This window comes from Molothrus ater, chromosome 1 (genome assembly GCF_012460135.2).
Source record: "Molothrus ater isolate BHLD 08-10-18 breed brown headed cowbird chromosome 1, BPBGC_Mater_1.1, whole genome shotgun sequence".
NCBI classification, from domain to species: domain Eukaryota; kingdom Metazoa; phylum Chordata; class Aves; order Passeriformes; family Icteridae; genus Molothrus; species Molothrus ater.
Window position 1 is genome coordinate 126,257,521 of NC_050478.2, and position 60,948 is coordinate 126,318,468.

The 60,948-nt window shown below is 37.9% G+C and overlaps 1 protein-coding gene across 1 annotated transcript; it reads right to left on the reverse strand.

Moving 5' to 3' along the window:
• Positions 1–2,637: 2,637 nt before the first annotated feature.
• Positions 2,638–38,413, reverse strand: EMC2 (ER membrane protein complex subunit 2). Its single transcript, XM_036405404.2, has 11 exons — positions 38,326–38,413; positions 32,207–32,320; positions 31,498–31,562; positions 27,244–27,329; positions 24,419–24,476; positions 13,755–13,840; positions 13,524–13,583; positions 10,981–11,062; positions 9,742–9,852; positions 8,759–8,863; positions 2,638–3,045 (listed from the first exon to the last, which is right to left on the reverse strand). The coding sequence occupies exons 1-11, from the start codon at positions 38,411–38,413 to the stop codon at positions 2,959–2,961; spliced, it is 942 nt and encodes a 313-aa protein (XP_036261297.1). The 3' UTR covers positions 2,638–2,958.
• Positions 38,414–60,948: the final 22,535 nt, after the last annotated feature.

Below are 60,948 nucleotides of genomic sequence, written 5' to 3' on the forward strand. Positions count from 1 at the left end.
AGAGGAAGTGCTCCGTTGACTAATAACAGTTTCCAATAGCAACTGCAAGACATTCTGGGCACTGAACTGAAGAGATTTAGGGATATATTCTAGACAAGATGTGCTTTTTGCAACTACATAATATGAATTGTATAACATTTGGACAAAAGGTTTTGAAGACGTTATCAGTAACTTGTTATCACAAAGGCAGAACTGGAGGTTTTGGTGGCTCTTCAATGACTTTTACCTCATCAGGTAACACTGAGCTCTCCCTCTGAAGCCTTTTACCAAAGTATGGTTGAGAAAATAAAGACACAGCCATTGTTACTCAGCCTGGCATTGCAAAGGTCCCAAGCTTTTGCTGTCAACTGAAACAATATGAAAACATGGCCTTTTATTTTGGAAAGAGGCTGAATGCTTGATAATATTTTTGTGTAGCATTTGTCACTGTCAGAGCACAATACAGAACTTAATGAAGTTCATTTGTTAATTAAGTAACCATTCTCTGAAAACCTATTCTTTAATGCAACACAGCATCCGCAACATTACAAAATCATTTACTAGAACTGGAAAATTACTTTTTCAAAGATCATATTATATGACAGCTTCTCCTCTCAGCAAGCCCTTTCTTGCTGAGAGTGCAGGGCATTTCAAGCAGTTACTTCCCCTGCAGAGGATTTTTAAACTTTATTTTTAAATTTCAATATGAAAAATACTCTCAATTTCCATTGCTGCAATTCAGTAGTTTTGTCGGAGACTGCCCATGCATGTTCATTGGAGTCATTTATTTAACCTTTGAAGTAAACACAAATTTGCCTGAAATATTTACAAGGTTGACTTGTAAGCTCTACTATGTGGAAATCTTGCCAAAATACAAGCACAAATCAGAGTGCTAAATAGTTATTTCAAAGAGATGCTAAACAGTAATGAAAATGAGAAGGTGCTAAGCAGCCAAATGACATGAAAATTGTCATCAAATAACTGAAAACAAGAAACAGAACGAATTTCCTTACAGAGAAACTGATATACTAAATACCCAAGTCTGACATTGCTATATTAAAAGCTGCCTCTGAACAAAGCTTTCTATATAGCATATTTCAGCAGGAGGTGCCTGCTGCACAAAAAACTGCACTGCTGGTTTTTAATAGCTTGGAGGTAAAATGTTACACACTGAGTAATTTTTAATCTTCAGTACAACTTCCCACCATTTTAAATTTTAAAATGCAACCAAGTTACACAAGGTGTAGGCACAACAGAAAAAAATATTAATGAGGGCTTAAAACTCTAGATGGCACACTCATACAACCAAAGACTACAACAGAAATACACAGGACCAAGTATGATATGTTTTCACTATGATGTTTTCCACCCGAAGCATATATAATCTAGCCACATATACTGTTCCAAGGCCAGTTTGTGAATTATCATTATAAAAGGATGTGCACTATTTCCCCAAGTTGGAATTGGATGATTTAATATAACACTATGTAGTATCTGCAGTTTTGTATTTCAACAGCAGTGAATTAAGCTATTTTATGATTCCACATACAATTAATTCTCAAGGCATGGCATCCATTCTGTCACACTCCAACCTACTTAATGGATAAGAGTCAGATCCTACATGCTTCTTGAAGTCTCATGCAAAAAACATCTCAGTTATACACATTTACAAGCTTTGAAGGAATTTTTTGTTGCTGGTTTGTTTTTAAGAAGGAACTCAGCTGTGTTTTATTACATCAAGCCCAGGATCACAGGGTTTAATACACAGACTTTAACTTATCCATCTATATAGATTAGGCAGTATAAAATCTGAAAGTCTAATCATCTCGGATGGTTGTAGCAGCCATGAAAACAACATTGCAACACTGGTACTAGAATTTGCCAAGGGTATGCTGATGCTGTTATGCAAACCTACTGAAGCTGCAGTAAATGAAATGATGGCTGTGCAACTGAATTGCCACAGTGCACATGTGAAAAACATCCAGAACGATCAGAGGTGCAAAATGCTTGAATGAGGGTGTTTGACTCATTGTCTGAGTAAATAAAGAAGTGCCTGAAGACAAACAGAAGAGAGTTTTACAGTGTGCTAGATGCTTCATGCTGATGGTGTAACAAACACTATCTCTCAGTAAGTGCAAGGCAGCTGAACAAGCTCTCATGTCACCCCTTCAGCACAGTACCCCCTGCTCCATGTGGAAAAGCCACAGCAGGGGTGCCCATACCAGGGACACAGAACATAGAGACCAGCACAGAGCCCCACATGAAATTCACCATGTGGAACACATGTACAAGAAAGGACACAGAGAAGGAAGAAAAAAAAAAGGGAATATGCATACACCAATCAGAGAATTACGTGGACATGGAAGCATTTGCCCAAAAAGGCACAGAGAAGAATGTCTTTGCCCTTAAGCCAGTACAACAGCACTTCTGAAGCAAAGTCCACGAGTAAGTTTTTTCCATTTCTACAGTACTAGATATGAACTCATTAAGAAAACTCTTAACAAACTTTCTTCTCTAATAATGTGTACTCATAATCACTCCTTGATGTATTTTTTCAGAAAGTGTACCCTGGTAGCATGTTTTTACTCTTAAATGTGCAAATAAGAAAAATATTTAGCATATGTTATTAATCTACATATATAAATTTAAGTCACTGTATTTTCTTAATCATTTAACAATTTATTTCTACAAATTATGGCTTAGAAGCAGGTACTGTACATACAAAAATCTGAGGATACTGATGTGCAGCACGTCATTTCTTCGTGTTGTTTATGTGGATAAGTTATTCATTTCAGTGGGTATTCATCACATTTCTTATAGCAGCAATAAATAGGCATTTTACTTTTCATAAAATGTTATTTTATATAGCACGTAATCAATACAAAATTAACTTTTAACAGCACTAGAGTAACATAACCCACAGGTCATTACAGGTTGAGTGTGGTATTGGAAAATTTCATATTAGATCTCTGTGCCAAGCTAAGACTGAGTGATTTGCAGGGTCTCCAACATATCTTCCACTGCCTTCAAAGAGTATTTAGTTTCCTTCTTACTGCGACCTGCAAACTAAACAGAAAAGAAAGGATTGTTATTTGTCATATATCTGAAATTCTATGTCTAAATCCTGTGAAAATAACAGCTCTCCACACCAAATACCAATAATTAACTCTATTTACTAAAAACTTAAAAGCACAAAACTAAACCTCAGAATTTTTACCAGAATACAAGCTATATTACCTTCTTCCATGAAGTAAAGAAAAAATACTTTCTGTTAAAGTAAGACAGAAAAAAATCTACTTATCAAAATTTACTATAAAATAATCCAGACAACATATAATTATATTTTATGGTTCAGAGTAATCATGCTGGATGACATTGTACTTGACTGTAGCCTACAATCAAAACACCAATTTCAGAGAACATTTGAAATTAAGTCTGTCTTGATAAGGAAGAAAGACACAGCTTAACAAATACTACTACTGGCTTTAAGAAGGAAAGGGTAGAAGGACAGGGAATGCTGACCACCCCATGTTGAATTCAAAAGGGTTTTTTTAATGATACTGACAATTGCCATCACTCATTAGCCATATCTGACAAAGGAGATTCACTGACCAGGTTGGTCATTAGTCAAATGAAACTCCTAACCATTTTTAATACACCTGCACTAAAAAGTTTTGCATTTCAGGTTGGGAGGGGTAGTAAAGAAATTACAGAAACAGTAACTAAAACTTGCTTTTAGTAAAACAACCAATCCTCTACTTAAATGTTAACATCTAAACACTCAATAAATTTTCAATTTGAAGTTTTTTATTTCAAATACCACTGGTGTCTTGCATAGCTAGTCCTTGATTTATAATGTGTCCCTTCTCTCTTATAATTAACTTAATTTAGCAAACTCTTCATGACCTGTTAAGAAAGATTAAGTCATCAAACTCAGGTAATATCACACCAGTAACAAGCTGCAGGACCTGTTAACCTGCTTTTGACCCCTAGGCTACAATCTAGCATTGCAATTCCCAATCAGCATTGAGTTTTTTTAAAAAACAGTTTTGGCACAGTAAATAATAAGCTATCTCAAATGAAAGTTAGGGGAAATTTTGTTAATGTAACAACACTTTCCAGCTTAGAGATGTACTGAAAACACTGCATTTTCATGGTTTATATTTCCAGGCCATTAACTGGTGTACCAGGTTTTGATTCTAGTAGTATACACAAACCCATTCTTCAGGGTGGGCAGTTTCCAAAGTGACATGCAATAGTCAACTTCAGAGGAAAATCCAAGATTTCTTAAGATACTCCAAGGTGAAAGCAGCGACTTATGCTTTTATCTGATTGAATAAAATATCCTCTCTTTGTCCACATTAAACAGACACTTGGAAATTCCAAATCCTTTCACAACAATAAGTAAGTTTAAAAAAAAAGTCAAAAGTTTAAAGTGAAAAATTGTTTCAAACTCAAAGCATTCAGAAATTTCAATAAAAAGCACAGAAGCCTAAATATACTAGGGCCAAAAAGCACTTGGCAAGACATGCAGAAAGCATGCAGAGAAAAGCTTCAAAATAAAGAAATATTTTACTTATTCTTGACATGGACACTGGAAGCAAAATTGACATATGACATTGGTTTAAAAAAATGCTACTTGGTAATTTCAAGAGCAGTTGCCTTCATGATACTGACATGTAGTTTAAACTGAACAAATAAAACCAAACTCTATGGCATAACAACCAGAAGCACACTTGGAAATGTAATCACTTCGAATTTGCCCTGACGAACAATTATTTTGTCTATTCAGCCATTACACAGCAATTTGACTGATTGAGCTGGAATCCATTTCTTAAATCATGACTTAATTTTCTGTTTCCCAAATGGTTAGTAACAAAATCACCTCTCTCCAGCCATAAATAACATGTACATTGCTAACACAGAAAAGTTTAGCAATGTACCCAAGAAGCATGTATCTGGAAAATTACTGTGAGTAGGATCACATTAAAGATTTTTGTGAGCATTAATCAAACTTGCCTGCCTCTGCTGAAATGCTTCTACCAGAGGACATGCTAAACCAATTACCTAATTGAAGAGCACCAGGTAGCCTTATTTTGTTTTGGTGTTAAAGTAACTGTGACTCATGTCCTCAGTTAGAACAGACAGAAGTTCTTCTCAGGGTCTGCACATATGGAATGACCCTGTTTCCCAGTTGTAAGGCAAAAGTAAGCTTATAATAATAATAATAAACTTAAAACAAATTCTTTGAATAAGGAGTAGTTCACTAGCTTAATAGAAATAAAAGATTAAAATTAAATTTTATTTGGGTCTTTTTTCCACCCAAGTCAATTAAATTTAAGAAGCCTGGAGCATAATGACTTTTTTTTTTTCAGAGGATGTGTTAGCAGCCAGGAATTCCAACTCCATACAGCAGCCCTAGGTACAAAACCTTTCTGTCTTCCTGAAGAAGTTTACATTTCTCCTAGATTAGACACAGATGAGAAGTACTAATCAGCATGGATGGTTACATATTTAACATCAAATTAAGTATATTAACTAGCTGGAGTGTCAAGTATCTGTGCATTTCAGACAATTTTTTAACTATTCTTTATCGCTGTGTTTTCCTGTAAAGACAGTGCTGCACAGTCTAACCAACATTGGGGAAGTAAGTTTTTCTTTCTATACTCAAACACTGCTTTCTTTAAATGGCAACAAACTAAGAGGTTCCTCTGATTTCCTAGAGGAATGCACAGGAAAAGCAAAAATCAAGTCCTAAAGCATACTGCTTGAATGACAGAATAAATTGAAAGAAGGGGACTAGTAAAAATATTTCAAGTAAATTGCATACAAAATAAATTTTTAAATAATTAAATAATTAAAAAGCAACTATAGCCAGTCATTTGAAAAAAATAAAGGCAGTTCTCCAAAATTACTGAGCAAACTTCTGGTAACTCAAGTTCAAATCCAAACTGGAAAGGGGGAAAGATCTCATTGCAAGACAGTTGCTCAAAACTAACTTTTTGCATTAATAATTGGAATTTAAAGTCACAAATTCAAATAATTTGTATACATATCCAAATCATGGTTCTAAATTCATCCTGCTCTCTAGAACATGGCCACCAGAAAAATGTCATTTAGCAGTATGAGAATGTCCCACCAATAAAACAAGTCAATGTTAAGGCTTTTACTGCACTTCACAGGTGGATAATGCATGGAAAGTGGGGGGATTTATAGAGATCATATAAATATCCAGCTTAAAACCTGTCTAAGGCAGGAACACAGTAAGAGTTTCCCTTGGCACTAAGTGACCAAGGTTTCATCCTCAGGTCCAAATGGTGACAATTTCCAACTGCTCAGCTCACCAAGGGAGCAACAAATCAGCACTGACTCATAGGGTGACTGCCGCCTACTGCATCACCTAACACCGCTGGCTGTAGCTGCTCGATGCTCTGAGTCTCTGGCACAGAGACTGGAGCATCCAAAGGCTTCTGCAGCACTGTAACAACCCAGGGGGGTTGGCCTGGAATGTCCTGCCCAGCTGTGCTCACTGGAGCTTCTTGTGGTGCTTCTGGGAAGGCGAATGGGGCTATTCACCCCATTTATTTGCCAAATCCTGGCTTGAGCTTCAGCATTTTCATTTTCTCGAGAGCTGAATTTCCCCTAAGATTCTCATCACACACAGTGTTCTTCACCTTATATCTCAAACAGCTAACAAGAGCAGAAAAGGAGGCATATATAGTCCTAAACCCCCTGCACTTAAACATGCCCCCAGCACCACACCTCTCCCAAAAAATTCGTGTTTTATTAGAGACACTATGATGTTAACAGAAAGCCATGAGGACAGAAAAGAAGGAAAAAAAACCCAAAAACCAAACAGGTGTGTTTATCTAGATGGGAATCAGTTAACTAGAAACTGTCACAATTCAACATCCATTATATTTAGAACCAGGAGATGCCTATTTCCAGGTCTTCTAGGCCATTCCATGGCCCTCACTAGTTTCAAATTTCCACCCTGATGCACCCTGAAAGGGACTGTTTCCCAGAAGTGCTAACAAGTCTCTACCAGTACTTTGAACTCCAGTCACAATATTTACTTAAAACATATGCAAACCCACTCTAATCTAAGCAGTTGATTTCACTAAGATGTAAAACATGGAATACTGCTTTTCACTAAAAATTCACACAACTTTTAAAACCTGTTTTGTTCTGTCAATTATGAATCCATGGTGTATTCCATTCTTGAACGGTTTTTTCTAAGTGGTTGGTTGTTTTGGTTGATTTGTGTTAGGGTTTGGTGAGTTTTTTTGTTTCTTTGGATTGCTTTGTTGTTGTTGTTTTTGTGGGGTATTTTGTTGTTGTTTTTTGGGGGTTTTGGGGTTTTTTTTGGTTTTAGTCCTGCAATACTTGAATTTTCCATCTGCACTGTGCTTACAGGAATGTCAGGCATACCTCAAGTCAAAAGAAGACTTGGTTATTTATGAAACATCAGACAAGGTAGTTAATTCATACACACCTTACCATCATGAGCAGGTAAATGGTTTATTACTGAAAAGCAGAGCGATTTAAAGAGCAGAAGAGAAATAAACTTTAGGCACATATTAAAACATGCTTCTCTATGTCCCCAGGGATACAATGCTCTTCACTGTGCAGTCAGAAGCTACAGGGCCAAGTAGGAGAAATGGAAAATATCTCTAACTTGGAATATATCAAAATCAGCCACAAGAAGCTGCACGCTTGGCAAGGAACTGAAATACAGTTAAATATTAAGAAAACTGCACTGTCTGTAAAAGGAAAATCTAATTTAATTCCCTAATAGGTGCTGCTTTTAAAAAGGCCATTTGGTCGTATTAACTGTGAAACAGTAGCAAGAAGAAAAAAATTAAATATTGTGTTCCAATACCGAAATATTGCAGGGATTAAGACGAGCTACTACATGTATACAGTCTTTGCATTTAATATCAATACATTTGCTCAACAAAAAAGTTCTGGGAAGAATTGGACTGTATGATGTTGATGTCCAGGATTACTTATATATAAACTTTGATTGGCAGATCGTTAAGAATAGCTGTAAGGGAGTCAAAAACACATAATATATCTGGGATACACAGCAGAGTCTATGAGCTAAAACATGCTTTCACTCACGGTTATAGAAAGAAATAGAGGCTTATAATACAACAGGAAATATAAAAATTTACACATACAACTTTTTGAAAAGTTGGAAAGACTCCCAATGACTTCAGCAAGCTTTGATTATGGCCTACAAAAATCTACGTTTTCACAACTCAATGAGCACTTCTCTACAAAACTACACAAAACCAACTTCAGTCACAAATATTAAGGCAATTAAATATGATTTTGAAAGGTTAGAGTAAACTCAAGGAAAACAAAAATCCTAGAATTTTCATTTGTTTTCTAGTAAAGCAGAAGTAGATAACAAAGTCACTCTAACAATTAAGACATACCAAGTTTTACCAAAATAGCTGTAGAACCAAGTCTTGAAGGTCAATATTACAGTAATGTACATTCAGTTAATGCTAGTAGGAAATATATGTTTAAAGTTATCAAGTAAATGATAGCAATTAGTAACTGTAAAATTATTAATTAAGGTTTCCGGGAAAACTTAACCTTTTATTAATTAAGGTTTCCAGAAAATCAAACAGAAGTAGAATGTAAAAAAAATCCAAGCAGATTATGCTGATTTACATGCCATATTTAACCTCTTGAAAAGCAGCTGATAAAAGTGCAGAAAAGAACTATAGAGCAAGTTAAGAGTATCATAAAGCAATGAAGTACTAACCTGGTATGCTCTGTTTATTTGGTTTGCTGCCCAGCTGGCATATTTCATATTATCTTTTTTCATTTTTGCACTTGCTTTTGGATTGGAAGCAATATGACTGGCAGACTAGGAATACAACAAAATAAAAGCAAAACCCAGTGTAATTATAAAATTTATGTGCATGAAATAAGCTGAGAACACTGAGCATCCTTACAGTCCAAGCCCCATGCACAGTGATAATGGAAAAAGACAAAAAAATATTTAAAAGTTACCAGCAAGCAGCATCCAGATAGGAATTTGCTAGACTTTTTAAACTATTGTTTGCTCTATTTAAAGCTACATTAGACTTCAGTTCAGTTCTGTACTGAGTTAAGAACCAAACCTGGACATGATCAGCTAATCCAATTTGCTTCTCCTAAAGTGAAAGTTATGAATTAGTTTTCCACATCCAATTTTTTACCAGAGACAATATAAAATACATTACTTGTATGTCCAAGCTGCCATTAAAAACATGACATTTTCCCTGTAGCATCAGAAAACACATTTGAAAAGCAGATAGGACTCTAGATAAAATATGCTCACCCTCACCTGAAAGAATAAAAAGTATTACTTAGGAACCAAACAAAGTTTTTTACTTATATAAATAAATCCACTGTGCAAGGAATCACTGCTACTGTGCTGGTGTTTTTCAGCAATTCATCATCTTCTAGAGAGGATGTACAACTTTAAATCCTTTTTCAAGTTACCTTCCCATGCCAGTAACAATAATTCTTTTGAAAATACAGGCAAGACTTAAAGGTGAAGAGCACTTCAGTAAGGAGTAATTACTAGCACAATATTATCCATCCTCTAATGGTATGAAAAATACCCCATATTTTAAAACAGTGCTAATAATCTGAGCTATTAAGTTAAAAATCAGGGGGAAAACAGTAAATGGCAAAGGATAATATGCATGCATAAACATATTCAGAATGATAACATGGAAAATACATAATTATGCTTACCATGTAAAGTCCAAATAGAGCTCTCATATTTCTGTTGTTAAGCTTCAGTGCTTGTGCAAAATACTTTCTTGACAGCTCAAGGTTTTCAAGCCCCCCCTGAGTGTATTTAACCTGTAAAAATGGTAAATGCCTGAAACTTGCATGCCATTCATACCTCAGGCAATCACTTTGGAGCAATGGTATTACAAAAATTCACTCCAGGTTTGTTTCACATGACATTTCAAATCAGGTGAGTCCTATCAAAGGCAAAATACTGGCCTGGGAAAAATCCAAGCTCTTCACAATGTATACAGTTAAAAATATTTAACTATATGAGAAAAAAACGCAGCATTAATTTCATTAATGCATTGCTACAAGATTTTTCACCTATAAATACCTGAAAGCTTGGGACTGTCTCTTATGAAAAGTAGCACAAACTTTAAATCCTAATTCTGACTACTAGAAATCCATACTGACACTATTCTCCCACAGCATGCATGGAAACAGTTCACAAAACAACACAATGCCTTTCATTATGTATTCAAAATAGCACACAAAGTTTAGAGGATTACTCCATTGTTTTTCTATTCATTTTTTCCAGATATTAGATCAACAAAAAGAGGGATAAATACTAGAAGATATGCTTCGAAGTCTTTCTATGAGAAAGCAACTTAGGCTTTCAAGTTTTAATGTCAATCGAATTTTACTCATGTTAACTAAACAAATTAAACCTATTCTAAGCAGTTAACAGTATAGTTTAGGGGAAAAAATAATCTGGAAAGAAAAGGCAAATTCAAATGGTTAAAACCTTGAGCTAAAACTTCTAACTTTACCTCTAGCTTTTACCTCTCTTCCACTAGAGCTCCTTCAGGCAGAATTTAGTATGTGGATTCCAAGATCTGAGTCCACAGCAACAGGCAATGTATCATAACCTCCTAGGCAGCATTGTTGTAGAAAAGTTTAGCTTCTCAAGCACTTTTTTGAAAAGTGCATAAAAACTTCAATAAGAAGAGTTCATTTAAAATTAGCTTTTATCTTGAATAATTCTTCCCCTGTTATATTTAGCTTAGTCACACTGTGACTGAGTCACTGAGTATGAAAACACAGTTTTCAGAACATGTTCAGTTCTACGAGACGTTAGCATTCTCTGTGAACTCTTAAAATCTCCTAGGGAAAAATTAAAGAAACCATTTTCACCACTTCTCTAACATAAAACCAGAAATTGTAATCAGAAGTAATTGATTTTTCTGAAATACCTACTTCAGCATATTGTTGACAATATAAGTGGTTGTGTGGATTAGTCATCATAAGCTCCTCTAAGCAGAAGGCTGCCTTTGCATAGCTGTGGAATACAAAAAACAGTGATAAAATGAGACACGAGTACACAGCTCTCTGCTTCAGTTTTTTTACAGCACAATACAAGTCTTACTTTTCCCCCCATAAAATCACATGATTCACAATTAATTAAAATGCTTCATTTAAAAATAAAGTTTAGAACCAAGTTGGTTTTTTTTATATCATAGACAGGGGGAAAATACAAAATACAAAATCCAGTGGTCTAGGTATAACTGGAACAGCTCATGAAAAGCATTTAATATATAAATCTCTTATTAATAAGTGCTGTTTCTTATCAGCATTAGTGATGAGTAGAAACAGGTATTAGGTATTTTAAGACACTGAACTGAAACTACAAAATAATTCATTTTTTTCCTAAGAAAACTCAACTACCGGAGGATTCATAAATGCAGCTACTGATCACAGCATTTACACTGTCAATTAACTTTACCTGCCAACAGTAAACCATAGAATTGAGACAAAAAAAACCACACTAAGAACAGTTCTAAAATTCAAACACTCCAAATCTATGTATGAAAATAGCATTGAACCTCTCCAGATGGGCAAATCCTTATAATTTGAGAAGGCTAGTCCTTGAGTTTCTTAGTGAAAATTTTCAGAAATAATTAGGAAGTCAAGCTCAAAATGCAGGTTTATTGTGAAGAATCTTAATTTTGTAATCTTTCAAATAGAACTGTCTGCAGAATTTGCATCATTTAGTGGTATGTGATAGCGCTATTGCTCAGTTTATGCCATAGGATTCCAAAATTCAGAGATACAAGGTTTATAATGACAGTGTGGGTAGATATTTAATATTGCAGTAAAAGCAATTTAGCAATTATGAGACCATATTAAGCCATATTATCTGTAAAATCTTGTATCCTAAAATAAATATGTTGTGGTTTTCTCCAGTGCATGTTATGATTGTCATGTACCTGTATAATTTATTAATCTGGAGATACAAGGGCAGCCACCTCATTCTCCAAAAGCAGGAGCCAGAGTCCTCACTGCAGAACAGGGTAGAACTGAGGACTGTGTAAACCTTGTACATCTACGTGTATTTATGAACAAAAATGAGAGCATGGTGATTTCACAAGCTCTGTGACTTGTGACCCTGATAAAACATATAAAATGAGGAACTGCCTTCTTTTTTAAAACTTAACTTTTAGTTGCTTTTAGCCAAGAGCCTGATTTTTCCCTATTAACAAAATAATAATAATGATGCTTATGGAAGTATAGTGAGGACAATGAATTCTTTCCATGAACTGAAGTTGTACATATTGCTTTTTATTGGAATTACAGACCAAAACAAATACAAGCAAAAGCAATTTCTTCCTTGGGTTTTATTGCACAATTTCATAATAAAGATTATAGCAAAAAAACCCAACCCAATAATGGAATACGTATGTTTGAACCACTCTATCATTCACTTTCGTACTGACAGATTTGACAAGCTTAAATATCTTTCCAGCCAATTTTTTTTTAATAGCTATTTTCTTGGAAAAGTGGCTGGTAGATTTCCCCAAACAAATGGAAGTGTGGGTATCAAAATTCTAGTTTATTCCTGAAGTCATCATTTAAAAGAGTTTAATAACTATTTTCTTTGAGAATGGGGTGCAAGGAGAGGTGATTGAGGAACAATTTTTCCCTCAGGGTGAGAATGGCTATTTCTTCCTTGACAATTTGATTCTTTTACTACCCTCTTAAAAGGAAAGAAGGAAACAATTGTGATATAATTCAGGCTGGCCTGAAGAACCAAAGAAAAAGGAGAAAAAAAAAAGATATGCCTTTTGGTGGAGGTTTGAATTAATGCTGTGATATTAGAAAACTTGCACTAAGGCTTTGGAGCTAATCCTCTCACACTGGGATTTCCTCCTGTCACTACAGCAATAAAAAAAGCTAACAAAAACATTAAATATCCAATAAGCAAGTTACTACAACATTCAGCATTCTTGATCGCACTGGGTTTTGTACCCAGGCGACCAGATGCCTCCAACTCTGGATCCGTGTTTTGCTTTGTTGGCTTTTTTTAAGAGGTTACTAAAAGTTCTGGGAGAGGTAGGCTAAAAGAAAATTGGAATATCAGTTGCTGGGATCAATTGATTTTAGAAGTAGGGAATTTAACATCTCTAACAAGTAAAATACATAACATGAACAAAAAATGATGGGATGTATCTGCTTTTCACTGCTGCACTCAAACCATTTCTTTTAAATATCAGATTTTTAAGAACTACTGAAACATAACAGGTAATTAAGTACACTCCTTTTGTTTGACAAACAAATGCCTTTTAAAAGTACTTGGTAGCCAAATAAGCTTGGTAATTATTTCCAGTTGAGGCCTAGTATATTGGAAATGAGACAACATACTTTGTAACATTAGTCCTTAAAGAAAAATCACTGTGGTTTTTGACTTACACAGACTGGGTTTCAAATTAACATTTTTTATGCAGACTTAGCAAACAACTTACTCATGTTCATTGATGTAAAGTTCTGCAAGTTCATGCCAAGCTTCTTGGTCACCAACAAATCTGTATAGAGGATACAAGAGAGGGAAAAAGGAAAAAAAGAAAGAATGTGCAAGGGATTCTGTAAATGACTAGCACTGAAGCAAAAGCGTAAATTAAATGCAAATTCCACTTTAATTAAAAAGATTTATCAGAATAGCAAAACACAATCGTATTCTTGTAAGAGACACTCACTGTTCCAGATACTCATTCAGCTCTCGGATGGCCTCGAGATTTTTCCCCTGGGCTTTTCGAATGGCAATCTTACGCTTTCTTGCTGCCTATGGGTTGACATTAATAAAGGATTAGGCCTCATAATTCCCTGGGTTTTTGTAAGGAAAGCAATTTGACTGTGCAAATTATTATCTCAATACCAGTGGAATTCCACTGCAGAGACACTGCTAGGTTGAGGTTTATAAACATACCCTATCACATCCCACTGAGAGACTGAAAACCTCTTCTTACAATCACATTATGTATGCTTTTCTTTGGAGGCACAAACTGTACGCATTATTTCATTCAAATAAATGACTGTCCAGATTCTGATAATTACAAAACAGCAGGGGATGCTAATCTTCAGCCATTCCAACTACCCCCACCTTGTCATTCACAAGATCTATGACTGTAGAGAAGAAACGGTGACTGAGTCCTAGAGAAAGCCACAGATGCATCTTGGTTGTCCCTGTGTAAGTGTGGCTTTCAGCCACTACAAAATATTCTTGTTGAAGTGCTGAATGGCACCTTTAACTAATGCTAAATACACACCAGTTCCCTAAACAAGTCTCTCATCATTCTTGGAGCACAAAGTAGGCTCTGAAATTTAAAGGGAATACAAAACCTCTATTTCAATGCCAAAAACTGAGCAGTACTTTCATATGTGGATAGAAAATGTAATTCAACTTAAATAACATAAAAATGAGTTATAAGAATTTTAATATATTTAAATTTTGAAGTCCATAAAAGTTGTCAGAGACCAGAAGGAGGAAAGATATAGAGGATTGTAATAGCTGATTATTCTGTACTTTAATCCAATATTCCAGCTTCTGAATGATGCTGGTTACAGTTTTCAGGACTCACAAGAATCTTATTGAGTCCAGCTCTTAAGAGAATGGTCCTTACAGAGATTGAACCGGTGACCTTGATGTTACCAGGACCATGCTCAAACCAACTGAGTATCAACATACACCTGAGGTGTGATTCAAAACAAAGGAGTCTTCCCATCTGGGAGCAAACAGTACACCTCAGCCAGCCTGAAAGTCATCAGATCAGAAATCTGACCAAATGGAAGGAAAACACAATTCCAGCAGAACATAACTCAAAAAAGGAATGCCATCAGCCTCCTTCCTTGCCTCTAATCCCCGTGCTCTTGGGTGACCACAACTACTGTGGTCAGACATGAGACAACACAGTCTGGTGTCCGTGATGTCAACATGCACACACACCCTCTTGTTTGTCATTTCTCCATGAGATAATATTAATGACAAAAAATATAAAGCACACTTCTCTAATAATTGAATCCCACTGTTTATCCCCTTCATAGCTCTCATTCTATTTCATATCTTCTTGGGTATCATCTCTCAGAAGCCTTGATAGGACAACTCTTCAACAAAACATTGAACAATTTTAATATTTGAATTTCAGATAGCTCTGAACTAACCTTCTTCATGATGTACCCTAAGTTCACAGTCACATATACCCTACATGAGTTCTTGTATATTTACAGCATTTTAAACATAACTACTCTCCTAAATAATTTTTTATCCTTTAATCCATTATGAGCAAATCAATTACTTCCAAGAGTGGTAAATTAGTTCAAGCACCAAAACAGAAAAGCTAAAAATCCTTTTGACATTTAATTAATTTCCTTTTAATTCATTCCCTTTATCTCCCTCACAAATAAGTATTCAATGGAAATTCAGAGAAAACAACTCAAGTGAGGAAAAAAATATCTCACCCTTCTGACTAAATGTAAGACACAGACAGAGAGAAGACTAATCAGAGGCCAAATTAGAACACAACAAGTGTGGTTTCCACTGCTCCTTTGTCAAACTGCAACCTGTGAAGTTACATACATCATTCTACTTTTACTGGGAGACATCTGGCTAAAAGCCAAAACAGGAAATTTTACCTGCTGACACATTTATTACTGTAACAATAACACACTCTCTATTTCATTTTTGCTTTTCTAAAAATAAAGATAACAGCGTAATTAAACTTATTTTCTTTAAATTCAAAAAGAATAATCCCACATGTTTATCATGCTGCTATAACAAGCAAAACAAAATAACACCACAAAATAACAACCAAAAAAACCTCAACCAAACCATTGTTTGCTGTCACATTTTATGGAGTTCTCAAAGCAATTGTAAAGCAGGTCACCCCCTTCTATGGTGAGAACACCAGGGCAGTGTTAACCCACTACCCAAAGCTGACATTATACACAGCCCACTGAGCCTGAAACATGAAAAGAGGAAAAGTGGGGATAACAATGTACACAGCCAAAGGAATGCATCAAGTAATTACAGCCTAGGAAGACAGAAGGGTTTTAGCAGGTAACAGACTATTGACTTTATAAATGTAGCTTTTTAAATGTAGCTCTTGGATTAACAACACAGTTATTTTCAAAATTTAAAGAAATCAAGGGCCTGATTAAAGTAAACCCTTGAGAACTAAAATAATCTATTAAATACATAAAATCAATCAATGCATATGAAAACTTAATTTGCAATGGCAAACAGGAACAGTCTACATAAGTCACTCTCTGTTTCTAATGCAACTTCTTCAACTGCATCCAAGTCAGTCCTCCAAGAGAGTCTGGAAACAGATTTTTTTCCATAGCTGCTTTATTTCTTAACCACTGCACTCACAAGTAACATAAATCACAGGAGCCTCAAGACATTAATTTATGAAAAGCTATAACTATTTCTAGTCACAAATACAATCTGATGTTTACCTATAGCAATCATGCAAGCTAATGCAATCAAATCACAAGAACAAAAGCATTAGACACAATTAACATATTCTGGCGGTAGCACTTAGGAATTAAATGAGTTACATTCACCTGACAGAATCTCCCTGCTGCACCAAATTCTAAGAAATTTATTCAAAATTACACTCTTACAACTTTTTTGTCGACCTTCGTCATCACCAAAAATATAGCAACATCTGGGCTTGAAATCTGCACTCTCTTCACCCTCAAAATGCTGGGAGATAAGTTTATTTACACAGAACTCCAAGTTTACAAAAGAGAGGCTCAGCCACTCAAAACAGTGCTAACATCCTGAGGAAGAACAAAATATTGTCTAGTAGCACAGAATTTCTGAAAGTCTTTTTAAAAGCACTGGAAAGAATTCAGTGAGGATGCAGAGGTTTTTTTAATGCAGATTCCAACTTTTTCCATTACATGACTAAAGTCATAAAGCCAAGAGATACGCAAAGAGGTTTTCAGGGATTCACAGGATTGATATGACAGGTGAAAAAATGAAGACATGAAAACAAACTACTGTTGCTTTTAATGGTATTCACAAACGACTTTTTTGTCTGAGCTCCTATTCCTAGTTTCTTTCAAACATGAAGTCTATCAGTTTTTAAATAAAAATAAAATTCAATAATTCCAGAAGTCAGTACATTTAGAAAAATATATACAAAAAGACCTGCATTACCAACAAAACATGGACCATAGTTTGTGTGCTGTAAACTTCTAATTCTTGTTCTCATTTATATTGCTCCTGAGCTCACTGTGTGAGTCAGCTTAAGTGCTGCTCTGTGAGCTGGAGCTCACACAGTTTCCTGAGAATCCTGAGGACAACTGCATAACTAATGGCAATTTACACTCATAGCATCAATTTTTATTAATTCCCATAAAAATTAAACAAAATGCTTTACTGCACAGAACCACTGCCAACAGTAATAACCACTTCAGCATACAATAATAGTTATTTGTTAAGTAAAGCCAGACTCACACCATTTCTTCAGAAGCTTTACCTAGCATTTATACCGTATTTCCTATTTATTACCTGCCTTACAACCAGCTGATAAAAGAAAACCAGGCAATTTCATATTCCACTATGTTAAAGGCCCTCTTTACCAAAAGCCTCACATCTCAAAACACAAACTTATTTTTAGGGGACTTCTTGGAAATACTAAAAAACTGCAAAATGGAGAGTACAAATTTGTTCAATTATTAATTTCAAGTCCACCAAGAATATTCTTGAGAAATTATTTTTTAAATACAGGGACCTGAAATTATTTTGAAGTCTAAGAAGCCTACTAAAATAGTCACAAACAATTACGTTGATAAAAATTTAAATAATAGCATTCAAGGGGTCCATATCAGTTTTTCACATCACAACAGTAAGACCTCCTAGAACAAGCCTCAACTAAATTAACTCAATCTTCTTTCTCCTTCCACCCTAAGTAAAAAGGAAAAGGCAAAACCTCCAGTGCTGTAACAAGATCTGCAGAATTTGACCACGCAGATACTATGACACAGATTTCCCCCTCAATTTTCCAGTTTAAAGCAATATACTAGAATGGTTATTGGCTAATTCTGTAAATCCATAATTCTTTATGGAAAGATATATGCATCTTAAAGAAATACTTAAAGAATCAATATCATATGGAGTAAGCTGCTTCAGTATGTACAAATTTATTTAAGGAGTGAACCTTTCTAAGGTATTTCTTTTAAAGACTAGTAATCCCCAATCTGGCATAAGAACTAATCCTCCATTTGTCATGATTCTTTTTAATTAGCATTAAGTAGACTCGAAGTGAGGACTTGAACACTTATGAACTTCTGCATTTCATTAGTAAAACATACCAAGAGAGACTCTATCATTGTTCTAAATTTCATGGCTCTAAAGAAAGTATTAGTAGGAGAATTGTCAGCGATTGAGACCCCTAGGAAAGAATTTCTTATCTGTATAACTACTACATGATTTAACACACGCTACTTTTCACCTTAAAAAGAATTTTTTCTTTTCTTTTATAATTTTAGAAAAATGTGTATTTGGTCTAAGAATTTGATCCACTGAAACATTTTGCTTCAAATTTTAATATGCAAATCAAAACAGATGTGTAAACAGCTTCAACTGAGATACAGGGAAAAATTACAAAGATGTCAAAAAAGCACATTATCAAAACCAGCACATAATCAAAAACAACCACAATAACAAATTTATTCCTACCAGAATCCAGACTTTTTTCAAAGTTAGTCATGCAAGACAGTTAAATCTTGCAAGCCTTTTCAGGCACAGAGCTACTGGGCTGAAGCTGCCCTTTTAGGGCAGCTTTTGCCCTTTTGCCCTCAAAGCAAAACATAACTTTTTGTATCCAATAAACAACCTATAAAGTCCAACACCAGCATAGAGCAAATTGGTAGGAGCTGTACAGGCTGAAAAGCTAAAACCTGGAATTGGCAAACATGAAAATTGTTACATACCAACAAAAAGTAAGAACAGTTCACACAGAGAAAAGTAAGGCTTCCCTTATCTAGTGGAGTACTTCAAGGAGTCCTTAAGCATAGATGAATAAAGATCCATGTAAAAGTCATCTTTGACTTAAAATATAATTTCAACAAGATGTCTCACCTCAAAGCTGAAAGCTCTGAAGGAAACTAGAGTTACCACAGCCTAACAAGGGAAGGTCTTCACATGGATAAATAAAAAAAAGATATAAAAGATATAAAAGAGAGAAAAGAGTTCTCTGCACTGAGAATCCCAGAATCACCTGTATTAAAAATTACTGCTCAGCACTCTTGATAAGAGATCTAACAAGGGAATTAATAGTGATGTAAAGTTAAATGTTGATAAGGACTTATTTAAGTGTAAAGAACAAAAGACAACTGCAAAGAATAGCATTCACAATAATTAATCATAATGAATACTTTTACCAGCACAATAAAACGACCCGTGAAATTTAATCTACATAAATGGCTGCATATAGGGTCAAACAATACTAATTTAATGTACACAAAAAACCTGAGTTTGACTGGTTAGGAGGGAAATACTGGACTTTCAATAAACAGTTATATAAAACATCAATTCAGTGTTCAGAAACCATCTTAAAAAAATCAAAAAACCCTGCCCCAAAACCCCAAACTGAAAATTCTGTGATATTGGAGTGATCAGAAAAGAATACAGAAGAGACACATCCGTGGCATCACTTTGTTATTTGTAAGTCCATAATGCTCCTGCATTTTTAATACTGACTGCCATTCAGTCGTCTCATTTCTCACCCAAATATAGGAAAAACCACAGAAATGACACAGAGAACAGTAGCAGAGTTTTGAGGCACAGAATGGCAACAAGAACAGCTGCACATTAGGACTTCTTAGCTTAGAGGGAAGAAAAGTGCAAAAAATCCCTAAAGTCATGAGTATTAATAAAGTGAAAACAACTGCTGACAGTAACAGGCAAATTCAGAGGCATTAAATAAAATTGTTAGATTGAAGGTGTGGGAATGGAATAAAAACCACAAATGGGAGATTTACACAATCCATTAAAAAATTACATTTAATTTCTCAATTATGTTGTAGATGTAGGCATGGCAAATTTAAGCAAGTTTAAAAATACATCCAAGCAGAATTTTCATGAAAAGCTATTAAAAACAGAGTTAACACTTCTGGCACAGGAAAACTGCAACATGAAGATGAATAGAAACTGGCAGAACAGACCGCAGCATACTGTCATTGCCCTGCTCTTACACACTTCTGGTATCTGCAACAAGTCAAAGCCAGACCCAGGACAAGTAAAATGGACTTTTGCCACAACTGCAGTACAGCTGCTCTTCTGTTCTCAAATACTTAATTTCAAGAGACAAAATCTCCATCAACATTTAAAAGTGCTATACAAAACATGGGACAAATGGTGGAATGCATTCTGCTCTCTCACTTCACCGATCATGACTGAACATGGGGCAAAAAAAGATTTACCCTGCAATGGTAAATGATGCTCTGTCAAAAGCAAAAACTCCATTTTTTTAGGACCACATAGTGCATTCCCAACTTCCCCATGAGCCCTCAGTGAGAACTAACTGAAGTAGCAGCAGCCATTCTTCACAACTCTCACCAACTCCATCCTGTGTTAGTCAGTGCCAAGCTATCTTTCAACTCCATTTAAAACCATCACTGTACACACCTATGTTCAGGTCTAGTTCTGTCTTTCCTGGCAATGTGGCCAATATATTTAAGGAAACACATGTCACCTTGGAAAATTCAGCACATTAGTAGATGTTTCATTTGGTGAGCAGTTTTCCCTTGTGCAACTCAGAGCAAAGAGATAAATGTAGATAAATGTACAAAGCTGCAAGATCTTTGCAGGAGGTCCCTGTTAAAAATTAATTCACAGCTACTGCAGCACTTTTAAGGAATATCACAGTTCAGGTGATAAACAGGTATCCAGTGCTCAAATTCAGTGCTCATTATTCTCATCTTATTTAGTGGAGACAAGGAGGTAAAGAAAGGTTACCTATACAGTCTAGATGGCAGTAATGCACAGTCACAGAAAGAGGTGCACTCAGATATTCATGGTATATAACTGCTTTCTATTTACATAACACTAAGTACTAAGATACTGCTCTGAATCCTTCCAGTATTCTGGATTTCCAGAGGTATTCAACCACCTCCTCTGCCTCTCTGCCTCTTCTGAAATATGTCCAGCTCATCTACAAAAAGAATCTCAAAATAATAAGAGAAAGGGTAACTGCATATGACCATAAGCATACACTTGTTCCTGCCCCCTCCTATAAACAATAGAGTTGATGAGAACACTGCCTCACTACAAAAATTTTAAATTCCTCATTCATGCAATTATATTACTAAACCCATGATGGTAATGAGACTATCCACTATGTTCTATGCTAAGGAAGCAGACAGAGCGTCTTGCATGAAAAGCTTGGTTGAAAAAGTGGCAAGAAAACCAGCTGAAGAATTATCCTAATAAAGACTCCAGATTCTGTGGATTAGAATTAAGGCAGAACTTTGTGCCTTATCTCATTTTCCCCGGTGTTGACCAAGTGCTCTGCAATCTTCTTGATGGTTGAGCTGAATAATCAAGAGAAACTGCAGGTGCACTAGGATGACAGGAGCAGGTTAGACACCAATCTAAGTCTTGAATACATGAAATCAATTTCCTTTCTCATCAACAAGCTTCTCTGCTCTGCTGAACAGACTACCTCAAAAAGAGCCCAACTGATTAAAAATATTTAGCTGTCTAACTAAAATGTTTTCCTCCAAAGCAGAACAAGATAAGGATTTCTCAATTAAATACATAAAGAGCAAAAACAAACAAAAAACCCCTTTCTACCAACATTACTAAAAAAACCAATAACTCTCTTTTATTTTGTTCTGAGAAATAGAATAAGCATTTTATCTGAAGATCTACAAACAAATCACTCAATGTTCTGCATCACTATAAACATTTTCAATTGGACACTACATGAAATTTTAATTAATAAAAGAGCCCTATGATAGAAAATAATATGCAGCCTTAATAAGAGGAATCTGTCAGCTTGACCTCTAACATGCCATCATTTCAACCAAAACAGACGAGAATGGAAAAGATTCTAATTCTCACCCTATTGAAATGTATGCAAGCTATGCATTTCACAAGAGTCACATTCATTAAAGTCTTTAGAAAAAGGACTATGACTCAACATCTACATGCTTTGAAAAATGAAACAAAATCTCTGAGGTGACATCAACACTGTTCCACTGTCAAATGAGTCATCTTTTTCAGAAAGTAAGTGCAGGGTGAGAGAAAACTTAGAGATGATCCGATTTTAAAAAATAAAGACTATTTTGAATTCTATCCTAAGAAATTAAGTAATTACTGTTAATGTAATTTCAGCAACAAAACTTCACATGAAAGTGTAAATGTCCATTACATAATTTGAGTTCAAACTTTACTTTTTATAATGGAAAATTCTGCTATGTGTCTAAAAGAAGTAATTTTTTGGAAAAATCTTTTTCCATGCTACCTTTTGATCAGTCAATGCAAGGTATGATTTTTACATGATTTGTGTGAACAAATGTCTATGTTTCATTTAAAGCACTTGCCAAAACATTTAATGCATATAAGCAACTCCATGTGTCAGCAGACCAGAAGAAATTTCTATAAAGTTAGGTGAATGCCAAGACAAACTCAGCAACAGTTGCTTTTCTAAAATCTTGAAATATTTATTTTCCTACAGCAGCCACATGTGTGCATGGAAATAATTAACAGGTAAATGACACAAAGAAATCTACACATGACAACTTATGAAAACTTTTTACTTAACTTTCACTCTTGACATGCAAGCGTCTCCCAACCAATTCTAGTTATATAGCAAGGAACTTTCCTTTGCATTTAACATTCTCCAATTCTATTATTAGAATTAAGAACTTCAACCACACAACTGTTCTAGTATTTACAACATCTGCTTCTAAATATTACAAGTTTATGGATCTTTATGATTTGGTTATGGAGAAAATTCAAATAAAGGAACAATCATGCATTTTACTTATTTAAATATAATTTTGTTTTGTAATGCCATCCAACAAAGCCCTCAGATGACGTTAGCTATGTTGAGATGAACAAAAAGTAAAACTGCCAAAAATGTATACTTCAAAGATCTGTGGTCCATAAAAGTCACTGTAATATGATGCTCCATTTTCCACTAGTGTCAGCAAAAGATCATAAAACATGTACCAAGGTGACCCATTCTGTGATTTCACTGCAAATGGGTTCCATATTAGTCCAACATGACTCCAAAGATTTCGTGTCAAATTCTCTGGGCCATGCAGCGATAAAATCCACCATTTACAATGGACACCTATGCATCTTGTGCTCAAAACTTATTAAGCTCTACCATTTCAGGGAGAGTGAAAAAGAACAGTGAAGAACTGAAATAGTTCCTTTTACCCTTGCATAAAATCTGTGAGTTCTAGCACTGCTAAAAGACAGACTTCAACCTATCACTGTTGTCCAAGTGCTTAAAATGTTTCTGTGGATTTTCCCCTCCTGAATAGCAGACCACATAAAATAAGCTGACCAAGGAAAGGTAGAGGTTCAACCAACACCTAGGAAGATTAACATGAGATTGCCAAAACATCTGAAATAGCCCAAGTATTACATTTACCCAGAAGTTTACCCAACAGACAGCTCCTCAAAACCAAGTAACACACCCTCAATGATTAATAATATTTTTTTTTATTTTCCAATAAATATCTATGTTATAAAAAATCTGAAACTCCATAGTTTCTTCATATTTCAAGTTTTATCCTTGAGAGAAAAAACATCAATGAAAATATATTGCTACGAGTTTCTCTAGACTTCTATTTTGGCAGCGAAAAGCTCACAGTGGCTTTTACAAACAGTATTCAAAAAATGCTTAGAAGAACAGTACAGTCTGTCTCACATTTTGTTTTACACAATTGGCATGCTTTATGCATTTTGATTCAAGAGCTAGTAAAATGTCCCAGACATGAATCAAAATACCTGCTATTCAAGCACTACCTGAGTGTATTAATAGTTAATCCCTAAGTAAGATTATGCACAGAAGCATAGAAGACGTGACAGACTATATATTAGTCTTTTAAATACTCTATATTCTGGGAAATGAAAGAGTTGAAAGGCCCAGCTCTAAACACCACTAAGACTTCTGGAAAGATCACCAGTTATAATCTGTCTCCTAAAATCAGTGTTTAAGAAGGTATTAGGTCACATCTTCCCATCATGAAATGGTAACATTGGTTATTTTAACAGCAAACTAAAGGAAACAAATACAGCAATACAGATACATTTTCCCACGCTGAAACAGAAAATATAGTCACAATTTCAAACAACACATCAGTGCAGTTTAGAATTATCTTTTAAACTTACTGTATTAGTTGAATCTTCCTGTAAAATTCTGTCATATAACTGGATAGCATCATCATACCTGTACAAAGAAATCATTCACATTTACTTATGCTAATACAGAACTTCTGGCGTTTTGACTCTCCCTGCAATAGCTAATAACCCTCCTGCATTTTTTGTACTGAAGTATAATACACATATACTAAGCAAACTATATTTATAGAAAATTATTTTGAGAGTGCTTAGTATGAACAGCAGTATTTTTTGTCACCAATTAAGAAAAACACATGGAAATTGCTTCATGAAATACTGTTTCAGCAGCAACTTGGGATATTTTACACCCAGCATCTCACTCTCCTGCCTGTTCTCTTGATGTCTACTGAATAGGTTCAACCATCACATCCCTACTCCTCCTTTCACATCTCCCAAGAAACAGAAACTCCAAAACTTGAAAAGCCATCCAAAATAATGACATTCCACTTCATTGTTGTAACTTAAAACTTCATGTAAAGTTCCTTCTGTTGTGACTTTAAAAAGTATAAGTAGCTGCATACAGGAAACTGGAAAAATTCCTATAGGAGTCTACCACAGATTATAACATAAATCTTAAGAGAAAATATTTTCCACCATTTCCCACTTTTATTATTTGCTATCTGAAGCAAATTAATTCTGCTATCTGAAGTGTGCTTGAAACAGGTTACTTCGGTGCTATGAGCACGTCAAACCTTCAAACCTTCTGGGAAACAGCTCTGTGTGTTCAGTCAGCTGTGTACACAGTCCCAATAAATGAAATAATTCAATTCAAACCACATTTCACTACATAGCTGTTGTGCTATTGCCACAGAACTAGGGCATACATTGTGTCTTCATGTGTAGTTTGACAAGCAGTTTGTCAGAGATACTACTGACTGACTTCTGATACATTTCTTAGACATCACCTTAGACACTCACTTACTCATACTTGCCCTGTTCCCTAAGCACTGCTGACGCTACCAGAGCTCAGCTGTCCACTCCAGCTACCCTAAGGTATAGGAACTACTGTGAAAGGAAGCACAAAAGCAGAAACAAGCAGAAGGCAACTGCTACAGACTTGAGCAGACGTGCTGTAAAATGCTGTATTTGCGTTCTCTGTTAGATGTTGTTTTGTCAAATGCATTTAGAAGACTGAATCTGATGGCCATAATCCCAGCTTTACATGGTGAAGTTCCAGAATGTTATTCTTTTTATTAGCAAGTGTCTACAGGATGTCTCAGTCTATGGGGATGGTCTTTGCTGTTTCCTTTTCCTGTCGGGAAAAGCAGGATCCTCCCTAGATCCTAGAAGTCACTTAGAACTTAGTAAATTCACTTCAATTGAAGTGAAACATGATGCCTGCAGCCTAAATCGTTCTTTTTTAGTCGGGGCAGACAGACACACTCCTCTGGGGCAAGGCTTAGAGCACCTGCAAATGGGTTCCTGTTCAAAACAACCCCAAGCCGAAACCTCTTTCTGCTCTGACTTCTAAAGAAAACCCATGGACATGAAACTTCGGGTTTTGTTACTTTCTGTGTTCCTTGATACTCTGATCTCAATAGTGCTTCACTGGTGAAACCACACATGATGTTTGTGCAGCACTTATCTCCCACAAAGATCAGGTCCCATGCAGTAACACCTTTAATGCAGACACATAAGCCTGAACAGAATTATGATCCATTGTACTTCTGAATAGGTATCAGGAAGGGGGAAAAACTGCTGTAATTCTCTGTCTTCCTACCCTATATAAAATGAAGACAAGAGAGCTAAGTTTAATGGAAATTCTTCAAAAATATGCACCTTATATAAAGTGAGTGTGAAACAGAGCATCTGGCTTCCCTGAGACAGCTCCTGTGAATGGAGTCCATTTATTCACTCTCGTTGATCCAAGCAATGGACATTTATCAGTGTTTCATATCAAATACCATTTTCAAAGCTAATTTTGCAAGAATGTAATGGATGAAGAACATATGCTAAGTAAATATCTTTAAAAAAAGCATTTAGGCAGTGCTTCTAATTCCATTTTATCAAGATGGCCCAAAGGCTCCAAACTCACCAACTCTGTGCAAAACGTGGCATGGAACAGATTTCTTATCATTCAAATGCACTGGAAGTCATTCTTAGCACCCAAGACAAGTGCTATGGAACAGAATGTTGACAACAAAGATGTATCCAAGGAGAAATGTGTACAATAAAGTTAATCCTCAAGTCCTGAGTCATTCATTTGGAAAGCTGCAAAGTTTTGATCTGTTCATTATTTTAGTAATTTCTGTCGAACTTAGTATGTTATAACCCTTCTAAATGATATTTCAAAAAGGTCAGTCTGTTATGTTCAGCCATTCTACTCTGTTTGTTGTTTGATTTGTTTCTGTAAAAAACTCTATAGATTTAAGACTTTTTAAGTTCATTTACCCACATTTAGGAAACAAGGGTAAAGAGCTACACCCTGCAGTAATCAGGAGTAGAGAAGAAACAGCTGAAGCAAAAAAACAGTGGGCCTGATTTTCATATGCTGCTCTAGCTCTCTGAGATGAAATCTAGGCCTCACAGAATTCGCAAAAAAACTGTCCAGTGTTCTACTGTATAATGGTTTATGCTGTGAAGTAAGAGATCCTTCTAATCTATGATCTCTGATGGGAAGACTGCAAAAATAAAATGCTGCACAGTACCTGCAAAAATGCAATAAAAATCTTGATATGATTATGGACACTGTTATTTCCTATAAAGAAACTGCCCAGCATTATTTTCCCATTCTGCAATGGCTGAATGGTTTTTTTTAACATTTTTTTAACATTTTGTTCAGAGAGAAAGTACATTTTTTAAAATTCAGGTTTTACCTTTCCATGGCTTCAAATCTCATTCCAGTTAATCGTTTAACTCTGTGGCTTCCAGGAAACTGCCGCCTCAGTTCCTGAAGACAAAACTACACAAAGAACCAGAAATACTATTGTGAATATAATTATCTTCACAGAAGCTAGAAGAAGAAAAAAAAAACAGAAAAAAAGGCCTTCGCTCATAATTCAACTACCTGCCATGCCAGTTCTGAGTAAAAGTAGATACCAATTTTTGAAACAAGCAATAAAATGCATTGACAAACAGAAGGCTGAAAACTGAAATTCTGTATGTTAGATGACTGATTTTAAGAAGTATTTTCCATACAGGGCATTAGATGCTCAGGCCCCCTTTGAAATAGTTATTTGCCCAGAAAATTACACTCACCTACTAAAACAGCTCTGACACTATTAAAACTTGAATTCTATTTAGTTGCCCCACAGTAACACAAGACAGTAACAAAAACAAAGACAGTGAGAGCTTAAGTGATACTTCTTTAATAAATGGATATTTCACAATAGAACAAACTATACTAATACAATGCTCTGTGTTTATTTTTAAAATAAAACTTTGAAATCCAAAGAAAATGTTTGCCACTGGCTTGGGTACAGACTGCTGGCAGACAAGGCATAATTTTTAACTCCTGAAATCAATGAGACACCTGGCCTGGATAAAAAGAATTCATCCCAGGCAGATTTTTCTGGATTAGCAGAGGACATTTGGTAGAGGGACTGAGTCACAACTTCCCCACAGCAAGCTAACTCATAACCATATCATGGATGTGGCTAAATAGCATTGTGAAGTTCCTAGCTGACTCATGACAGTGGGAGGCAGGACAGTCCACAGGCTTTCAAAACAGACCAGAAGTGTTCATCACGTTAAAAGCTTCATACTGAATCCTCTTCCAGGCATTTATTTATGCAACACAACTTAGAAACTTGTTTTTCAGACATAAGGTTCTAGCAGAGGCCTATCTACATAATCTGCTCCATCTCATCAAATCCACTGGTCAAAGGACAAAGTACAAATCAGTAGCAATCAGTACGATCCCTCTTTGTTTTTGTAGATAAACAGGTTGCTAAAACACATACAAGAGGAATATTCTCATCTCTCCCAGATGCTAACAAATAGGAGAGAGAAAAGCAACAAGTGACAAAAGTTATGATGCTTAGCCTCAAGCAAGAACAGACTACTTTCATCACAATCAACTTAATTTGCAAAGGACCAAGATTCTTACAATGCAATTTCACATAGAAAGGCTCGGGTTTAGCACAGAAATTGCTTACTGGCACTTTGAGTGATGTCTAGGTGAACTGCTGTTGCTCTAGTCATAATGTGTAGTCATCTATGTGTACTTAGCAGCATGTTACATGGTGACAGAACTAATCTCTCACCATTCTTAGGAGACAGAAAAATTTACATAAAACTCCAGCTTTTAAAACCCTGACAACCCTGTAGACTTTAAAAAGAACTTTTGCATACAATAAATCCATCTTGTGGTCTAGTGATCAGTGAACCCTGGAGGATAGTGATTTTTATAAACACATGTACTATTTTTCTCAAAAAAAAGTACAAATAAAAAAAAAATATAACATTTACCATCCTAAGGTCCACAATCTGTAGAGGGACTTTTACATCTAAAAAATCCTCACTGATAATATGAAAGTAGTGCTCAAGTGCAGAAGTAATGCAAGATGAGAATTGTTCACGTTAGATCTCACTACACAACCATTACTCAACTGAATGCAGCAGTCCAGGGGCCAAAATAAACTGTAGATTAAACTATGAGACACAATAAAATGACAGGAAAAGTTGTAGGAAAGTCATGAACAACTCACTGTAACACGGATAAAACCAAAAGCACATGAATAAACTACACCAGCTATATCTTCAAAACGTTCTGGACTCAGCAGCACTGAATGTCCTCTTTTTAAACTGGGACTTGTAATGACCATAATAATTTATTTTATTGAGGACTGGTTTTGCACCATGTTAGTAATCTACTTGTGATATTCTCTCAGAATTCTCTCAGTTACAATGGCAAACACAATTTGCATGTGAAATTTCAACTTGCACTTCATTTGCTTTCTGACTTTTTAAACATCAGACAAAGGCAGAGAAATACAAACCTGGACTTCAGCAGGTAAAACACTGGTAATGCAAGTGCTGCCAACAATAGGTGATTGCACTAAACCACCTGTGTGAACCAACTTGCTGGCCACAGCAGCAGCATGCATTACACATGGGTTTTTGGTGGAGGACAGAAAGGACAAAGTAATAATTAAGGAAAGAAGAACAAAGACAAAAGTCAGAGAAATTACTCTGAAAACTACCTCAGCTTCTCATTTGGAGTAGACAATACCTATCCCCCCCAGCTGTCAAACTCTCACTGCTAAAAAAACAGAAGAGCCAAAGCTGTTTGTCTACTTTGGAGCTACAGCTCTAGTAAAATGCCACAGATGATGTTAACTTGTTCGAATTAACTACTTATTTATTGTAATTCAATAAACTTAAAAAAAAATCCTCTAAGTTTCCACCTATGCTTTTAATCTCATTTCCAAACTGCATACAAAATGTTGCATTCTCTCATCTCAAGCAATATTCCTTAAAGGGCAGACACTGAAATTTAAACTCCCTGCAAGGGTTAGTAAAAACAAAGAACGTTTCACAACCGATTTTTCAACACTGCCTCCGTCAACAATTTTGTGAAAGTCTTCTTTAAAAGACCCTGAAAATAAAGACCAAATCTGTTTTACATATAAATCAGGACACAGAAATGTATTTATTTAAACAGTAAGTCTATTTGTTTTTGTTTGAACAAACAGCTATACTACAACAGTATTTTCTTTTGAGGGACAAAAGAGAGGGAAGTTCAGTGGGTTCACAAGTTCAAAGTCTTTTACTACATTTTCCAGCATATTCCATTTTAATATATATATATATGGTCAGATAACCCTGTCTAGTTCTGCCTATCTTCACCCCCCTTGAATTAAGTTTTACCCAAATGACATCACACAAACCTCAAAGATTTTAAGAGGTATTTTGTCATCTGATGGAGAACAAGGCACTGGAGGAGTAGTTGCAGTGAAAGACCTGGAGCACTGAAAATGGCTTTTTACTTAGAATAAGTTTAAGCTTGATGGCTTTTAGGGCTCAAGGTAAGTCTCTGTTTTCTTCTGACTGTTTTGTGAAAGAGCAGTGAAAAGATTATTAACATTTTCCTGTAACACAAACTTTTGCCTCTTCCTGATTTTGCCTTTCAAGGATCAGCTAAGCTGACTGGGTTGTTTTGTTTGTTTCAATGGCTTTTTTTGTTTTTAATTTAACAAACAGGTTATAGTTCAAACAAAATAAGTTAATTCTATCTCAATTCTTATTTATATCATTCAAATAAATTTGCATACAAATTAACTCAAATATCCATTATCAATATTTTTACCAACAACTACCAAACAACTTGGATTGCAATGGACTTTTGGAGGCCACCTGCTCCCAATCCCCACTCAAAACAGAGCCAGTTTCCAAGGGAGTGCAGAGCCATATCCTAATCTATTTTTAAGCATTTCCAAAGGAGATTCCACAGCTTCAATGTGCCATTTGTCATAAAGAATTCACTAAATTTTTCATAATATGTAAGTGGAATTGCCTTTGTTACAGCTTATATCTCACACCTGTCTTTTGTTGCACACCTATGAAAATATGTGCCCACCTTCTTTATACCTTCCTTCCCATCAGTATTCAGAAATCCCTTCTTGGCTTTCCTAAAATTTAATAAGGCTGGGATCTCCCAGCCTTTCCTTACACACTATGCAGCGCAGCTCCTTATTAATCTTGAAGACCTGCTCCAATATGTGACTTTCTTTCAGGGTAGCCAACATGACATATAATATATGTAAGATGGGTCATTTTACCTCAAAACATTCAGAAAACCAATATAATTTGAGAGGTTTTCAATAAACAAACACTCTCTGTACAATATGGCAACTTCAATATTATTCTTGACCTTTAGCCCATACCAGAATAGCTGTAAATATTTTCATGGCTATTGGAAGAGATGTGATCTGTCTAAACAAAAGTTATGCTTCAGAGGAGGTAGGGGGTGGCAGTTTCTTCATAGCTGTGCATTTCTTGATAGATATTCTTTCTACCAGTACAAGCTATGGAGTTCAGAGTATGCTGTAACTTCCAGAAAACTATCTGGAAGAGACACCCAGGATGAATACATACAGTGTGAAAGAAAAGTCAGCTTGAAAACTTACCAATGCCAAATCATCTCGACTGCAGTCCAGGGCAGCAATCATCACCTGCTCATAAATTATCCAAACTGGACACAAAGAGACAATAAATGCAGATAATTGGTTTGGGGTTTGTTTAAGGTAATAGGAAGCACCTATCATGTAAACAGGATTAATTAATTCTGTCTGTACATTTTTCCTCTTCTACTCCCACAAATCATGGCTGAAACACGAACAAATTAAGAAACTGCTGGAATTAATCAACAACTTATTTAAGCAATTTAGCGCTTTTAGTGCCAAAGTACTTTCTGACATCTTGAAAAGCAAAAAAGCTCTAATTCTCTATTTTTCAACATCATAACTGCCATGTTCTAGACAGATCCCTGTGAGGACTTGCTTCAATTTCTGTCACAGTGTTGAAGAACAGAAAATCACACGAATAGTATCTTAGTAATAGTTTCAAATTAAGTTTTCACATTGCAGCCTAAATACTAATATAGCAAGCTAACAGTTCTATCATGTAATTTTTAGGGCTGTTTTCACTGCAGCCCACATTTGGGAAAGAAATAAGCTCTTGGAATTCTGGAAGCCTATTAGACTAAGAAAGCAATATATACTTCATCAACATCAGCACATACTGGAAGACAATATAAAGGCTTTAACTAAAATACAGACTGAAAAAAGAAAATCAAATCAGACAAGGAAACTTTTAAAATAGTAATTGTTTACTTACTGTCATCTCCAAGTTTAGATGCATATTCATTAATTAACTCTTCTCCAACATCCACTATCTGTTCACTGTTTCGGTAGTTTTCTTCCCTCCATTTCCTCATTTTATCACGCATATCTGTGGGCAAAGGGGCAAAAATAACTTGAGATTTTCAGATAGTAATGGCATTTGAATGTGCATATGATCGATAAGACACACATCTGAAGAATGGGATTAAAGAGCAACAGAGCTATGAAAGTGACTTCTACTAAAATTAAAAAATTACTAGAGAACAGATCTCTGAAACCTTATTACCCAAACTGTGCTCATGCTCTAACATTATCAATTCAAATTCTAAGTTAGCAGTCTCTCAGAAGGGACAGTAACACATGAAGTAAAAAAAAATGTATACCCAGTTATCCAATAAATAATAAAGTTTATCCGTTTTTAGGTAAGATAGGCTACAAGAGACTTCTGATTAGTTTCACACATCTACAGACAACACTAAAATTGCATTTCTGCTACAGGTGGATAAATTTTCACTTGAAATTCTAGAAAAAACATTAGAACTTTCCCTCTGAAAGGAATCTACACATTCCTAGAGAAAGGAGCTTCAATAAAAGTACACATGGATGTGAAGGCTTTCTACACCAGGGAAGTGTCCAAAGTAATGAAAAATATCACTGCCTTACCTAGGCAAGGTAGAAATGACAGTTTATTTTATTATTAAGATTTTTGTTCCAAGAGTACATTTAAGATCTCCAAGAGAGCAGACAGATTCATTAAGTCAGGTAGAGAACACTACCTTGCCTGAGCTTTATTTATCCTCTAGACCAGGAAATTGCTAAGAATGTGATTTTATATGCACATACATTTATATAAGTATAGCTGTTCTATACACAAGAAGAAATTTTGAGAAAACTTAAGGAAAATAGTTTTCATTACTAGATAGTGGTTTTACTAATAAGAGGGTACCAGGATAACTGTTGCTAGTATTTTTCTAAAACTTTACAACATCTGGAAAAGCAAATACAGCAATAGATCTAAACACTGTCAGTTTTTCTTGCACTTCAAAACACAGAGTTAATGTAAATGACAGTTAAAAATTAAGCACTAAAAGTTGTTCCATCTACCTGAAGTGATCTCAGATCGTTCATAAGACTGTTATTGTGCTACATTTTGTGTTTTGAAATTCAACCAAAACCACCACAGGGTTACATTTCATATGCATGGGCAAAGTTGAATGGTTCTAGACATATGATGGTCCCTGGAAATTCAACGTTAGACGGCAAGAATGTGAGTGAACACAAACATTCAAAAAAGCTGACAAGCTAAACGCCTAAAAATAAATAAGCTGTCTGATTTCCACCCACTCATTTACTTGGAAATTATCAATGCCTTCATTCCAGTGTGATTCCAAATGGAATAGTGTCAGAATTATGTATTAACAGAAGGTACACCTACCATTCATCACACAAGTCCAACATTTACAGCAATGGAAAAAAAACTTCTAGGACAAAGAATAGAACATCAGCTGATGAATGAAACATTTATTGATTTTAAAAATACTGAATTTTATGTAAAAGGTAGAAGAAAGAAAACGCTAAGAAGTGCAGTAAAATTATACAAGTCTTTTTACAATGTTGTCAAACAATGAATTTTTTACTAAGAAATCTATCAAAAGAGCCAGACAATAATAACTTGAGTCTCGGAAACATAATACAAGGCTCGGGAGACACAATTACAGATTTTAGAAGAAAAAACCAAGTAAGGTAAAGAAACGTCCATGTTTTAATTACAACTTCTCCTCTCACCAATAGGCTGGTGCTGAGCAATTGATAGATTTGTTTTAGATTTGGGGTCTTCTAAATTGGCACCCATGGCACATGTAAATCAAAATGTTACAAGGTCTAGGGAAGGGATGCACTCGGGACAATGTTGTCTTTTGCCCAAAACCACGCAAGCCAAGGGACATAACCTGTGTTTCACTTTTGTGTCCAGTAAGGTGTCAGCTCATATGGCCTGAGCAACCAGATATGAAATAATCCTCCTATAAGTACCTACACTTTCACTGATGAATGGGATCATAGTTTTCAAGTCCTTGATATCTAAAAGCACCTGATGAAATGAAGGAAATCATCACTTTGGGGCAGACAGAAACTGCCAACTCCAGAATGTCACCTTGGTACATTGCTGCTACCACAGCAGTCACTCAGGGAGCCCAGAGCCATTATATTTCTAGAGCTCATTTCTATATTGACATCTCTGTTACACACACCAAATCTTCACCCACAGCCCACCTCTGTGCACTCTCATCTGGCAGGTGCAGGCAGAGGCACAGGCATCACGCTGGGTGCTGCAGATGCTGCCTCTAATCCTGGCAACTCTGCTTTCAAAAGGGCTTCAATTAAAAAAAAAACAAAAACAGCATCTCACCTTTGCCTGCTGTAATCCCAAAAATCCATATATAAAACCCAGAGTAAACTGATCTGATCTTTTGATTACAACTGAAAATTAGGAATAGCTAAAAGAAAGCAAAGACAGCACAGAACACAACAAAACCACATCAGAAATAGTTAATTGCACATAGATTATTACAGAGATGAAATGCTAGGCTGTTCCCTATTTCCTAGAGACTTGCCATACAAACTCAGTATGAATTCATTTTCCAAGTCACAGAAAGAAAGTTTGCCACCTAACATTAAAAATAGAAGTGCTCAGTTTTTAAATTCATTTGGAATTTTCTCTTTTTGCATATAACGTGTTCCCAGGTACACATATTTGCAAGAAATACACACACTGGTAAACTTCATCTTATAAAGCATTTTATGATATTTTCAAAAATGACGAAGAGTTCCTTGAAAAAAGCCTCAAATTAACATGGTAATGAAAACTTTTAAAGTGCCACTATTGAAGGAATGCAATTTTTAATACAGAAAACACGAGTACTAATTTAATGCTACAGAGAACATAGGCAAGGGGCATTCAGAGCTAATAAAAATCTAAAAAAAATACTTCTTCACTTTTTCAATTTATATCAAAAGAAAGCTAGTTTAAAGAATATGCCATTCCTTTCTCTTTTTCATTTTGATAACCACTTAAGAGAGTTATTGACTGAAACAAGAATTGCTGCGACAGCACTCAAAGATCCCCAAAAAGCTCAGAAGTGACAGCTGAAAGGCACTGCTTCCCTTTAGCAGCGTGTGATGTGTTTAACACCATTATGCTGCTGTGCAAGGTTAAGAAAAGAAAATCTGGCTCATTCTGTCCAATTCTGACAATATGTCAGATGCATTTTCTGTGAAAGTCGATTGTTATTTTAATAGTTCTTGAACTGCTGCCTGTTTGCAGATTGTGCTAATTTTACACTTGTGTGCTCCAAAACCTGCTGCTAAAATGAAGTTACACAGGTGTTTGCTTTTTTAAATATTTCCATTCATGGGACAAATTAATCTTTAATGTATCACTGAAAATATGGTAAATATTTATTCTACAAAGTTCTACATAGCTTAAGAAAGTCCTAGTAAGAGGCTACACATCACCAGGTACCAAGTGATGTGCAAACCTACTACATCACACTCCATGGCTACACCCAGTTTTTGGTTTCCTGCCACTCCACATAGTTTCTAATTCTTTTATTTATGAAGGAAGCAGGAAATATGCCATTTTCTCTAGAATAGTTAAAACCAGTATTAAAAAAAGAAAGGAGCAACATACCATCTTTCTCTCAAGTAAGTCAGCTTTACTGTAAAATATATGTTACACAACAACATATAAGCTTCTCTTGCAATACCACAGCACTCTGTGGTACTGGATCATCTAAGTCCATTGATCAAGACCATAAAGTTAAAGAAGATGTTTTCCTGCTACACAGATTTCCAAACACACTTTAAAAGCTTGAGATACAGCAACAAAATAAAAAATAAAAAATAAAAACCACAGCTCCCACACAGGAAAACACAGTTATTTTCAGTTATCTTTCCTAACCACCTGTGCCATGCAGGCACCTAAAAAAATTTAACTCCTACCTCTGTCTCAAAAAACCTGAGTGAAAAGCAAAGCAAGGTACAAACTATTTCATTTGTTACATGTTTTTCTTTCCTAACCTTGAATCGCAGATTCATCTTTAAGCAATATATAAGTATAAAATGTCTTGTTTAGAAAAGCCTGGGTATATAAAGGACCTATGACCCATACACCTAGTTTCACATAAATTAGGCATTTTAAAGAGATTGAAAATGAGCTACATAGAATTCCTAGAACTGTGTTCAATTCTTTGCTAGGAACTAGGTCACAACACTGCTGGATCACCTCACCTATGAAAAGCTACCTTGCACCAGGATCTGTTTAAGCTCACACAGAGAAAAGAGAAAAGCTATCTTTTTTAAGAAGAGTCCTTGCATGGTCTGTTGCAGGCCTCCTTCTTCACTTTACTTTTCATATCTTGCAGTAGAGAAAAAAAAAAAACAACTGAATTTTTCAAATGCATGCTTCCAAAGTGGAGACAGTCCCCTGTACCAACACACACCAGCCTTTCATCTGGATGAATACTTAAAGAGACTGAGAAGTTGATATGATAAAACTCATAAGCTGGTCTGCTGAAATTTCTCATTCAACCCCACCCATATACAAAACTCTACACCTAGCACAATGCCACAACTGTCAATCAGAATTCTTGGAAACAAAATGTGAAGGTTATTTCTAAGAGTAGGAAGCTCAGCTCAGTATGAATTAGCCAAGGCCAGCAGCACGCTTGAATACCCTACACCTGGCCTCCATGTTAGAGTATAAGCATACACTCTGCAATACTCTGGGCCAAAACAATCTAGGGCTAAATGTACAGAGAAATGTCCACAGGTGTGTTACCCACCCTATGAAAAACCTCATTGCTCTTTTCTGTCATCAATACCCAAGAACCACTGGAAAAAACAAACACAAAAAACCCCCACAAAAAACCCCCAAACAACTAAGTCCCTGCATTTTGTAACAACATCTGCTCAAGAATAATAAAAACTGGAAAATTTTTCAACACAAGGTGGTTTAGGGCAACTTCTGTGAAAATCTAACAGTAATACCAGTAATGATCTATGTGATCTCCACCCAAGCTGAGCTTCACAAGTACTATACGTTCATTCAAGAGACATAAAAGAATGGTTAATCAAGGTTTTCCCAATGTTCATCCTGTTAGCTACAAAATCAAATTAAGCATTAATTCATGATTGGGGAATTATTCTACTATTCAATTATTTCTTCACAGATTGGCAGTACATAAACGAAAACCCAAGATCACACAACTTCTCTTTGCATTATCTTCTCTACGCTATAATGTTTGCAGTGCATAGTACATAGCAAAAGGTTCCCCCTTTATGGCCAAAACTGTTACTATAAACCATTCATTTATTCTTGATAGGAGACTGAGGATTCTTGATAGGGCTTGAGTGTTGTCTTGAGCTCACATGTTAATACCGGTTATGGAAAAATAACCACTGAGAATGTCAAATAAAGCTCAGACAGTACTGCTATATGAAAAATAAATCACCATTTTGATCGAACAGACATGAAAGCTGTAAACACCCAGAGAGTGGGATTCTCAAAAACTTGTGTCACTTCAGACCTTCTGGAAGTTGCCCCATAAATGCTTATGAACGAGCTTTACGAGAGTATCAGGAAATTTTTAGTTCACCAAAAGATGAACTATGACGCGAACTGCTGACCCTGCCAAGAGACCGTTTTTGCTGGCAAGCGCTGTACCGACGGGGAGAAGGCCGGCAAGCGGCGACGCAGCGGCCCCACCGCGCCCGGGAGACGCGGGGCCGGTCCCCGCGGAGCGGAGGCGAGGGGAGGCTGGCCCGCCGCGCACGGGGCAGCGCGGGACACTCCAGGCCAGGTGCGCGGCACCGTCCGGGACCTGCGGGCACCGAAGGGCCGAGCATAGCTCGCCGCTTTTGCCCACAGCCCGAGGAGCCGGGCGGCCGCCAGAACCGCCGCCCCTCGCTGCTGCTCCCCAGGCCTGGGTACGACCGCCCGGCGCCGGCCCGAGCCCGCCGCGCTCCGGGAGCGCCGTCCTCTCCCCACGGCCGGGGGCCGGTCGGGCCGGGCACAGCCCCTGCCCCGGGCGGGGACCGCCGGCTGCGCGGCGTTACCTTCCCAAGTCACGTCGTACATCTCCGACACCTTCGCCATCTTGGCGGCCGCGCCGTGACGCAGCGCGGTGACGGCCTCGGCCGTCATTGGCGGGAGGGCGGGAGCGGGGCCGGCCCGGCGGAGCAGAGCCCGGCAATGGTGCGCGGCCCCCTCACGCCCACAGCGCCCGCGCAGCACGGCCGGGGCCGCACGGGGCTCCTTCCATCCCCTCCGTCACCGTCGCGGCGACCAGAGAGAGCCTCGTCCCACTGGAGCGGACCCCTCAAAGGGCCGGAGCTTCGGCCAGCGCCCGTCTCGCCGGGCCTTTCTTTGGGCTCTGTTAGTCCGTGCTCCTGTCGGGAGCGCGGTGACAGGGCCACGCATGACCCCCAGTCCGCGGCGCGCCGTTCCTGTCCCGCCCGCGGGCACCGGGATTAAAACCTCAGAGCCCAAACTGCAGGTGGCACTAAGGGCTGCAGGTTAATTTCCTGTGTTACAGTCCTTATAAACTGTCCGGGACCAGTTCGCTCGGGATGAGGTTGTACACTTTAAACGCCGGGCGCAGAGGTGCCCGGTGTGGTTTGGGTTCATCATGAGAACTGCCAGTGTTTGTCCTGCCCCCGGTGTCCTGGTGACGGGCATGACCCGTCAAGGGTGACCCATCGGTTTCCCTGTGCGTGGTTTGACACCGGCCCATCGCCAGGCACCCACGGGAGTCGCTCTTTCACCCTCCCCGGCCACAGCTGGGCAGCGGAGAGGGAAAAAAAATTAACACCAGTTTCATGAGTGAGATAAGGACAGAGAGAAACACTTCAAGGGGAACACAGGCTCAATTTAAGGTTGCAAAGTGAAATTTATTACTAGCAGAATCAGAGGAGGATAACGAGACGTAAAATAAACCCTTAAAATAACTTTTTCCCCTCAGCCCCTCCCTCGTTCCCGCCGACAGTCCAGGGAGACAGGGCGTGGGGGTTTGGTCAATTCATCACCGAGATTTTCATCACCGAGATTTTCATCTGCTGCCCCAGGAAAGGAGTCCTCCTGTGAGGCCATGGGCTCCCTCCCACGGGGCACAGTTCTCCGTGAACTTCTCCGGCGTGGGTCCACTCCCACCACAGCTGCTGCAAATGTCTCCTCCATAGGCAGACAATCCTCCCAAAGCTGCTGTGGTGTGGGTCACTTCCATGGGTTGCAGTCCTCCAAGGACAGGCTGCTCCAGCCTGGGAGCAAGGGCTCTCTCCCTCCACCGGGTCTCCCATGGGATCACAGCCTCCTGCAGGCATCCACCCGCTCCGGCATGGGCACCTCCCCCACGGGCTGCGGGTGGATCTCTGCATCCCCCGTGGATCCTCACGGGCTGTATGTGGATCTCTGCATCCCCCGTGGATCCCCATGGGCTGCGGGTGGATCTCTGCATCCCCCGTGGATCCTCACGGGCTGTATGTGGATCTCTGCATTCTCCGTGGATTCCCACGGGCTGCGAGAGGATCTCTGCATCCCCCGTGGATCCCCATGGGCTGCGGGTGGATCTCTGCATCCCCCGTGGATCCCCATGGGCTGCGGGTGGATCTCTGCATCCCCCATGGATCCCCACAGGCTGCGGGTGGGTCTCTGCATCCCCCGTGGATCCCCACAGACAGTGGGGGTACAGCTGCTTCACCATGGTCTGCACCACAGCCTGCAGAGGAGTCTCGGCTCCAGTGCCTGTAGCACCTCCTGCCCCTCCTTCTCCACTCACCTTGGTGTCACCATGTTGTTTTCCTTCACATGTTCTCACCTCCTCTTCTTCTCTGACTAGGAGAAAAAGCTGACTTTGTTGTGATTTCCTTCTTAAATATGTCATCACAGAGCTGTTACCAGCCTCTCTCATTGGTCCAGCAGCTTCCCACAGGAGCCACCTCTATGGCCCCCCTGCTACCAAAAACCAGGCTGTGCAAAACCAGTACACTAGTGTGCCCCAGACACCCCATGGTCAGTAAACCACCACAGGGATAATTTCTCACCATGGGTCAGAGAAGCTCTGAGATATCTACAGACAGGAGTGGGGCCAGCTGTGCCCACCTCTGTGTCCTCTCCACTATTTACCTTCTGGCATCACAGCTTCTGCTGTGGTGATGAAGTGGCCCTTAGTAAATAAGGCTCCTGATTTCAATACTGTATCATTGGTAAGAAATAGATGTATCTCTGCTGAAGATACTGTGGGGGAAGAAAAAGGTAATGGATTTTTAACTTCATGTATACTAAAGAAACTGGGTTTTAGCAAATATCACCAGAAACTTAATTGTCTGACATTTAATTCTGACAAGGCCTTTCATGGGAAATCTCTCAGTTAAAATCAAAATCAATCCCCTAGCTCCATCAACAAATGAACCTTAGTATCAAGAATGCTTTCTGCATTTGTTCCTCTTCTGACTAGAATAAACTAGTAATTCTTAATACTATCTACAGTGTAATTGCCTATCACAACTTGGACAGCTAAAAGGCCTCATCTAGAATTCAAATGGTGGTCTAGAAACAGGGGGGGTGCCTGATTTTTCTTCCCTCTAAAGTGATTTTTGATCCTCTAATTGACTACATTGTTTAGATCTGAAATTAGATGGAAGTTATACAGCATAGCTGTACTTCCATCTAATTTTAAAATGCCAGTGTCTGTATTATCTGAACACTTTACAAAAATATTTATATATTTGTTCTCATAGTATATGAGTAGGGAACTGATATTCTTGTTCCACATGTAAAGGAGTGAATACAGAATGATTATGATCCAGATGCAAAAATAATTTAGCACACACCTGCTCTGCATGTTATGGGTAACACTGAAGTAGCTGAGGTAAAAAGAAAAATTAACTTGGAGAGTTCAGTGCTGCTGGAATGCCTAATGTGGGACAGACAGAACTTTTAGGCATATAAATCCATTATTTTTATCCTTTTAAAAGCTCCATCAGCTATCATCTAACACTGAAGGAGCTGAAATTTCAGAAATGTGTGTTTGAAGCGTTTGGGAGGGGTTTGGACTTTTGGTTCCGTGCTTGTGCTCTGTGCTTGTGCACCTGCCCACGACTTTGTCTTGGCAAGAGGCAGGCAATGGTACGCCACAGGCACTCAGTCCAGTTACTGTTCTCAGTGACCTCTCTCCTAGCTAGATTTAGACAATTCCCCAGTTATGCAGTCCTTCACCTGAACTGTAAGAGGAGACCAGGCCCTGAAGTTATGCACTGTAAGTGTTGCCTGCTGCCTTTCTTGGACGTGGTCTCGAACGACTTGCCTAAAATCACATATGCTGTGTTCTGCCAAGCTCAAAGCTGACCCTTCCACTGCATACCTCTGCTCTTACTGTGGAACAGAAAGCCATCCACACTCACCAAGAGACAGGAATTACTGTTACAATATCACATTGTGCCAGATACTGTTATAGTTGGCAACAGAAATGGTTTTGGTATTAAGCTTTTTCTTCTTGGAAACTAAAACAGAGGTTTTTTCAAAGCTGTTTTCTGATGCCAAGGAGCTTCATCGCTTAATTCAAAGTTTAAAGTGTTTTGTTAATAGAGCTTAAAATGTTCTAAAAAGGGAACAGTGTGTGAAATCTCTTTTCTGGATCTGTAATTTTCTGCTCTTCTGTTATTTTCTGCCACTTCTACAGGAACCAAGTAGGAAGGTAGGGATCCTAATTTCACATAATAAGTTGTAAATGCACAGTTATTTGAGGGCATTATTTTAAAGCACAGAAAACTTGCCACCTACATTTCGTAGGTACCACAGCTAGTTCTTCATTTAACCAACTGAAAATGAAAAAAAAAGTAATTTTTGGTTGTTTTTTTTTTCTCAGTGCACTATTAAAAAACCTTTCTCTTTATTGTGAAACCAGTCTGTCAGTTCAATAATAATCCAGTTAGAATTGCTGTTCAGACAAGCGATACTTGCTAAGGAAGAAACACAGAATACTTTAATTTGCAGCTCACAAATGGAAGCAAAGCATGGAAGTCTGCATCCTGTGCATGAGATATGGGGCATATAGAGACATTTGGGCTCACCATCTAATAAATAGCATCTAGGACCCATTTTAGTTCAGTAATGTTGGGGGATTCGTTTAGTAATGTAACAATGGTGGCATGCTCCAAGAAAGTAGGACACAGGAGAAAATAACTCCGGGACAGCCATGACACAAGGAAGAATGTACACATGTAGGATCCATGTACATTGTGAATGAATAAAGTGAGAATTTATCCTCTGTGTGAATCAATGATTCATTTGCTTGTTCAGATGTAAGATAGGGACAGTCTTCATTTTATGTGAGGAGCTTTTAAAGATATTACTGTCTTGTTTAGTGATGCTAAAGATCACTCCCAGAAATTAAATAAGTGGATGAAAAATATGGGGAATTAAAAAATGTGAATAATGCAATTAAAGGGCTTCATGCTTTAATGTGGGTGACTTTGAGTCTGATCCTAGTCAGCATTCATTTCTTAATGTTAGAGCTTCAGATATTTTCTTACTTCAAATTTAAAACTTAAAGTGAAAAAAATAGGTAAAAAATTAAATTAATGCATTTGCTTTAAAAGAATTACTATGATGGTTAATATATTCAGAACATGTTAACATACTTTTAGGTTTTATCACAGCATCACCACAGTAAAAAGTGGCAAGTAAAATTTTTTCAGTCATCCTGAAAAATCTGAGGCTTTTTCATATCATTTTGACCAACATAAAATATTATATATTGAAACATACATAGCAAAGTGGTATCATTTAGAATTTTAAATCCAGCATTAGTATTTACAGTCAATTTAAAACTAATTCCCTGTTTTGGATTCCTAAGCTAAAGAACAAGAGGAGAGCATAGCCAGAGGAATTTTTTTAACCTTAGGCTATAAATCTTCCTGGCTATTGACAATCACAAATGGAGAACATGTCAGAATCACATCATTCAGTGTGCCATGAGAAAAGGCAAAGAGGACACAATTTTGGAAAGCTAGGGAAAAGAAATATAAATCAACTTGATGAATTGACAATGTTAGTGATCCTTAAGCAAGTCAAACAACACTTCCTCTATGGCTTGATACTCTAAACCTTACCCTGAAAGCCTTCCAAGACTGATTCTAAAAGGGTAGCGAGCAAATACTGCAGATCCATATTTCTGATTCTAAAGAGTAAGGTAGGGTAAGTTCGTGTTTATTAGATGAGTGTACAAAAGTTTAAAATTGCTCTCCTAAAGACACCTCTCTGCATACTTAATTAGGAATTTTTGCAGAGTCTTAACTGTGCCTGTGGGCATTAAAGTGAAAGAATTCTCGAATGGTAGGTAATATGTTGCCGAGGCTTAGATTTGGTGCTGGAAGCTGTTTTTCCTTACATCTAATGTGTGCCAATTTGTAGTTAGGAGTGTTAAAAACGCCAATCACTTGTTTATAAAATTTTAAAAGTTTAATAGTAATAAAATGGTTATAAAAATAGTAATACAATTAGAGTAATAATAATTTGGACAATTTGAATTAGGACAATATGAGACAACAATACAAAGAGTTACGGATGTCCGGGTACCTTTTTCTGGGCAGCACGAGCCCGATAAAGACACCCGTTAACAAAGGATTAACCCTTAAAAGCAATAGCCTGTTGCATAGTCATACACTTCATACATGATGCATAAATTCCATTCAAATACAGGATTCTGTCTGGTCATTGTCCACTTCTTCCTCCGAATCCTAACAGTGCCTTCGAGGCGGGAAGAAGTTCGTTTCTTCTGCTAAGAGGGCCATAAATTCTTTTTCTCTGAAAGATTTAGGTGTCCTGTGGCTGCTATCTCGCTGCGAGTCCTTTCTTTAAAAAAAGTATCCTACATAGCATCGTTTCTATTTTAACAACTTTTATAACCTAAAACTATATTTAACACAGTACTTAAGAGAATTAATACAGCATTACTTTCTAAAACAACACATATAATATTCATTTTAATATTTGCGAAAAGCCAATCATAAAATACATGCATTTTTCACAGCAGACGCCTTTGCTGGGGTCAGGCGGGAGCTTAGGAGGGGACATCAGGCCAGGGCAGCCCCCTTTCCCTGCCGGTGGACGCCAGGACTGGGGCCAGCCCCAGCCGGAGGTGGCCGGAGCGAGGCCTGGCACGGAGCGAGGCCTGGCACGGAGCGAGGCCTGGCACGGAGCGGGGCCTGGCACGGAGCGGGGCCTGGCACGGAGCGCTCCCCGCAGCCGTGCCGGGCGCGGGACACAGCGCTCCCGGCACGCTGCAGGCCCTGCTGCCGCCGCCCTCCGCCGAGTTCTCTCCCAGCCGGCCGGGCCGGCGGGCCGGGCCCCGCGCTCCTTACAGGGCTCGCAGTCCGTGCTTGCCCGCGGCAGTGCCCCTCTGAGAGAGGGCAGAGCAGAAGAAATGTCATGCCTGTGTGGCGGCGGGGACGAGGGCTTCTCTCCTGCACAAGAAAAGAGGACGAGCAGCGCAGGGACCTGAGAACGCCTCGCCCCCGGGTCAGCAGCCGTGCCAGCTCCCGTGCCAGCTCCCGAGGCGCCAGCAGGGAAGGGACAGAGCAGGGGCTCGGATCTGGGGGTCTGCAGCTCAGCACGTCCCGTGGATTTCCTTCAGGCATGGTGGGGACACAGCAGGCAGCTTTCAAGGAGGGTCTGATGTTCCGTCCTGCGTTCACCTCTACAGCTCCCGACCCAGTCACTCATCTCCTCATAGCTGCAGTAGTGTGTCATATACATTTGGGATCTTTTTTGACTGACTTGAAATAAATTGTACTGAAGTTAAGAGAATTACAGTACCCTCACTGGACTGAAGTCTGCTCTCTGAATGTTTCTTTAACGCCCTCCTGACATCCTGACCATTTAAAAATTTTCTCATTTCTGAACCCTGTATCTGTCTCACAAAGAATTCTCCTGTGCTTTTCCCCATCCTTATTTATTAACTTTGTTCCCTTTCTCGAGTTCTCTCCTTGTGTTAGCTACATCTCATTATTTTTGTGGTGTTTCTGAGATGGTTTTGTCTGGACAACCACTGGATTTGGAGGGGAAATGATCTCTTTGTAGGGTAGCATGTTTTATTCATGGATAAAGTGATTTGTGTTTTTATCCCTAAAAAGAAAGAGGACTCAGCTATTCTACTTGCCAAGGCAAAATGATGGTGACAGTTTGTCACTGTTAGATAATCCATTCTTGCTTCAGCAGAGGCAGAAATTACTTCCATGCTGTTCCTTGAGCAAGGCATCACCTCATACTGAGAAAAATAACCAGATTCTGGATACATGTTTCTCATCTCAGTATTAGAGATGAGAAAATTGAAATACGGAGAGCTCATGTAATTTATCTGAACTCCTAAAGCAAAACAAAGGACTTACTCCCAATTTATGCATAATCTAACTGTCCAAATTAAAAGTCCTTATTCCTGGCTTTGGCCATATTGCTATTAGTATTCACACACATTTCTTTGACACGCTACTCGCTGCCAGGTCCTGCTGCAGTTTGGGTAAGTTTGTGAGGTGTCAAATTTCAACACGGATTTTTCTAGGTATTCCAGCACTTCTCCTGCCTTGACTTCTTAGAAACTTAGTGGCAATATATATCTCATTATTTGTCATTTAATCCCTCATTTTCCTTACAAACTGTTGGAGGCTGTTTGGCCAACCTTTACGAGCTTCCACACTGCCAGCTAGCTGCTGTTTAACCAATCCAACCAGTTGCTCTCATACTCAAGTCACAGGTTAGAAAAGTAGAGTCTGTGTCCAAAGAGTGAGGCATGTTTGGGGGAGCTGCAGTGAGCACAATCATTGCAGTAGTAAAGCACATCAGTATTAATAGCAGCCACCTCAGCTGGTTTTTTACTATACCAGAGCCACGAGCACAACACACATATTGAAGCAGCTCAGCTGGGATTCAAATAAAATTCATTAAAGGGCCAAGAATGTCTTCATTATTTACCCTGCTACAAAATCCTGAATTTGGACACTTGCTGGTTCTCTCAATGCTAATTTACTCTTTGCTTCATTCAGTTCTTCAGCTTGGGGCTTCTTTGTGGAGACAGAAACAGCCTAGAAGAGCAGTAGTAGAACGTGGACACTGCAATAGGAGGTATCCTCAGCAAGTGCAAACCTCTGTGCTCTGAGCTTGCTCCATGAGATGGCCCTGGGGAGTTTCTTCACAGATGCTTTTTCTAGTGCAGCCTAAGTTGCACCCTCTGCTAGTAGGAAGGCTCAACTTTGCCCTCTTTGCTTGATCTTGGAAGAAGAATTTTGGAGGGGAGGAAGTTTTCTCATGGATTGATAATGGAAACAGATGATTTTGACTCTTCTGGGGTGTCATTAGCTTTGACTTGAAATACAAACTAGAGTAAATTGTTTACACATCTCCCCCACCTTGCTACATTCTTGGCAGTGTAGCTGCCAAATGACAGAAATTATATTTTAGAACCACAAGCAGAAAATGCTTCATAATAGTCAAAACTGTGATTCTAATTACCATGACATTGCTGCACACTAGAGCTGTTATATAAGATTTAAAAAGAATATACAATACATCATTACAATCTGCATGAGTGAGTGTTAATGGACTGCAGCTCCAGAAACAAAAAGTTAATCAAAACAAGGCTGTGATTTTGCCTGCAAATAAAATTACTCCATCCATGGAAAGCATGTTCCTGTTAAAAGTCAGCAGCAGAAGGGTTCCTCTCACTTTGCTTTAAATCCATACAGTCTAGATGTCTATATTCAAGCTATTTATCTCAGGTTCAGTTTGTACTCAGAGGAGCAAATTATGCATTTGTGGGGTACGTCTCATCCTACAGAAGGTGTCCAAGGCATAAGCTGAATCACAAATGCAACTCTTTCTTTCCATTAATTGTGAGGGGAATTGAAGAATAACTCATCTGCAGATGTCTTCATTGACAATGTCTGTGTTTAGTTAGATGAAGTAGCTCTAGAGGGGTATATCTGTCCTTTCTTAAGCCTTGATACAGCCACTGAAAACGAGACAGAAGAAACTGCTTTTAGGAGATCTCTCTCTCTTAGGGAATAGGCTGTTAAAGTTCTCAACACAAAGGTCCTGAGCATCTTCTTTCTTTGCACTGGTGATGTTCTTCTTTTCTCCAGCTATTGTAAAGAAGTGACATTTGCCAGTTTTTATTAAGGGGTGAGTTAAAGAAATTATCATGCCCCTTAGTTTATGTGTATCTTCTGCAGTCACCAGACTTGAAAAAGAGTGTCCTTGAAGAAAGTTTTTCACTGGCATGAAGACCCATCATGCTTTTCCTGTCAGGAACCTCTGAAATATACATGTTCTGAACAAGATGATCAGCTTAAAAGAAAGCTATGGAGCCCTGACTAGTGAAAGAGATCTTTTGTATCAGTCATATCCATGTTCCATTTGCAGAAAAATTACAACCCACCTAGTTAAAAAATATGGGGAAGGTAATTAGGTGTTGTAAGAGACTGCTTGGACAAATTATGGTGTCTTTGTCAGTGAAGGGTATTAAGAACAGACAAAATAGGAGTGAGGAGGATGGATCTTATGTTTCTATGACTGCCTATATTACTTGGCTGAAAAGACAATAACTTGCCTTCTAATATGACAACAGTTGCTTTGCCTTTCACTATTCACCTCTGCATTACCCATCTTGGATATTTCTAGTCTTGATAGAACCATAAAATCAAACTGTAGCTTTATAATACTCAAGACAGGATACAAGAAGAAATGAGGAGATACTGTATGTAGTCAATTGAAAACAAAACACTGAAAGCACATGGGGGCTTGTGGGGTGAGTTGGCTGCTGCTCAATAGGAATACGGCAGTGCTGCTCCAGATGGCTGGAGGATGAACCCTGAGGGTCATTCCATGGGTGCTGAAGAAGCTCAGCAGCTGCAAGGCCATGGCTTCCTCTACTTCTTACACACTTGTTCACGGGATAAAAGATGGGAAGGGAAAGTAGAAAGCAAAGGGAAAAGATTGTAGAGTGCATTATTCCTAGGAGGACCATACTTATGCCACATGTAAGATCAGGCAGCAAGGCGGGTGTGAGGAGTTGCCTCCCTTGTCCAGCTGTCATCTTGAGAACACAGGTATCCTCAGTTGTGCTGTTACAACTGTTCTCTGGTTCTCAACCAGCCAATACAGACAGGTGAAAATTAACCCTAAAAAAGCTTTTAAAAAGGAGGATTGTTTCCTCCAGCTCAGGGATGGCGCTCCAGTCTCTCAGTTAAGTTGAAGGAGCAATAATCTGTGGCGATGGATAGGAGAAAATGTCTAAGGATTTCCTTACACATGGAATGATGAATCTCTGCTGTAGTGGAACTGCAGCTGGATAGTGTGACTATTCTTCTCGTGAAATTTAATTTTATACACACTTCACTTTTGGAATTATTCTGCATTTTAGTTTTGTTGAACCTCGTTTGTTGTTATTTTAGCATTTGTTTATTTTTGGCAGAGCTGACTGTGGGCTTGTTTAGCTTTCTTTATCACATATTTTGCCAGTTTAATAAAACTCAGTGTTTGTTGAACAGTTTATTGCTGTAAATGCAATTGCAATGAAACAGAAAGCCTCAAGGCATTACTGAAATATTGCAAACCTCCAAGCAATATATACAAGCCTTAGAAAAAGTGTTCCATGATCTCAAAATTGGAGGCAGAAAAAGCTCCAATTAAATCAATACTTAATTCAACAGAAAAATCAATGTTTTATACACTACCAGATTTAGAATTTTTTCAGGGATAACATCTGTCCCACAGATCAGCATCTTCTTCAGTGCAGTATTGCAGCAGTAGGAGCACTTCCAGTTTGTAGAATAGCACAAGTTAGCAGGTGACTTCTTGAAAGGATAACTATGTGTGGCATGAATGTGAGCACATACATACTCTGAGTGCCATATGGGCTATATTTATTTGGTGTATATATGCAGAGGAGAAAGAAGTATATGTGTTACATTTCATATAATAAAACAGGTGGTGTTTCTTTTTGTAAAACACTTTTTGTCCTCCTGCTTTTCTGTGAAGGCAGAAAAAGTAAGCAGGAAAAAAATGTGAAGAATTTCAATAACAAAAGGTGCTATAAAAATGCTATTGACCGTAAAGTGGTCAAAATAATTGTAATTATTTTATACTAAAGTTCCAGTGTGACTTCCCTAATTTCCCTAGTCTCTTGAACTGGGACTTCCATTGCTTTTGGGAGTCCTTTCCAGATTTTCAGATCAGCTAATGAGTTCATCAGTATTCCGGTATTATTGTGATAATAAACAAAATTACCTCCAGTTTCTCATATGTTGTAAATAGGTAAAGCAGATCATCATCATCATATGTATACTATTTATAATATTGGCATTTGAGTGACTCTGGAAACCATGCCTTCTTGCCTCCAGCTTTCCTAGTGAATTATCCACCACCACTCTGCAACTGCTACAAGATGTAATAGTGTGCACTGGGTGGATGCACTTTGTGCATATTTGGCTTCTTAAGTCCTGGCAGTAGAACCTAGATGGAATTCCTCAAAATAACAGGAGGCACCTGCACCCTATTGAGAATGTTATTAGTGGGAGAGAAAAAAGATCTCAGCTTGTCCAAGGGTCTGTGTGTCTTATCTGCTCCAAACACAGATGTTACATATTTTGCCAATGCCTCCCAGGCTGATGCTCATAAGCTTTCTGCCTGGTCCTCAGGGCTCTTAAGGAACCTCTTATGGCTCACTTACACACTGACTTCCTTGGTGAAAGGACAAATACTGAGTATATTTGTGCCATCTATTGCCTTACTACAGTTTGTAAGTCCCATTCTCTGTAAGCCAGACTCTAGTACTTACCACACAGAGGTTGAAAACTTTTAAAGCATCACAAATCTGTACTAAAACATGCAAGGGATTTTCAAGAACACATGATAGTCTTGACTGGATGTTAGATCATGATCTTTTATTGGCATAAGCTCTCTAATTTGTGTGCTTCAATAACAAAGTGATGGGTGGACTTTTACAGTTGACTAAGGGATAGGAGATCATCTTGGACAGTGGATTTTCCAAATGTCTCCCATTTTGTCACTGTGCTGCAAATCTTCTGGCCTGAACACCTTGGAAAATTCACCAAAGTCATACAGCTCTCTGATCATCTGTCTGCCCAACAAACATTTAGTCCACATTCTAAGTGGTATGATGGTTGCTTCATGCTACATGACTAGGCTTTTTTTATTATTATTTACAGCATTTCTGAGAATATTTTCTTTAAGTCTATAAAAGCATTTCATATACAGGAGCACTGTCATGGCACTCCAAAATTGATGAATGGGTTGGGGACATTTTGTGGTACCACAGGGATCCTGTGGCCTACTGGCCTACTCTTCTGAGGCTTGAAACTCACACTGTAGTCCTCTTTCAGTTCTATCCTTCTGCCATCTGCCGTTGCACATTTATTCATCTTTAACAAAAACTCCTCTGTAGGGCAGACCTGCCTTCTCTTAGCCTGGATCTGAAGTTCCACTTTTTCCTCTTCCAACTTTCTTAGTATCACTGTGCCTTTTTTTCTTTCTTAGGGTCTCCTAAATATCCTGATGATTTCCACTCAAGATGTCACCATTCACTATCCCCACTATATTTCTTCTCTACTTCTTGATACAGAATCTCCTTTTTCTTCCACTTTTTCTTTCATTTGATCATGTGATGGCTTACACAGTCACAGATCAATCTTTTGGATCTTCTCATAAGCTCATATCTGCAAACCTGATTTTTCCTCTCCTCTTCCACTGCATGCTTCTCTTGACTTCATTATGGACTCCAGACATATTTCTGGATATTCTCTTCCTCGGGGCCTATCAGGTGACTGAATATGGCACAAACTTCTTGAATGCTCAGTGGTTACGTTCAACCCACAACTGTATGGTGCAGATAATCCTTTTTCTCTGCAATTTTCTAGCTCTCTTCCACTTCTCTAGCACCTACTGTCTTTGTCTTAAAAGTAAAAAACCCACCACAGCAACCACAAAACCCAGACCTACTGCAGCCTTTCCCTCTTTCTGTTGTCTGCCTGCTGTTGTCCTTAATTAAAGGACTCAGATATTTGAGTTGAAAAAATTTGAAGTTTCCTTGCTTCAAAATAAATGTTTCACTATGTAAATAAAATATTTGACAATGCAAATCTAAAAGTTGCAGAGCTTTGCTTCCACAAAAACATTAACAGTGATAATCATACTGTTTGAGGATGAAACTGGACAACTGGTAACCTGAATTTCATGCCTGTTCTATGATGAGACCCTGTTACTAAAAGGAAAAGACTTTCATCGATCTATGTCCCCTGAAGTTTCCAACAGAGAGTTTTCCTGCATTAAATCCTGAGGGCAGTTAATGAATCCCCTATGCCCCTATGGAGGGGATCCTATAAGGATCCCAAATGTGGCCTGACTAGCTTCTTCATTGCTTACTATGTGTGCACAGCCAGGAATCAAATCAAGAAAGCAGAATCAAATCTGCCTTCTTTATTCTTTACACTATGCTTTAAGTAGCCCCACTTTATACCAGCCAAGTTTCAATAATAGTGAATTGTATGAGGTGCTGATATAATGCATTTTAGTGTATACTTCTTTGGAAGCTACTTTTAAAAGGATGTATATTATGACATTTTCTGTAGAGGCTAGTAAGCATGAGAAAGTTTTTCCTAACTTCTGTAACAAGCTACTTTCTATGCTGAAATATATCTGCAAGCACTTCTTTGGTCTTTTTTCGCATCTCACTACTTTTTGGTAAAAGCCAGTAGCACACTGTTGAAGTGAATATTATGCCTTTCCAAAACCACATAAGCATACAGCCAACTTCCTTGGAAATTCAAGGGCATAGTCTAACCAGATATTTTCACATACCCACTACTTTTGTTTTGTGTCGTAAGTAATAAAAATTAATTGCATTAATATCATTGTGAGAAGATCAAGCAAATATATGACCAAGACCCGACTAGGTTTTAATGGGATTGTGCTGGAAGTATGAGTTTAAAATGCATTATTTTTCCTTTAAAGCCAAGGATTATTTATATTATCTATTTTTAATTGAGTATTTCCTCAGCATTTCTTTTTTTATTACTCATTTGCAATTCTGTGGAACTCCTATTTTGGAAAAGGCAGCAGTAAATATAAAAATGCATAATGTGCCCTTCAAGGTCAGTAAGCAGAACACTGGTGTAGGATCTGTAAAAATTAACACCTTTGAAGGCCACAAAAAGAAATGTATATGGTAATTTTTTTAATTTCTGCTACAGTCATTTCTAGGTCTTAAATTTTAATCTCTTCAGATGATTGTGAGTGGCTATGCATACAGGACTTATCAGGGAATCCAAAACCTTCTCTAAGTAGTCAACTGTCTGTTGTCTTAACAGTAACTTTTCTAAAACAGACCTAAGAATAAGGGAAGTTATAATCTCAAGATGCACTCCAGACCTCCCTCAAGCACAGTTTGACATCAGCAGCCCTTTCTTGTAGTAACTTGCTTATCTTAGAGCTTCTGAAAGCAAGTCACAGAGGGAAGCTTTGACTAGGAAGGAGGACAGCCTATGTGCTGAAATTACTTTCTGTGGAAACCCAAAGAAACTGTGCATATGGCTTTAGACTAGTTCTTCAGACAAGAGGGAAAAATTGTGAATATATACATTTTAACAGCCTCTCTCTTGTGTAAGAAATCACACTGTGTCATTTACACTGACAACATCTCTTGAAGAACTAGCATCACAGAAATGGAAGTGAGAGCTGATGGCTAGATCACCTATAGTAACAACCATCTGGATGTTATGGGGTAAGTCTCTGTGATGCTCCTACAGTGGGGCTGCTTCAAGTGAATGAATCCCAGGACCCAAATGCCAGAGTGAGAGATTTTGGTGAAAGACCCCTTGTAGAGAGATTTAAGAGAGTTATTGAAAATTCATGTACTTCTCTAGTAGCACAAAAAAAGCCCATGGCTGTAGGTGATGCTATTCAGACTGTCATATGCTGAAATTCTTAGTGGATGAAAGAGCTGCATGACCCCTGGGTCAGGTCTCAGAGGCTGTGGTCTGATGGGGTCAGATGTGGTGGCCACATCCAAAGAGCAATGGTCTCTGGCCTATGCCTCCTCCTGAACTACATCCAGGAATTACTTAGGAAATTGCTACCTAGCCTTGGCACAAGCATCACAGGGACTCTCCTGGCAATTTAATGCTGGAGGAAGTTAATTTCCTGGGAAACATTTGACTTACTAACCTAGATGCAGTCACTGAATATCCTTTAGAAGAGTCAATAACACTGCCAGCAAATGTGCATTGAAGGATTTGGCAGAGATAAAAGGAATGGAACTCAGATACTGACCTGTGAATGGCAGAGGATTTATGGCATCCTTGCTTTTAGAGTATAATGTGGATTTTCACTGCATTGTTGTTTTTTTGAGTATTCATTATTTTTTTCTGCCTGCACAAGTCTATTATAAACCTAAAGGAAAACTTTTCACTTTCATTAAATGTTTTTTCACTACATGACTGATCCTACAAGTACTATTTACAGAGTATGCTCATGCTTAATGGGAAGAAAAGTAGGAAAATGTGTCCTTCAATGTTTAGGGGAGCGAATTTGCTATGTGTGCACTCTCAGTTTTCCTAGACTCATCAAGGAGAGCTTTGATTGCAAAAGACAAGCAGAATCTGGACCAGTGCATGTGCAACAAATTATTTAGTCAGCAGCACTTATCTTGTCAAATAGATGTCTGCTAAAAATAATAGTTGTTACTGTTTTCCCCTCAACTACACAGTAGTTCTACAGTGATGCATTAGTAGAGCAGTCAAAAGTTTTGGCCACAACATTCTTCTCAAAGGTATCACTACTTGAAACCCCAGGGACATTAAGTGGAAAGGAACAAGAACTTACTCCCCTACATGAACTACAAGCTATTTCTGAACTAAAAATCTGCAAATGTTGACAAAAAAGTAGCTACTGTGAATCTCACCATACATTAAGTGTTGTCACTGGATCACTTTGACACAAGGAGTTCAGGATATTGCTCAAAATATATTTTACTTCTGAAAATCAGAGTGAAATAGTCCTAATTAAAGGGAATTTATCGTTAGATTTAGTATCATCTTTCATTTTACTGAGTATTTACCTAGTTTTACATTTACTGCCAATTTAGATAAAATGTTTTGTGATCTCATGACAAACTGGTAAGTAAGATCTCACAAAGTAGTTGATGTTCACCGGTGTATTGAATAGATTCTAAGGTAATGTATGGGATTTATTTGGTCCTGCAATTACTGGACTTGATGCTACTCAATCCAATTTAAGTTGTATTTCTATAAATTGCTAGAGTTTGCAACACACTACAGTATATTTTTCCTGTAAATCAGAAGCAAGAGTCAATATGCTAATACTGCCCAAGTGTTGTATGAATTCATGTGGGTCTATACAGTGTGCACATTTTATGTCTCAGACAATTTGCATTCAATACTTTTGTTAGGAAGAGAGAACATGGTCTTTTACCAACACAAACAGTTTCCTAGGTGATCCTGTGGGTCACACCGTGTTCTGCTGTGATTCTTATGCGTAGAGCACAGTTTATATACTAATAAAATGATTGAAAGTTATATTTAGGCATTTGCAGGAAGTTCAAGTGAAGTGGTCAAACCTACATTAAAGGTGGGCAATGTTTAGATAGAATATGTGTGATAATGTCTCAATTCTTCCTGCTACTAAGCAATACAATTGACATTTTCATAATTGCAAAAATTAAGGAACATCTGACTTCCTTAGAAATTACAGCTTACAGTACTACAGGTGATTTGTAACTCTTGGTTTGTAATTTGTGTGGATTTCCTACTTGTAGTTTTACGTATAGTTAATGCTATGAGTTCTTAGCAAACATAACTGAAATTTATAATCTAGGTCAAACCTAATATGCATAGATATTCTACCAGTGCCTTCTTACTGTTCTCATTTTCCATCTTTATTCAATAACACAAATGCCTTTTGTTTCTGCAGGATAGGATCTGCTCCAAATCCTGATGTCCCATGGATGCCAAAAGAAGTTGTACCTCAATGTCTGTAATAATTCTAAGCAAAGTTCTTAGGATTTGTGCCATACATACTTTCATTTTACTTTCCTCTCTTCAGACTATTAAAATGTCCTCTTTTTTTTCCTTCCCTGGTTGAGAGGCATCACATTTTACTTTTCTGCAGGTGAAAAAATACTGTGTTGAAGTAATTTTAAGCAGAGAAAAAGAACCCTTTTGTTCTGTTAGGAAGTTCTAACTGAACCTCTTTAGTCATAGCTATGAGAAAACTTGGCTGAAGTTTGAAAACTGAGATGCCACTGCTAAATTGACTAGACGGCTATAATGGTTACATTTGACTGCAAAAACACTTCTGAAAATACTCACTAGACATCTGTCAAGAAGCAGCTCCTCACTCATAATCTCACATAGGAAATGGGAAGGACATACATTATTTATCTGCTGAGTTTGATAAAGCCAAGTGAGTTTGAAAAAGTGATTGTATAAAGAATCAAGTGCCTTATTGCTATGTTCAGAACAAAGTTCTCCCCAAAACTGTTGCCTTATCCTGAGGGTGGGAGGGGAAACTCCGGTATGAGCTAAGTGCAGTTAGTCAGATGTGAGACTACTCAGTGTGCATTTAAAAGGTCAGTATGCAGAAGAAGCAGTCTGGTTAGAATATCACCTTGGCCTCATTCTGCCTGTGCACTCTGGGAAAGCAGTGTATGCAGAACACAGGGAAATAAACACATCCCACAAATTCCACACTGCAGAGGGCAGGGAATGGGCATGTCTTGTCTGCAGGTGCAGTTGCTCCATATTTGCAATGCACTTTTGCAATATTTCACTCATAGGGAACAAATTTACTTGATTTTGTGTGTGTGACATTTTTTCATTTCATTTTGAACTCTAAAGGCCACTAATTTACCACAGAAATTCAGTATCCAATTACTCGGTGCATGTAATAGTTTCAGTTCCCAAAATTAGCTAGCCAGTGATGCTACCAGTAGCCAGCCAAAGAAGACAGTGTCTCAGGTACAGTACAGCTGGAAGACTTTACCCAGAGCTTTGAAAATCTTGAAGAGCTGTACCAATCTATTTTATAATGAAGAGTTTGTAAAAAATCTTTGGCCCATGAAATGCAAAGTTTTCATATGTTATTTTCACTGCTATTTTATGTTATTTTCATTGGAAATTACTATGAACTTGTGACTGCCCTGTGCTTGATGTACCTGTGCTTACTAAACACAGCAGCCTATCAAAGGAAAAAAGAGCACTGTAGTCGGGGCAACATTCACCATCTTCTAGATGGAGGCAAAGCTCAATCACTGGGAAACCACAAAGGTAAATCCTCCATGCGTTCCACAGCTGTGGTTCTGCAGGAAATGAGTACATCTTGTGGGTACTATGAGTTATAAAGATAAACTTGGACAACCACAAAAAAGCATTAATAATGAAAGGCAGCCTGACTCCTGTTTCGTTTTCCCTTTTGAAGGTACACAGCTCACTGTCTGTGTCAGTGTTATGTAACCACAAATTGCCTTCTCATCTTCTGCGAGTTGCATTGCTGTCAAACAACAGTGATGGCCCAGCCACACTGTCTAAAGATGTCAGGGGAAGAGAAAAACCAGACTACTACAAATGACACAGTGAATACTCCTTTCCTGTTACAAATTCCACATTAAATCTAAGTAATTATTTGGCTGCGGTGATACTTAGTCCACAGGACAATGCGTTTACAGGCATTTAGGAACAGCAGTTTACAATAATGCTTGCATATGGGTTTGATATCTTGTGTTGTTAAAACAAATCAGCAAGTCTAGACTGTAATTTGCTGAAGCAATTTATGGTTATTTCATGGTGTTTTTTTCTTTCAAGTAGAGGTGAATACATTTGACTGTCTTAAGAGGAAGGATGGTAGTGCACATTCTTTTGATTTTAACTGTAAGACTTATCTGAAACAAAAGTATTAACATCCTGATTTTCATACCAAATCAAAAACTGATTTAAACTATTAGTGCTTTATTCTCCTACGATATTCAAATATTTTGGGAACTACTGATTAATTATGAAAAAATACTACTGCAGCCATTTCTTCACAAATTAGTAAATTGAGACTGCCAATACAGCAAGTAAGTAGCAGAGCAGGGAGGAAGGACCCATGTGGGAAACCCTCAGCTGTCTTCAATTCTTACTGAAGTCATCAAAGTGTAACATCTGCCAGTAGTTGAGGGTTCCCTTTACCTTTTCACTCCTAGGCTGCTGCTCAATTACCAAGGCAAAATAAATGCTTTTTGTATTTCTGGAAACACTGCAACATTGCTTTATGCCAGACTTGACAGTAATTTTCTTCTAGGTGAGCAAGTACTTACAGGTAATTTTCTCACACTGTTTTCCAACTTTATTACAAATCTTACACAGCTTCAAAATCCGTATAATACAAGACACTGTGCTCATCTTCCTTAGATGTAATTGTATTTCTGAAAAATGTAACACAATATACAGATAAATTAAAAAAAAAACCAAAGCCAACCACCACCACCACAAAAAAAAAAAAACCAAAAACAAAAAAAAAAACAAAAAACCCCCCAAAAAAACCCCAAAAAACCCACCACCAAAAACCCAGAAAAGCCCAAAAATCCCCAACCCCCCAGGCTCTCGAGAGCTAAGAAATACTTTCCCAGTGGTAGATTGATTTCCTCATGCCTTTGAGCCAGGGAAACGAGTCCCACACGGCTAGTGCCAGGCTCTCTGCTGTGGTACACCCAGATTCCAAGTTTCCAGACAAAACTGTTCCCAGATAAAAGACTCAGAGGGGCTCTAGAATTTGCAGTGGACCTTACAGAGCTGTCTCCCATCTGTCTGTCTTCCAAAAAGAGAGCCTCCTCAAACACTGTGGACTACAGCTTCAGGGCTCTCACCAGCCAATGAGCACACTTAGCCCTGACAGAACAGAAAATGGATTTCTGTGGACTAGTCATTAGATGACTATTAAACAGAGAAAAATGTAGGTCATATCTTTGTTATAAAGTTTTGTAAAAACCCCAGGAATTTAGCCAACAGAAACTTTATCCTTTGTACAGACTGCTATGCTTTCCAAAGCTAATAAGTTATTATACTGAAGTTCTTTACGGACATGATGGAGTCTTGTACTTTCTTTTTTTCTGTATTTTTTAAATGCTTATGTAGATGTATATGAATTACATTCTAAGACCATAATGTTTAGATAATTGTTTTGGTTTACTGCAATTGTCATACTGACAAACTTTGAAAAAACAAATGCATTTATTGTTCCTAGAAATCATCAGATTATGAATTCACAAGAAAATATGCCTTTTTGTTAAGAAGGTAGAAGGTCCATCAACTTCTCTTAGTACAACATGGCATAACTCCACTGAAGAAAGTGATTTGCTACACTATCCTGTTTTCATTAAAAGTAGAGGTATGTTATGAAAGAAATAACTGTATAATATACTCATTACTTGTTGACTTTAACCAATACCCAAGATCCTAGCTGTCCCTCTCACCTTTTCCAGTGGCTCGTAATTTCTGTGCCCCAGACATGCATAAATACATGATTTTGTGGTAGAAGATGAAAGAGTTGCTGTTTTACAGAGTGCTACAAGAGAATCTCACAGTGTTTGCAGAGCATAACTAATTGAGCCTTTAAACCTTCCAGGACTTGGGAGAAAGAAGTTGGACTGGACTTTTGTTCCAAATAGACTGCAGTTTGTAACAAGCCACCTCATTCAAACTATTTCTCTTCTGACATTATTGCACTTTGGGCTGTGTTTGGTTTTATTTTGTGTTGCCCATATGGAATGCAGTTTCTCTGTAACTTAATCCTTAAACATCAGTTCTAAGAAAGGATCCTCCTTTGTGTAAGATATGCATGTTTATCAAGGTTATCAAGAAGCAGGCTTGAAATTCTACAGGTTGACATTTAGAATTCACTAAATGGGTAAAAAAGCTTGATTGGATGATCTAAATAGAGTGTAGAAAGAGGCATGAAACTCTGTGGTTGTACTGGGGCAACCTACAAGTATTAGCTGAATATCTAACCCCTAATTGTTCAGAAAGATGTGTCAGGTTATTAAAATGACAATCATAAGTGAAAAAAGTTCTGGAGCTCACTGTGGTGTTTGTAGGAGGCCTCTGTCCATGTAAGATGTTTTTGAGATTTCCATGTGCCATTCCAGGATGTGTGTCATGGCCTCTTCTGAGAAGAATGAAGTCACTTGGCCTTTGGCCTCATGACTTCCAGCACACTCCAGGAAAGGAGTTTCTCACCAGCTATTGCCATAGCCTGCAATATCTTCTTTTTCATTTACCCTCCTAGCTATGCCAGGCTATATTAACCCTTCCTAAGCACAGACACTGCCATGCTCCCTGGGATGCCTGTGCTAGAGAAATCTTTGGAAGGGCTTTTTGCAGTGTCAGTGTGAGTATGTGTTGTAACTGGGAACCCCAGCAGGAGTGATTTGAGTCTCTCCACTAAATAGTTCATGCACAAAATCTGATTTACTTGTTTGCCTTTCAACATCTTTTCTCTAACACACAAAGTTTTAAAATAGTATGAAAATCAAGAAAATAAAAAGTCCCTGCAGTCAAATCAGATGTAATCCTCTCAAACTCCTTTTCTCCTATGACTTCTGTCAACAGTTTGCTCTTCAGTGCAGGATGACAGTGTTGGAATGTGACTGTGACACCACAACCACTGACAGGCTGATCAGACACAAGCTGTTACTGTCATGGACAGGGTTGATCTGGGCTCAGCAGGGCTGTGCATTTAATCCCCTTGAGCCCTGTGCCAGATGGGAAAGTAAAAGGAGTCTTTCAGATCACCCTAGCGTCCTCCCAGAAAGCGCTCATGTTTCTGTGTATTTGACAATCACTGTATCTGGCAGGAAGAAATGTATTTAAGCAAGTATTTCTAACTAGACCCTTGACTCTTACCATTATATTAAAGGGCTAAAGGTATTAGATTTATTAGTGTGTTCAGACAAATATTCTACCCTGCATTTTTTTTCCATAATTCTAAACTTTTCTGACAGCATCTTTCATGACTTCCTGTCCAAAGGTTTTTCCAAATTCTTAACATCAAGAAAGTAGGAAATGTCCCAGGTGTCATCTTTTGCCATTTTCTCTGCTAAACCATGTAGAACATAAAGGAGAAATTATTTTCTAAGAATTGGAAAAACTAGCTGATACAAAACCAGAAACGCTGACTATGGAGAATCCCCGTGTAACACAGGACTTTTTGTTGTTCCACTTTTTCTTATTAGTGTGCAAAATTACCACTGTACAGCAGCGCATTTGTATTTAGCTTTACATTCTGCTTTAACTGGCACCAACGTAAATGTAGAGCAATCATATTGAATTGAATTTCCTCCTGGTTTTCACCAGTGTGAGAATATGATTGGCCTGTCCTTTTTATCAGTCCCTACCTTTCATCTGGAAGTTCAGCCATTCCTCCAGATGAAATGACAGTTGACTAATGGCAGGAAACCAGTGTCAGAAAGCCAGCATATAATGTACCCCATAGCAATAAGTCAAGACTAAGGGATTATGGCAACTGTAGTATTTATCACTGCTTAAAACCCATGTAAAGCTTTTGTCAGGGTAGAAAAAGGTGAAAGAATTCTAGATTTTTCACAGTAGGCCTAACTGAGA

Excerpts from the sequence above, each read along its gene's own strand:
- EMC2 (XM_036405404.2), bottom strand. The coding sequence starts at position 38,413 with ATGACGGCCGAGGCCGTCACCGCGCTGCGTCACGGCGCGGCCGCCAAG. Across the intron at positions 13,841-24,418 it reads AGGAAGATTCAACTAATACA|GCAGCAAGAAAGCGTAAGAT; the intron begins GTAAGTTTAAAA and ends GTCAACCCATAG. Across the intron at positions 3,046-8,758 it reads AAATAAACAGAGCATACCAG|TTTGCAGGTCGCAGTAAGAA; the intron begins GTTAGTACTTCA and ends TTTTCTGTTTAG.